The sequence below is a fragment of the Cucurbita pepo genome, chromosome 16 (genome assembly GCF_057944985.1).
Source record: "Cucurbita pepo subsp. pepo isolate OVF chromosome 16, ASM5794498v1, whole genome shotgun sequence".
Lineage (NCBI taxonomy): Eukaryota > Viridiplantae > Streptophyta > Magnoliopsida > Cucurbitales > Cucurbitaceae > Cucurbita > Cucurbita pepo.
Window position 1 is genome coordinate 1,746,167 of NC_141813.1, and position 60,948 is coordinate 1,807,114.

The 60,948-nt window shown below is 36.6% G+C and overlaps 4 protein-coding genes and 1 pseudogene across 4 annotated transcripts in view; 3 read left to right on the forward strand and 2 right to left on the reverse strand.

The window, feature by feature from the left end:
- Positions 1 to 2,641, forward strand: part of LOC111777162 (ras-related protein RABC1) — a 4,906-nt gene extending 2,265 nt beyond the window's left edge. Inside the window, exons 5-7 of the mRNA XM_023656628.2 lie at positions 131 to 252; positions 1,984 to 2,112; positions 2,429 to 2,641. Coding sequence (XP_023512396.2) covers positions 131 to 252; positions 1,984 to 2,112; positions 2,429 to 2,536 — 359 coding nt within the window. The 3' untranslated portion in view covers positions 2,537 to 2,641. The remainder of the gene's footprint in view (positions 1 to 130; positions 253 to 1,983; positions 2,113 to 2,428) is intronic.
- Positions 2,642 to 3,856: 1,215 nt separating this feature from the next.
- On the reverse strand, positions 3,857 to 5,436 carry LOC111777128 (U-box domain-containing protein 26). Its single transcript, XM_023656589.2, has one exon. It carries the CDS (start codon positions 5,236 to 5,238, stop codon positions 4,039 to 4,041), a length of 1,200 nt encoding a protein of 399 aa, XP_023512357.2. The 5' UTR covers positions 5,239 to 5,436; the 3' UTR covers positions 3,857 to 4,038.
- Positions 5,437 to 25,276: 19,840 nt separating this feature from the next.
- LOC147787718 (uncharacterized) lies at positions 25,277 to 26,206 on the forward strand. The gene has a single exon (XM_087118737.1). The coding sequence runs from the start codon at positions 25,277 to 25,279 to the stop codon at positions 26,204 to 26,206; it is 930 nt and encodes a 309-aa protein (XP_086974863.1).
- Positions 26,207 to 32,727: 6,521 nt separating this feature from the next.
- LOC147787719 (uncharacterized) lies at positions 32,728 to 33,504 on the reverse strand. Its single transcript, XM_087118788.1, has one exon. The coding sequence runs from the start codon at positions 33,475 to 33,477 to the stop codon at positions 33,034 to 33,036; it is 444 nt and encodes a 147-aa protein (XP_086974914.1). The 5' UTR covers positions 33,478 to 33,504; the 3' UTR covers positions 32,728 to 33,033.
- Positions 33,505 to 54,322: 20,818 nt separating this feature from the next.
- LOC147787720 (receptor like protein 28-like) lies at positions 54,323 to 56,586 on the forward strand (annotated as a pseudogene).
- Positions 56,587 to 60,948: the final 4,362 nt, after the last annotated feature.

The following is a 60,948-nucleotide window of genomic DNA, read 5'->3' on the forward strand; positions in this document are numbered from 1 at the left end:
TGTGTTTAGTTTAAAAGGTGTTCATTATGTTTTCAAATTTGAAGTTGTTCGTTTGTTTGGCTGTCCAATATTATTCTACTGCCTTCTGTGTTGTTGTCTTGATTATGACATCAAAGGTTAACTGTGTCAGTTTATGATGTAACGCGGAGGGAGACCTTTACAAACCTCTCTGAGGTATGGGCGAAGGAAATAGACCTATATTCGACAAATCAAGATTGCATCAAGATGCTTGTGGGGAACAAAGTCGATAAGGTATGCATCTTCAACTTTCATTTGAAATTTTCTATAAGCCTGAAGCAGGTTCCTGTAACATTTGTATAGATGCTGGTTAATTGATCGTGTACGGTGAACTGAAGTTAGTGTTCCGAAGAATTTGATAACCATTTGATAATATAAGAGCCGATTAAGTGAGTTATGAATAGCCATGCTTTTTCCATAAGGGTGTGTTAGGTATCCAAGCGGTTATATACTATTATTAAAAAACTTTGAAGAGTGTCAAGACACCTTAATAATGAAATCTAGACATTAGGCTGACTCATCTCCAAGCACAAAGGCCAAAGCCTTTCCTAAATTACATGTATGTTCTCAAACTCACGTCCCTCCTACAAACTATACCAAACTCGTACTCTTAACTAACCGTCATAAGAGATACATTCTCTATAACAACCCGAGCCCACCACTAGCAGATATTTTCCTCTTTGGGCTTTCCCTTTCGGGCTTCCCTTCAAGGTTTTTAAAACGCTTCTACTAGGGAGAGATTCCACACCTTATAAGGAATGTTTTGTTCTCCTCCCCAACCAATGTGAGATCTCACATTCTCCTTGTCCATTTTGCTCTTCCTAGTATAGACATATATTATTGGAGGCCTAACAAAGTTTTTTGGAATGTATGAACTCGAGATTGGAAATTCACTCCCAAATGAATTCCAAGGTTTGGAACAAAAAATTATATTTCCTTGCAAGATTTAGGAAGCCATTAGATATTTCATCTTAGTTTCTTTATATCTTATTGAAAAAAAAAAAAAAAAAAAAATCAATTGGTAAAACAGAAACCATGATCCTTCTGATTTCAAATCCAAATCCATTAATAACATCATTTATTACAAACGTACTTATAGGTTCTTTGTTTTATTAAATGTCTTTCTCATGAAGTGAGGTTAAGGTATAAATCCAAAATAGTTTATTATGTGCAATATTGAACATTCTTAATTAATTTTGTTTAAGTTTCTGATGGTGGAGTTCAGTTGATTTTTTAATTACTAAGGAGAAAACAATTCTACGGCTTAACCTGTTTAGAGACTCAGTTTGGTGTTTATGTCTTGAAATGAATGGCTTAACCTTCTTTTGTTAGTCTTCTTGGTATAAAGTTTATGCTCCCTTCAGACCATAGAGTTTTTATGCTCCCTTCAGACCATAGAGTTTATCTTTGTAACTTTGGGTTCTTGGATTTCATCCACTCTTTTTTGTAATTTCATTCCATGATTGAAGTTATTTTTTCTCGTAAAAAGCAAAAAAGAAATCATGGATTCTTATACAATATGAAGTCCTTGTGTTGAAGGTTTCGTTCAAACAATTGTTATGGCTTTAGAAATCAGCTCAATTAAAGCCTAGGGAATGAATTCGCTTGAATTATTTTTTACTGAAATTAGTTCCAAACCCAGCCTTCATGTTGACTATCCATTCATTTCAATGGCTTTAATTAGGTCATACCCTTTCGACGGTATGATTTTCCCATTTCCCTGTAAGGAAGATTTAGATGAACATTTCAAATTAATACTTCTAAATGTTTTAATTGGCTAATATATATATTTTTTAACAAGAAACCGAACATTCGTTGGGAAGAACCTAAGAACAAAATGGCATTTCCAACATACCCTAAAGGTGAAGTGAGGTTTAGTGAAATTCTTTTGATCTCTATTCTCTTATGATATTGTTCTTCATACTCTGCATCCAGCTTAGTTTTTATCTGTATTTTCTTCCTCAGGAAAGCTTTAGGACAGTAACAAAGAAAGAGGGAATTGACATGGCTAGGGAATGTGGTTGTCTTTTTACAGAATGCAGTGCCAAAACTCGAGTTAATGTACAACAGTGCTTTGAAGAACTTGTTTTAAAGGTAATAGTATTAGTTCAGTACTTCTAGTTTATTTTTTGGTCAAAAGATCCATATTGATTGGTGACTGTCAGGAACGTGGTGTTTCCCCTGTTGTAACAACCACATCTTTGATAGTTCTCGAATGAAAATTGCTGTCACGTTCCTGGTAGATTCATAAATAGGTTGAGACATCGATGAGAGTTGCTAGGCAGTGGAAGAATTTTGAAACCTCTCGAAAAGTTGCGTTTTAACAATGATTATTCCTCTTCTTTATCCTGCGAACTTACTGAATGTTGCATGGACGAGAAAACGTGATAATAATGATTCTTATGTGCAGGTTCTTGAGACGCCCAGCCTTTTATCTGAAGGCTCTAAAGGAGTGAGAAAGAACATCTTCAAGGAAAAGCCTCCACAGCCTGATGCAGCCGCGAGCGGTTGTTGCTGAAATCGGTTCATTGTCTCTAACTTCATTTGCTGATTATTTTCTAAATTATTGTAAAATTATAGTAGAAAGGCATGGTGTTACAGCTTTTATTGTATCTCACATATTACGGTAATGCTTTGATATTAACTTTTGAAATGGCTAGGCCACAATGCTTTGTCCTCGAGTTCTTTTAGATCTCTTGTGGGTCCTCATATTAATAAAGAACTCTCTCTTTTACGGCCATTCTAGTGTTCATAACATGCTTTCACAAACAAATTTTTTCTCACTTCTTCAAGAAAGTTCACTGAAAATATTGCATTATCTTTCTCATTGTTCAATTATTTGTAGTTGTGATGTGTTTTTTGGGAAGGAAAAGTCCCATCAGAAAGATGCAGGGGTTCAGAATTCAGGACAAATGCCATCGTTGACAGGCAAGCTGGAAGAAGTGCTTCCAGCAAATTGAGTGGGCCATTCAAGCATGTGCCTGCCTCTGCCTTTCTAAACCACATGTAAATCTCTTCGGTTGCTGATACTATTATTAAGTTTGAAGTATTGGACACTTGTCATGATTGTTAATAAGGTGTATCATGATATTTACAGGCTTTCAATTCTGAACCTCCTATTGGACATGGCAGACTTGATCCACACATCATCAATGGCTGTGATTCTGCCTCAGGTTCACTTAATCTAATCTTCTTTATTGATTCTCTTGTATCAAATCAAATTATACCGAATTTTGGATTGTGAATGTAACTGTTAATGCTGATCGCTATTGTCTTTTTTTGGGTTTTCTCTTTCACGCTCTTTCGTGAAGTTTTTAAGACGTGTCTTTTAGGGAGAGGTTTTCACACCCTTATAAATCATTCGTTCCCCACTCCAACTGATGTGGGATCTCACGATTCACCATTCTTCTAGACCCAGCGTCCTAGCTGACGCTCGTTCCCTTCTCCAATCGATGTGGGATCCCCAATCCACCCCCTTTAAGATCAGAGTCAGACACCAGATAATGTGCCAGCGAGAAGATTGAGCCTTGAAGGGGGTGGACACGAGGCAGTATGCTGGGCCCCACATCAATTGGAGAAGGGAACGAGTGCTAACGAGGACGCTAGGCCCAAACGGAGGATGGATTGTGAGATCCCACATCGGTTGGAGAGGAGAACGAAGCATTTTTTACAAGGGTGTGGAAACCTCTCCCTAGAAGACGTGTTTTAAAAACATCGAGGGCAAGCCCGAAAGAAAAAATCCAAAGAAAACAACATCGGTTAGTAGTGAGCTTGGGCGATTGATGGACGAGAAAGGCAGGTATATTATAAGAGTTTTCAGATGCACAGAATATAATGATATACTGAAATGCATTTGCATGTGAGTATAAATCTCCAATGACTGAATGTTTCTATACCTGATGATGTACCCTATTAGATATTTCTTCTATAGCCAATCAAATTTGCAGGCTATAATGTAAAGATTCACATTTGAAAGGGGAAAACAAAAGGCTGAGGGGGATAGAATATTATTATCACACCTTACATATTCCTTTTGTCCTCAACCCACTTGGATCTAAGAAGCTTGAGCAGAATTCTCGCCTTTGTTTTGGTCTTTGCACAGCACTGACTCTGCAATAGCAGAAGCAATTGACTCAACACTCCACCTCTAATGGCCTCTTCCCTTGCTTCCACTGATTCATAACACAACATTATAAGTGATCCAACAGCACTTTCACTGCCTCCAAGATCTGATACTCTAAAAACCATCTTCACAATAGCATTCACACCATTTGGATTATTTACCACTTCCACTTTTGCACTTCTCATGACTAAAAGTTTCTCAATTGCTGTCATTGCCACTCTTGCAGAGCTTCTTTCTCTTTGTTGAGCATTAGAAATGTATGTAATAAGCCCTGTAACTGCACCTTCCACAACCAAATTATTGATGTGTTGTTCCATGTTACTTAGTGAACATATGGCTTTGGTTGCAGCATCGGATACCTCCGAGTTATGGCGTAGAAGTTGCACGACTTCACGTAAAAGCTCGGTAGCGTTTCCGAGCAAAACACCAAGATCTTTAGTCTGAACTGAAGATGAAATTGCCTCAACCAGCTGACATAAACTGATCTTGATGGTGGCAGTGCCATGACTAAACAAAACCATGAACCTTGATAGTTTAGACTCCTCCATTAGCATATTTAAGGACTGTATCTGATCAAGAGAAACCATAGAAACCACGAAACTAAGCGCTTGCTCTACAAATTCCTGATACTCTTGTGATAGTTTAGCTTCTGCTTCTCCAAAAACCAACTCCAAAAGCACTGACAAGAATCCAAATTGGACGAAACAAGAATTACGAGAAGGAAACTGTTCACATAAAATCCTAACTCTTTGAAGAACTTGAAGCTTGTATTCATAAGAAAACTCATGAGATTCAAGTTTGGTTCTCAAAGCAGCCATGGAATCAATAGCAGAAACGCAGTGAGGGCTTATTTGGTCACCCATTTGAAGCCACTGGCTAATCAAATGGCGAAGAGTATTATTAGGCACAAAGGAAGTATCATGAAGCTTCTGCATTGTAACAGGACATGTGAGGTTCCCAGATGCCAGCCATTTCTGAATGCTGGATCTTTCATACGTCTGTCCTGTGCAAAGGGTCACAGGATCCTTGAACAAATCCAGACTTATTGGACATCTAAACAAGTGAGGGATGGTCTCATGAGCTCCTGCTTCTTTCATGGGGAAGTACTGATATTGATCAGAGATTGTGGTGTGCAGAGTGACAGAGATCAGAAAGAGAGGCTATCCGATGAGTGTTCTTGCAAGTAATGATATGAGGAAGAAGTGTAAGAACAATTGGTCCCCATTTCCTGTGTTATGATATAGAATTCAGTCAAACTGACCCACCATGAAACAATAATAGTTATTGCCTTTGAAGTTTGAATCAACCCTCTTAATAAGAAAAAGTGGCCTAGAGAGAGAGAGAGATTTGACTCAGAAATGTCCTTATTCCATGAGAGAGAGAGTTTTCACTGATATCTACCGTCCACTACTAATAAATATTGTTCGTTTTGGTCCAGTACGTATCGTCATTAGCCTCGCAATTTTAAAATGCGTCTATTAGGGAGAGGTTTTCGCACCCTTATAAAAAAATGTTTCGTTCCCCTCTCTACCTGATGTGGGATCCCACGGAAATTTTCTTGATCTATAAGAAAGAGGGAGTTTTAAATATGAAAACTCAACCTTTTTTTTATTTTTTATATTGGGTTGGGTTGTCGAGTTGTTTTTCTTTAATTATTTAAAAAATCATACTTATTGTGAGATCTCACATCGATTGGAGAGAACGAGTGTCAGCGAGGACGCTGGGACCCAACGAGGTGGATTGTGGGATCTCACATGGTTGGGACGGAGAACGAAACATTCTTTACAAGGGTGTGGAAACCTGTCCCTAGCATACGCGTTTTAAAAACTTTTAGGGGAAACTAATATTTGCTAGCGGTGGGTTTGAACTCTTACACTTATCCAAAATACATCGTTAACATTGGTTACGAGACCAAGTAAATGTCAACTCGTAAACCGACTCAAATTTTTTTATTTTTCCAAAAATTCGATATAATTTATTTTTGGTCCGTCTAGAAGGCATATTAAATGGGAAAAATCATTGAAGTAATCCACTTAGAATCCATAGTTTTTTCTTCATCATGACATTCCATCACACATGAACAACCTTTTTGTAGCAAAGAAGCCAAAGTTTATTTGTTCACGTAAAGTGTTAGAAAAAGGAAGTCAATATATTTTAATAAATAAATTAATAAATAGAAACACCCTATAAATTGCCTTTTTTTTGTGAATTATCCCCTTATTATTATTATTTTTATCTATCTAATTTTTAAATTTTTTTAGAAATATGGTTCTATTTAATATAAAATTAAATTTCAAGGATAAGTAGGGACGGAATTTAAAATTTAACCTAAAATCTTAATAAAAAGTATGTGTGAGATCCCACATCAGTGGGAGAGAAAAATAAAACGTTCCTTATTAGGGTGAAGAAACCTCTTCTTAATAGACGCGTTTTTAAAATCGTGAGGCTGACGGACAAAAACGGACAAAAACGGACAATATCTACTAACAGTGAACTTGGACTGTTACCGTGTATGATATTTAAAATTTTATATAAGCGATAAATTTCAAGGGGTAAATCAGATGGATGCAATTTAGTCTTCCTAAAATAATCCAAATTCTACAAAGGTGATCTTGTTTAAATAATGGTCAAAGATGGACGACAATGATGATGAACACAGTTGATCGAACATAATATTTTATTCAAACAAACGTCTGTTAATATTAATATAATGAAATGGTCGACATAAACTATTTATGATTTAAAAGACTAATGAATGAAAAAACGTGATTAATACTTTTTGAATAAGAAAGTTTCGAATCGATGAACAGAAACGTTACTAAACGAACGTCATTTGATGTCGTTTTTTTGAACAATGTGTTATTTTAGGGTATCGTTTAAGATTAAATGCATGCACACCCACCCTATTTATTTGATGGGCAAATTAATTCCATCAACATTGACTTTGGACTCTACCAAACCTCCCCCACCTCACTACCCAAAGTTTAGTCTATTATTCCTTATCTACCTTTTTGGTATGACTTTCTAAGCGAAAAAAATTGAGGTTTGTGTTGATAGAAGCTATACGTTGTATCGTTTCTTTAGGGGTAAGTCTTGTTGTGGTCCTCGAACGATCATTGATTCATTTTATTTTGATTTTTGAACTTTTAAAAAATGTTTGTTTTTCTATTTCGGTTGAATAGATTGAACGTATAATTTGAAATACGTGTGTATTCGTTATTAGGATGAACGAATTTTAGTATATCTTAGTAGATAAGACATCAACTACCATCTTAGAAATAGATGAAGGCGTTTTGAAGCTAAGCTATATAGATTCCGTAAGTGGGTAGTGGGTTAGATTAAAGATGTCCATTTAACCTGCAAAGCGAGGGCTCCATGGAGACCTGCCCTAAATGGGGCGGGAAAATTCTCGTTTCAATGAGAAATGGGGGAGGAAGCGAGAAAATATTTCTCTTCATTAGCTAAACGAGATTGGAGACGAATATTATATTCTCTGTCCCTGTTTCCAACCCCGACCCCGCCCCATCATTATCTCACCGAGGACTAAGGTATAAAATTAGGGTTTTAGTAGTTAATGGAAAAATAAAAGCAAGTAATATCTATAGCATAAATCAAAATTTAAAAGGGTGAGAACTAAAATATAAAAAATAAAATATTAAAACCCAAATGAGAATATTGGATTTATTTCAACCTTACTTTTAATATTAGTGTGGAACAGCTTTTAAATGGATTGAGACATTTGTTCAAATCATAGATTAATATCTATCCTACAAAATCATCCATTTAAATCTTAAAAAATAAAAATCAAATTAGACCATTGCTAACGGTTTGGGACTCGTGTTCAAATGATTCGAGAATCCGATCAGTCTGGACTGTCCAACTCAAACAAAAGGTTGGATTGAGTTAGATTTTTTTCGGTTCAGATTGTGTTAAATTTTTTTAAAATTCAAGTTGGTTTGCAGGTTGACATTTTTTTTCGACCAACCCGAAAGATAGGGTTACAACTCAAGCCTACCTTCCCATACTTTTGTGATTATTATGAAAATTAAGAATATTTGACGTTTGTAATCGATGCATTGTGACTTGTGAATATTTGATATTTCAACTCTATAAAATTTTAGTTATTAGTAAGTTTTTTTTTTTAATAATTAAAAAAAGAGAACAACCTGACCATCCAATCAAATCTGGATCGGGTTGGATTGTGAACTCTATTTGTGTTGTTTAGGATGGTCGGAAAGATTTATCCAACTCAATCCAGCTCGGGAAGACTTTTTTTTTTTTTTTTTTACACCCAATTTTTTATTTTAATGTCAATGTCAAAAGGGGAAGTCAAGAATATTTTAGCTTTAATGTTCCCTCAAGATTAGGTAAGTTTGGCCAAAAGATATTGGAAGAGAGAGAGAGAGAGGAGAGAGAAAGGGAGATTGAGACATTGAAGCAACAAAAAGACAGATGAAAGAGCAATAACATAAGAATTCAAAAACAATATTTATATTAAAAAAAAAAAAGAAGAAAATGATCTTTGAACACAATCTTGTCGGCCAGTTGATCAGCTCGAGTTACACTCACAATAGTCTTTCATTAGATTTTGGACACTCTCCTTTGTCCTAACATTTATTAATGAGGGGGTGAAAAGACCATTTTACCCTTTCGGGTTTGATTTCGACTAATTTTTCTATTTTTTCATAATTTTCTTTTTAATTTTTGAGTTCGGAAAATTTTTCTGAACATTTTTCTCTTCTACCTTATCTCAGCAAGTTTGTGATTTAACAGAAAAGATGTTGAGTTTAGGAGTTACACAATCATATTGTAATCCTATATTGGATGACCTCTTACGAATTTTCATACGATGTATGTGAATGAGGACAAAGTATACTAAAAGAAATTGTGTTGGTTTGTGGAGATAGTTTTACTTGTGTAAGCAATTTAAGACAAGTGTGTAACTGGTTAGTGGGATAGCTCACCCAAGAAAATGGGTTACTTACTCTAAAGAAGTGCCCCAAGAGTGAGCACACATGTTCCTTGAGCTATTACCTCGTGCCTAAGGTGAGTGACTTCACAAGAGTTGTGGAGACTAGTATTCCGTCAAGAGAGAGCATCAAGATGAACATGAGCAACACAAAGAATGTAGTTGGGTAAGACTAGAGAAGTGTCAGTGCAACATTTGTCACATGAAGGTGGCTTAGTTGAGAAGATGGCTAAAGTGTAGTGCCAACACGAGACTGTGTTACAAGCATCTACACCTTGCTTCCGATAAGGATTGTGGCCATGACGAAAAAATATCGTGATACACAAGCCCACTTTGCTGTTGTAAAGTGATGTGACCATGACGAGAGAATGTCGTGATACAGATCTCTATACAACTTAGAGAACCCGATAGTTGAGGCCAAAGTGGCCATGTTTGGAGTGCGCTTCACCTAGCTCAAGCGAGGAATGCCAATGCTAGTTTTTCTATGGTTTTTCTGGTGAGAACCGAGTTGAGTTCGAGAAGTGGGTGAGTTAGTTCCCTAGTCGGATAGCCCACAACAATTAGGTAAGTTGTGTTTTCCTATGCTTATGCTACGAGTTTCGGAGTCTGAGAGAAGGTTTGTTAGTGGCCATAAGTAGTGTGTAAGTTTACATATTCACTCTATAGCACGATCAAGTTCAGCGGATAAAGTTAGCAGTCAGCCTAATGTTCGGAAAATCATCAGGACGATGCCGAGATTAAGTGGGAGAGAGTGTCATAATCCACAATGTGATGCTACCTCCAAGTAAGTTATCGAGGACGATGACTAGTTTAAGTGGGGAATAGTGTCACAACCTCACTATGAAAACAGTAAGTTGTGATCCCCGAACGCAGACAGACCAGGTGGCGACCCTCAAGTGGTGCCCATCCGACCACATGAGGAGCGAAACAAGACAAAGAGGACGATGCATCATCCAACATACCGAGAAGAGTGTGCATTAAAGCCAAGCTGAGGCATAGACAATGTTGGAGAGAACGAGGCGATGTGAGTTTCGATGTCAAGTTCAGAGAGGGGCAGATAGGTCACAAGGCCATAACCTCAAAAATTGTAGAGGGCTAGATAGCATGGACATAGGAGGGTCCAATGCCTTGATATAACCTAGATAGATGGATGTTTGAGATGTCTCGATGATATGAACGACACATGTGTCCGTTCTCGATGAGCATGACTGAATGAGCTATGATGGGCAATGGCATCCTGGGATGTGGGATAATATCAAGACATGTGGGTCATGTTAATTGGGAATCAAGATAACATATTGAGATGCAATGTTGCATATGAGAGACCTTGGCCCCAAGTAGAGGCAAGGTCAATTCGAATGACTTGGCTAAGTGTAGAGGCAAGTTGATTAGAGTCGCAGACGATTGAACATGCATGCAGGAACAATGTGTGTACCTGAACAAGCTTTGATTTCGCAAGACAACATGTTCATATAATTATTGGGCTTGACTCTACTGGATTGGTGATGATCTTTTAATACTTCTCCTCAACACTAGTTTTCATTTATTGCACCATATTGAGTTGACAACGAAAACCCTCATATTTGCTTGCATATAAGCATTTTGTAAATAAATTTCTCACTTGGCCATCCATTTTTTCCTTCCGGACTTTTCTCTCTAACAAAATTTTAGTGGGACTCCACCGGCTTTGTTTTAGCATGAAACATCAGATTTTCTACTAGGCGAATGACAAGTTGATTGTCGCACTGAAGTGGTATCAAATAGTCAACTTTTTGGTGCAAGTCCTCCACTAAGAGTTTAGCCATGTACTTTTTAAAGTTACTTTAGCCGTTGCCCTATATTCTGCTTCTATAGTTGATAATGATAATATTAGTTGTCTTTTGCTTCACCAAGAAATTGTTTTTGAACCGAGCTTGAACAAATACCCAATGGTTGATCTTCAAGTATCGTGGTCTCCTACACGGTTTACAAAACAATATCCAACTAGCTTGTAGTCTTTGTTTCTTTTGTTCAAAGTATCGTAGTCGATTGTAACTTTGACATACCTCAAGTTCCGTTTAGCCGCATTTTCCAATCATTTTAGTTGGTTCAGTAGATCTCCCAATCCAACTCTCCATGCAAGAAAGCATTCTTCACATCCATCTGCCATAATTTTGAATCTCTACTTACCGCAAGTGCTAGCATAACTCATACGGTAGTGATCTTCACCACTGTATTTCATCATAGCCTAGTACATATTGTTGAGAGATCCCTCAAACTACAATTCAAGCCTTGTATCTCTCGATTGACCCATCCGAGGGACGCTTTATTTTGTAAACCTACTTGCAAGAGATGAGTTTAACATCTCCTCGTCTTGGCACTAGTTCTCCTAGGTTTGATTTTGCTCCAAGGCTATAATTTCTTCCTCCATCACCTTTTTGCAAGCTGAGTTTTGTGATGCTTCATCATACGACTTAGAATTTTTAGCTTCACCTTCTATAATAGCTACATTAACATCTTTGGATTTGGTTTTCGAATTCTTTCAAACTGCTTAAGTTTTTAGGGTGTCATCTTCTTTTCATCGACTTCGATTGGCTGAGCCACTTCGTGCTCACTAACATTAGTGCCACTTAGTTTTTTAGGTGCATCAACAATTGACCAAGTGTGCAATTTGCTCCCCGTCTTATGTTGTAGAATTTCTTCAATGTTGCTCGAGTCTGGTAAGACTTTCTTCCTTGAGGACCACCATGCTTCTGCTGTGCCACTCTGATCGCCATTCATGTGGTTTGAGCATCTTGAATCATTGATCTTGTCATTCTCATAATTAATGTGTTCTCCCATCATCCTCATGATCCACTAGCTCATGTTCTTCTAAGCCATATAGTACCTTTACATCTCGTTCATCCTCTATCTCATTTAGGAAGTTGTCACATTGCTTTTGACAAACTTTTTTTTTGGACCAACAATCTTTGGACATGTGATCCTTCTTTCTATGATTGTAGCAAATGCCTCCAAATCTCTTCCCCTTGTGAACTCTTGTTGTAGTACTTATCCCAGATTATCCGGTTCCTTGATGACTTATTCCTTTGATGACATTTTTTTGTTGTTACTCCAACTTTCATTTGTGTAGAGTGCTTCATTGTGATGCCTGCTATTTACTTAGTCATAACTGGTTTGCTAGCAAATTTTCGAACTCTATAAGTGATGATTGAGCAGACCCTTCTTGTACAACAATAATGAAACTTCTATATTCTGGTCGCAATCCATGGATCCTCCTCATTCAATCTTCTCTAATGTCGGAATTCGAATCTAGTTTAGTAATCTTTCGACATATCGACTTGACCTTGTGAATGTACTGAGCAATCGTCATGTTGCATAGTGAGGTTTAGGGTAGCATCTCATTCTCAAGAAGTTATAGCCTCGTATCATTCTTCTTTGATCAAAACGTCAGAACATGTCTCATGCTTCTTTCAATCTCTAATTATCCCGAATGTTCTCTAACATCTCTTCTTCGTCTGTGGTTTTCAAGGCAAACATTGCCTAGCCTGTTTTGATCCTCCAATTGCATAGGGTGCCATTAGAATTCTCTTCTTGTGGCGTAGTTTTTCTTCCACCAATAACCTCCCAAAGATTCTATCCTTGTAGATGAGACATCATACATGTTGACTAACACATGAGGTTTCTCCCCCAACTTAGAGTGAATATGTGACCCTATGGAAGGGTCTGTCAATTCACCTTCCATAGATGATGTCCATATTAGATGTCATATTGTCCTAGTGCCTTAACTTAGGATGCAAGTCATTCACTGCCTAGTTAAAACAAGCTACCTATGTCGAAGTACAAAAAGATTGAGCAACCTACAAATGCTCAGGATAGCCATGAGTTAGGCCCATATTTCCTAGAGCCAAAAGAAAAGTTCGTGGTAATCAACTAGGATAAGAATACAATGAGAGCCTACAAGCACGATCATAGAGTGAGTTGTCTTGGGACGTCAGTCTTGTTTGTGTATTTTAAGTCGTTCTACACTTATTTGAACTTGTACCCCAAACCCATTTTCTGTCCACAATAAAACTTTGAACGACAACCGTACGTGTTAGATTTTGGTAGCCTTTGTTAATTTTAAATTATGCAAATTGCTAAATCATTATAACACTTAAAAATTAATTTTAGTACTCAAAATATTTTAAACCTAAAATTTATATATTTTATAAAAATGAAAATTGAAAGATTTAGAATTTGGATATAAAGAAATGGAGAAGCTGATGGACACACGGAATCTGATGGGAAATTTCAATACGACAAACAACACTAATTTTCTTCCATTTATTCCATTAGATACTGACGTTTAAGAATTCAACTCTTTAAATTTCGACAAAAACCTATTTATTTTTTTCAATGTCTTTCTTTATTTATATATATATATTATTCAAGTGACCCAATTTGAAAAATGATTGAATAATGATTGAATAATGATGACACTCAAACATAGCTGCTTAAATTCACATCTTCTATAGAAATTTTAAATATTTTTTTGTTGGTTGCGTTATTGAACAATTACATCGTGACAGTCTTTCCATCATCAGTTCTAATATCGTTTACGAGGTCTATGAATTTTTTAGATAATGAATGTTAATGAGGACACTGGACCCCGAAGAGGAGTGGATTGTGAATTCCCACATCAGTTGGGGAGGAGAACGAAGCATTGTTTATATGGGTGTAGATACCTCTCCCTAGCACACACGTTTTAAAAACATTGAGGCAAAGTCCGAAAGAGAAAACTCGAAGAGAACAATATCTGCTAGTGGTGGGTTTGGGCTGTTACAAATGATATCAGAGCCAGACACCGGACGATGTACCAACGAAGATGCTTAACCCCGAATGGAGGTGGACATCGAGCGGTGTGTCAGCAAGGACGTTGGGACCTGAAGGAGGTGGATTGTAAGATAACAAATGCCATAAAGGACACTAGACCCCAAAGGGGGTAGATTTTGAAATCCCACATCGGTTGGAGAGGGGAACAAAGTAACGCTGGCCTCGAAGGCGGGTGGATTGTGAGATCCCACATCTATTGGGGTAGGGAACAAAACATTCTTTACAAGGGTGGGTGTGAAAACCTCCCGTTTTTAAGTCTATAAAAAATATATGTCGTCTTAGTTTTTATAATTTATAAATATATTTGATAAGCTCTATTTATTTTAAAAAGATAAAAAATTTTCATTTATTAATGGTCACATTTAAAGTGAGGATACACTTAATGCATCGCCCATAAATGATACTTTTTTTTCCATTATTTTTCCACTTACAATTGGGGCCATACACGTTAATGGGTTTTCAACTATCATTATTGGCCACGTGTTAGCAATATATATCACGTTCACGTGTTAGCAATATATATTACGTTTAATAAGGTTGATGACTCGAAGAACTTGAATAAACCTCACAATTCGATCCAACTCTCTATTTTCAGGTTGAACTGTGTTGTCAGGTTATTGTTTTTTAATTATTTAAAAATTCTTGAATAACGTTCTTTTAGATCAACCCAAATAATAATACAGGTTATATTAATAACTAAAATCTTATAGAATTCAAATATAAAACATTTACGGGTCACAATACATCACTATAACTAATTACAAACATTATATATTCTTAACCAATTGGTCGGGTTGATCTAGACAAAATATATATATATATATATATGAGCCCACAAATCGAAATAAGATTTTGCAACAAGAGGCCAAAACCTAGGAATGAAAATGTACTAAAATGCAAAACAACTATTTATGAATGTCTCCTCAGTAAACATCGTCAACCGAACATGGGTCCCTTTATCTCTACATATGGCTACACGTAGGATGAGTGTATAAAAATACTCGATGAGTGACCCCATGTGGAGGTTAGGAAATTAATGGGACATTGAGTTTACTTTCTATTTTGGGTAGGGTTGGAAGCATTACTATTTCTCTACCCACAGGCTGTATACCAATCCACTAGTAGGCTCCTTAACATACCCTTAGGTTTGATTATGGACTAGTGCTCACTCATGCTGTCGAAAACCAACGGAAAGCAATGAAACATGAATAATATTGTGGTGTACGCATTCGTACATAACATACTGAAAAAGTAATCTATGATTATATGACATGCAATATGCGTGAGGTTGCATAATAGAATCATGATTTACATGCACAAAATACTTTCATGACTTAACTTTCTTATGAAACGTACATACATATTTATGATAATGCATTCATATTTATCATACATGGTATATCATGGTGTTTTGCAAGGCATAAATATGATCATATCAACATAGTATGATAATCAGACATAAAGAAAGTACATGCATCACATAGTTGATTCGAATAGCATCACATAAATAATATGTAAATAAGGTCATAGGGTACAAGATATTCATGCATCACACAATATCGTCCAACCTAGTTTGTAGGCACTCCAATAAGTTCACTTACCGTTTCAGAATCAACATGGTGCTCGTCAGCTCATCCTAGTTGATTGTTCTTAGGTCCAACTCAACTAAAATTTACGTTCATCCATGACATTACAATCATTCAAAAAAAATCGGGCATAAAGTATATTCATGAAGCCAACCTAACTTAAAGGTCTTAAAATGAGTTTTAAACTGTGTTAGTTATTATTAGTTATCCAAAACATTTGCTATACTAATCTTTCTAGCCTTAATTATGTTAGAAATGTTTTTGAGACAATTCAATATGTTCAAGATAAGTCATCCGAGAAACCTCTGAACTACCGAAACCAAACACCACTCAAAGATTTTCTTTTCCAATTTGACTATGACATAGATTTCGACATGCGAACCCATTCGAAGGTGTGACCCATCTCCTAGAGTATATGCACCATGGGTCTCAAGATGGATTCTAAGGTGTACTAACTTGGCCATGCTCTTATACTTATACTGAAGTTGTGGTTCATGACAAGACATGAACTCGTTCTAGTTCCAACAACATGGAATGAAGGGACATTATGGTTTCTTAAGTCGATCGTACCATATTTTCATCTACAAATGATTAGATGGAAAATCTTAAGTAGGACCATAATGTCATGCTAAGGTCTAAGAAAGTTTGACCCTCGTGTAAGCTATCTACTAGATACTTATGTGGTCTCTAAAATCATCACGAGGGTTGGTACGAAATAGAAACCTTGTTGGAAGGCCCCAATTTTATTCTACATACGATACTGACACACCCGAAATTCATTGAGTTCTAAACTCAAGGCAGAATCTTATCCAAACTAACCTAGGTCTATCCATCAGTGTACATGTAGACGCCTACCATCGAAATAAATTCACTACTAAGGTTAATTGGCTAACTCTCAATAGATCCTGCAAAATACTGAAAGAATAGAAAAGTAGCATTGTCTCTAACTACGGAACTAACAAGGCATAAGAATTTTTGGGCTACTCACAGGTGCTCGTGGAGTGGGTGGTACTTAGCTTAACCTGTACGACATTTGTGAGGTCCTCAACGTGTCTTAACTGAGGCTAGCACATGCCCTACAGTATTATTCTATGGAGAACATTGTGTAACGTACTTAATCTGAGCATAATTTCATATCACGAGCTAACAAGCTAGCAAAATTATATCAATAGAGATAGGAGTTCATTTAAATGAACATGCCCTGATTTTCTTTTAAAGTGTTCCTACTCATGCTTCGATAGGCTTAAGTTGAACATAATGCACAATAACCATGACATAATATCATATGCATAAATAACTTGCCAAATGGAAGTAACTAGCTATTCCATAATATATAAAATATGCTCAAGGTTCATTTTATCTTAATGGGGTCGATCATTCTTCTTCGGTTCTTGTTTACATGATTCTTATCTTAAAACATGTTCAATTCTATCGTAAAATGAATATTTTAAGTTTTAGAGTAATCGATGATGATTCTCATCAGTAATACTTAAAGAGAATCCAACGTAACTACTTACTTGTTCAAACATATTTAAAACCCCGTCAAGCATACCTCTATAGCTCCAATTTACATCAAAGCTCTCGAAGGTCGTACATTCGTACTGCTCCTTCAGTTGACTTGTCATGGCTCCAAGACTTTCGTGGTTGTGCAATCTACATACAAACTCTCAAATTTTCTCTTGATCCTTGTACTCATTTTTCCAGGTTGTGATTTCACACCATCCACCCCTTCGGGATCCAGCGTCTTTACTGGCACACTACCTCGTGTCCATTCCCCTTCGGGGCTCAGCCTCCTCGCCGGCCGTGTATGGCTCTGATATCATTTGTAACGGCTTAAGCCCACTGTTAGCAGATATTGTCCTCTTTGGATTTTTTCTTTTGGATTCCCTTCAATATTTTTAAAACGCGTTTGATAGGGAGAGGTTTCCACACTACTATAAAGAATGTTTCGCTCTCTTTCCTAATCGATGTGGGATCTCACAGATTTTATCCCTTACGTGGAACTAGATATTAGCTTCAACCTTATCGTTTCCATCAACGAAACTCATTCATGGTACCTTGCAGCTTTATGGATAGCATGGCGTAGAGAATGGCAAATCCATGACTGCAGTTGGGCATGGAATCAAGTACTCTGGGTTAAGAAACTTCCCTTTTCTTTTCTTCTCCTTTAAGCAACTCCTCAGTTTCCTCTTAAGAGGTCACTCTGGCTTTGAAGGAGAACTAACAATTTGCAGTAAACTTGCTGTTTGCCTTTCTTCGAAGGAATATTAGTCGACCTCTCATCTATTCTCGAAGGCAAACGCTAAAGATCCTTCAAAGATTAGCTGAGAATTGTTGGGAGAAGAGTTCCACATTGGCTAATTAAGAGGTTGATTATGAATTTATAAGTAATGAATAGTATCTACATTGGTACGAAGCCTTTTGGAGAAACCAAAAGCAAAATCATGAGAGTTATACTCAAAGTGGACAATATCATACAATTGCGAAGATTCGTAATTCCTAACATGGTATTAGAGTCATGCCCTTAAATTAATCATGTCAATAGAATTCTCAAATGTCAGAACAAAGAAGTTGTGAACCTCTAAGGTGTAGTCAAAACTGACTCAAGTGTCGAACAAAGAGTGTACTTTGTTCAAGAGCTCCACAAAAGGAATCGAGCATCGATTAAGGGGAGGATGTTCGAGGGCTCCATAGGCCTCAAGGAAGGCTCTTTGGTGTACTTTATTTGAGGGGAGGATTGTTGAGGATTGTTGAGAATTGTTGGGAGAGGAGTCCCAAATCGGCTAATTAAGGGGTTAATCATGAGTTTATAAGTATCTCTACTCGTATGGGGTCTTTTGGAGAAACCAAAAGCAAAGCCATGAGAGCTTATACTTAAAGTGGACAGTATCATACCATTGCATAACACTCGTTCATCTTTGCCACCTTGGTAAGCACGCAATACTACCATAAGCAAGCCTCCTTTCGTTTATTCAAAACTTTGGAACGGCAAGTCATCATTTCAGCTCCTTTTCCTTAATTATTATCTTTTATTTTTTTCTAAATTCTTTTTCAACTTAGGACATTACAAACAGTGATCTACTTACGATACATAGCAAGGTCAAAAGGTTTGGAATGGGCATGCAACGAGAGGCAACATATTTTAGACAAGCATGACTGTGACATCTTCTCCCTATTAATTTATTGACGTTACAGTCAAACGACATTGCACAAAAACATAAACGTAGATAGCAGCTGACTTCAGGCATTTTGATGCATTTCTAACGAAACACAACATCAGAGAGTCTAGTTTAAAAGGAATTCTTGTACATTTTCTCTCAAGTTTTCGATGCACTACGTCTTCTCAACCAAAATCTCCTCTACATTCTTCTTAATAGAATTTTTCATTGTGGTAGAAAGTCATGGCACTTCATTATGGCGGGTATCTTGGTGAACGAAATTGTAGGACTTCAAGTTACTTGCATGGACAACAAGATTAGTCTACATCCATTAAAACAATTGAACATTGTATCTTGTATGACATCTTTTCAACCTTCTCAATGACTTTAATTGGCCCATAGTATTTTTACACGATAATTCTTAATGTTTTGGAACTAAAGCTATTTTGATCCGAGCGTAATTAGAACTTTTGTCTCTAATTTGAAAATCCCACGACATTTCCTACTTCCGACTGACCCATTTTTTTTAATCCATTTACTGTTTTTTCTAAGTATACAAAAGCTACTTTGGAGATTTATCTCCACATTTTGGTAAAGTTACTTGAAACCTCTCCTCAGCATACACGTGGTCATTGACACGAGTCTTTGTAGGTGTAATAACCTCCAGCAAATCTTTTAGTTTAAAGTTCAACTATGTAATGAACCTATTTTTTTAATAAAATAGAGACGTCACTACATGTATGACATGCCTCTTATGTGCAGAAAGGTCTATAAAAAATATTTTATAAATGATGTCATGGACTTAAATGTTCATAATAAATTCATTTAAAACAATATTATTATCAACAACATAGTAGAAAAATCGATAACATGAATTAAAATAAAATAATACAAAACTTGGATATAACTTAAAGACTATAATTTAAACATAAATGCAACTAATTTAGTTTAAGTTCTTTGGCCTTCACAGAAACATCATCATCTTATATAGGGGTGTCTTATCTTTACCTGAAAATAAATAACATAGGGTTTGAGTATTTGAAAATACTCAGTAAGTAGTCTCATTGTTTGATCAGGAAATGCAAACACAATCAATTACGTCTGGACCTATCTTTTCATAAAAATAGCAATGCATGGTCGTGGGCTCTACTTTCTTGTCTGAGCAGGATTGGATGTGTAATAGTTTCCTGTACACGGCCGATACACACGCACATAGATCCACCAGGAGGGCTCGTATACGTACCTCTTCGGCCTGCTTGCCGGGCTAGCACACGCTCACGTTGTCGAATGCCACAGAGGAAAAGGACTCGCATAATATGATGATGAACATAGATATCGTAAGGTATGTGTCCGTGCTAAATATAACGAGAAAGTATCCCGTTGCACATGTCATACAAAATGAATGAGATCCTATAACATTAAAAAATGACATATATTCATGACATTCCTATGTGACATTCCTTCTTGATTCTTGTCATATTATTTATAATTAACAATACATTATTTTATTATGTCTCATAAGCAAAAGGCATACATATTAGCATAGTTTACATGGTGCGGTACATGAAGATTCATGCATCAAATAACATCGATAACATAACATAGTTCCATGTTATTATTCTTAGCATTGGATATCTGATTTCATAACATAACTTGTACGCAACATAACATATTTCATAACATATACATAACATAGTATACATCATACAATCATAAAACACAATATGTGTAGGGGCCATAGGGCACGTGTAGTTCATAAAACAAACAAGTCATCCAATCAAGCCAACAATGAAGCTACTTACTTGGTCGGTCTAAACCAAAGTCACTATGCTTCTTTGATGCTAGCTCAAGGCTGTTCCTCGAAATCTAATTCTACCTAAGAAGTCCCACAATCATAACTTAGAATTCTACCACGAAAATTGGCTAACCTAATTTGCATAAAATAATCTAAACTTAGCTCCAAATAATTTAAATAAGCTAAAAAGTAGCTATACTAACCTTAAATCCCTCCCAAAGTGTCAAAAATGCCTCCAGAAGAATTGAAAATCGTAGCAAAGATTCTAAGTATCTTAGATCCAAGTCGGATTAGTCGAGAAGCCGAGCTAGAGGAAGGAAAGAGTGCCAGCGAGGACGCTGAGCCCCGAAGGGGGTTGGATTGTGATGTCTCACATTGGTTGGGGAGGAGAACAAATCACCATTCATAATCGTGTGGAAACCTTCCCCTAGCAGACGCATTTTAAAGCCTTGAGAGAAGCCCGAAAGGGAAAGCCCAAAGAGGACAATATCTGCTAGCAGTGGGTCTGGGTCGTTACAGTAACAAACCTATTTTTTTAATTAAAGACAAGGTTGCCACTACATGCACGACATGTCTAATATGCACGGAAACGTTCATTTAAAAAAAATCAAAATGATGCTATGGACTTAAACGTCCTAAAAATCCATTTCAAATAAAGGTAACGTAACAATCCATGAAAAGTATAAAAAACGTCTTCATCTGACCTAACAATTACAATGTGAATGTAAATGCAACAATCCTAGCTTTGGATCCATGACCTCTCTAGCAATGTCATCATCCATACCGGGTTGCCTTACCTTTGCTTGAAAAAGAATAGCATGTGGCTTGAGTATTTAAAAATACTCAATAAGTAGCTCCACTATGGGTGGAATCTGTCTTTTCATAAAAATATTTCATGGTCTCGAACTCTACTTTAAAGTTCGGGCAAAAATTAGATGTGTTCTACTCCTCTACATACATCCCACACTCGTGCACATGGACCCTCCAGGCAGGCATATACATATCCCCTGAATCTGTCCTTAAGCTAACACACTCACGCTGCTGGAACCACAGAGGTAAAGGAGCCCACATAATATGATGGCGAAATATAGATATCTTAATGTACGTCTTCGTACTCATCATAATGGGGGAAGTATCCTGATGCATATAACACACAATATGCATAAGGTCTCATAGTATCAATTCATGACATATACGTATGACACAAGTCATACCTCCCTTTTTTTTTATGACTGTAACGTCCTATGAGACATGGCTACATAACACTAACGTCCTATGAGACATGGTTTTCTAATGTCTCATAGGATATATGGGAAAAACATGTCTCATAGGCAATATGGGAAAACGTATTACATATCTTACATGACATAATATATGGAGTTTCATATCTCATACAACATCGATAACATAACGCAATCATTACATGGCATACTATATAACATAACATAACTTGTAACACATCATATCTAATATCATAGCAGAAACATAACATCGCATATATCAAACAATTATAAAATCACAACAAATGTAGGGACCACAAGGCATGCGTCGTTCATACAATAATCAAGTCATTCAATCAACCAACGGAAAATGACTTACTTGATTGACTTAAGTCGAAGTCACTACTTTATTCTAGGTACTAGTTCAAATCGAGTAAGAACGTGTTAAATGGATTAATTCACCTAATAGCACCGATTAATCATCCTCATGCAGCTTCGGGTTAGGGCGAGGCGCGTGTTGGCAGCTTCGGGTTAGGGCGAGGCGCGTGTTGGTGAACTTTGGATCGGGTCTTAACTAATTGTGAGTTGGGCTGCTACACGAAGTGGCTGCTGGACGCGGGCTGGACAAGTGCTTTGGGCCAAAGGCATCTATGGGTTGTAAGTCCGTGCGCTTGGGTATGCTGGTGGGTCGAGTTCATCTGGGCTGAAAAACGTGTTTAGGTTTGGGCTAGGACTTTCGCGTGGGCCGGCTGAAGGATGTGGGTTCTAAACCTAGCAAGGTTTAGTTCGAGTCTATGGACTAGGTGCTGTTCTTGGCGAGGCTTCGACTTAGGACTAGCTTTAGCTCCCGACCCTAAAGTACACATCCAAGGCGTTTTCCTATATTTTTTCTTCCTTTTTGCCATATTAATCCTCTTTTTACCTCTATTTTCTACCAATTTGGCCACTTTTGGTTGATTCTCGACCCCTTTTTATGACGAATTCGTGACGTAAAATTCTAGAACAGGTAAATACTTTTTGTGTATATTTTTCTAACCAAATTTCGAATAAGATTTATCGAGATGTTCTCTTTCACCAACAATTCCTCTTTCGCAGTGTTGAGATCGAGTATATGTATTATTCCAAAAGAACAGAGCGAGAGACTTTATAGCATTCAATTGATGATTGTGTTTGAGACCGACTTCTTATGGTAACAAGGAGAGAGGAGTTGATGGATAGTGATTTAGGAGAGATAAGAGATTGGGTCTCTTATCTAATAAGCATATTGCTAGGGATATGCGAATAACTTTGTGTTCGAGTAAGAAATAAATCTCTAACACAACATCAAAACCATCCATGTTAAAAATCACGAAATCGGTTTGTCCACTCAAATTGATGACTTTCATTCTTTCTTAATGTCTGAGTATGTTAAAGTATTTCTTTTCAATTTCCGTCATTAAGTTGTGGGTGGTTCAAGAGTCGAGCATAGTACTTTTGCCCAAACTATGGTTAATCCATGCTCGCGTATAAACGACAATGTTCCATTGACTCTTTCATCTCTCTTACTTTCTTATGGAGATAAGATAGACTTTAGAACATCTATGTTGGAGATTTTCAACATTTTCAATTGGATGTGTTTCAACTTTTGTCGTTTGATATTTAACTTTGAATCTGTTTCAAACTTGAGTTGGAAAGCTTGGAGGGTTGCTCTTTATGGGCATTCCATTACTCGATCCCCTAACAATAATTATTCTAGTTATATGGTTTTCGCGATGGATTTCTACTTTTCTATTGAGAGGGTTCATTGTCCCCTCTTCCCGTTTCAAGTCTATCACCTCCTTAAGTATCTATAGTACATCAACCATGTTGAATATGACACATCAACATTCTAAGGAAAGAACTATAAATGAAGCTTTTGCTTTAATCTCTCCCAAGTATCTATGGTACATTGACCTTCTTGAATATCCATATACCTCGATTTTAACCACAATTCGCATTGTCAACTAGATGTATTGTTACCAATGTCACTTTCACCTCCCCCACCTGTTATTGTCATTGGAAAATGCTTTTCATGGTCAAAGATAAAATTCTCTAGAGCCTTGAAAACTTGAACCTCACCGAATGACTCAAGTTTTGGGAAGACATTGTTAAACTAAACTTCTTTCTCAGCTGTTGTTATGATCCCCATCGTTCTCATGATGAGGTTTAGTCTGGTGCTCAAATTTGTCACTTCAACCTTTATCATTGCTGTAACGACCCAGATCCACCACTAGCAGATATTGTCCTCTTTGGGCTTTCCCTTTCGGGCTCGCCCTCAAGGCTTTAAAACGCGTTTGCTAGGGGAAGGTTTCCACACCCTTATAAATGGTGTTTTGTTCTCCTCCCCAACCAATGTGGAACATCACAATCCACCCCCCTTCGGGGCCCAACGTCCTCGCTAGCACTCTTTCCTTCCTCCAATCGATGTGGGACCACTCCCAAATCTACCCTCCTTCGGGGTCCAGTGTCCTTACTGGCACACCGCCTCGTGTCTACCCCCCTTCGGGGAACAGCGAGAAAGCTGGCACAGCGTCTGGTGTCTGGCTCTGATACCATTGTAACGACCCAGATCCACCACTAGCAGATATTGTCCTCTTTGGGCTTTTCCTTTTCGGGCTCGCCCTCAAGACTTTAAAACACATCTACTTGGGGAAGGTTTTCACACCCTTATAAATTGTGTTTTGTTCTCCTTCCCAACCAAGGTGGAACATCACAATTGCAACACTACCATCTTTAGAAACATTTGAAACTATCTAAGCTATCACTTTCGACATACTTCTCCATGTAAATATTATGCAGGCTAACTACAACTTTTTCTACCACGTAAGACCCACCCTCTTACCATCTTGAAGGGAGAAGTATTTTCAACAATTTTATTATATTATTTAATTTTAGAATATAATTTTAAAATTATACTCGATTTGATCAACGTTAAGATCACGTCCCTCATTACAAGCTTGTAATGAGGGACGTGATATTGCTCGTGAGGGTAATGAAATTATCCGTGAGGCTAGTAAATGGAGTCCTGAACTAGCTGTTGCTTGTGAAGTATGGAAGGCGATCAAATTCGAATTTGAGGCCGTAGATACTTTGTAATCCAGTAATTACTCTTCGTTCTTTTAATTGACTTTCAATTAAACAAAACTCGGCCCAATCTTTTACTAAAGGATTGAGCCAAATACAATACAAAGATACTATTGTATATTTTTTATTGTTGTGCCAGATTCGCAATTAAGCCTATGGATCCGTAGAATTGATGTAGTCGTTTAATATATTATATCCCGTAGCGTCGTTTCAGATCATGGATCGAGCCAAGTATCACAACTGTTGAGGTAGCAAATTTTAGTTAGTTAGTATTTTTACTTGTTATTAGTTAGTTTGTTAGTTTTTTCTTGTTATTAATTTTGATGGATTTATTCTATAAAAGGCATTGTACCGAAAGGATCATTTTTGGTATCGTTGCAAAGTCACTGAAATTTATGGTTAACATTTGGTATCAGAGCGGGTTAGAATCCAAGAGAGTGATCCAAGAAAGAAAATGAGCAACGACAAAACACTCACCAAGATTCCACAGTTTGATGGTTCCTATGACCATTGGAGTGAATTGATGGAAAACCTCTTGCGTGCCAAGGGTTTGTGGAGTCTAGTGGGAGAGGGTTACACCGAACCGGCAGAGGGAATCGAAGTCACTGCAACGCAGAAAAGGAATCTTGATGAGTTCAAGATGAAGGATCATCAAGTGAAGCACTACCTGTTCCAAGCAATTGATCGGGTTGTGTTTGATCAGATCTTGAATCGTAAAACACCCAAGAACATTTGGGATTCGATGAAGAAAAAGTTTGGAGGCAACGAAAGAGTGAAGCGGTCTCTTCTCCAAATTTTAAGAAGAGATTTTGAGGTTCTTGAAATGAAGAACGAAGAGAACATTGATGATTATTTTGGAAGAGTAATGACTGTCTCCAACAAGATGAGAAGCAATGGAGAAGACATGTCAGATTCGAAGATTGTTGAGAAAATACTTCAAACTCTAATGGACAAATTCACATATGTGGTGGTAGCCATCGAGGAGTCAAAAGACACAAGAAAGATGACGATTGACGAACTGCAAAGCTCTCTGTCTGTACATGAAAAGAAATTCAAGAAGATCAGTCATGAAGAAGGTGATCAAGCTTTCAATGTCAGAGGCAGAAGTAGAGGATCATACAGAGGTCGAGGCAGAGGCAGAGGACGCTCATTCAACAAAGCAACACTCGAGTGCTACAACTACCACCAACTTGGACATGTCCAATATGAATGTCCAATTAGGTACAATGAAGCACATTTTGTAGAGATCGAAGAAAAGGATGAAGTTATTCTCATGACATATGTGGAGCTTCAAGGCACTAAAAGAAGAGATGTGGTTCGTGGATTCTGGGTGTTCAAACCATATGTGTGGAGAAAGAAGTATGTTCTCAAGCTTGGACACTAGCTTCACACATAATGTCAAGCTTGGGAACAATCACAAACTGATGGTTGGTGGGAAAGGAGCAGTGAAAATAATACTTAAGGGAATAAGCTAAGTGATCAATGATGTGTATTATATTCTGGAACTAAAGAACAACCTGCTTAGTGTTGGACAACTTCAAGAAAGGGGTTTAGATGTGCTATTCAAAGGAGGAGATCGAAACACATGCAGCATTTTTCATCCCTCAAGAGGAAAAATAGCAGAATCTGTTATGAGTGCTAATGGATGTTTATCCTGCTGGGTGAATCAAATAACAAAACAAAGGAGGAGAGATGTTTGCAGGTTGATATCTCAGCAAGGCAGAGCTGTGACACCATCAATATGGGCATCTCAGCTACAAGGGACTTCCCACATTATGCAGTAAAGAGATGGTTGTGGGTTTACCTGAAATTGGAGATGTGAAAACTATCTGTGAGGCATGTGTCAAAGGGAAACACCACTGTGTTCCATGTTCAAAGTAGAGCAAGTGGAGAGCCACGACAAGATTACAGCTTATCCACTCTGATCTCTATGCTCCAATCAACCCACATCAAACAGTCAAATAAAGTACTTTATAAGCTTTAATGATGATTTCTCAAGAAAAACATGGATATATTTTGTGCTAGAAAAATTAGAAGCATTTCATCAGTTCAAGACATTCAAAGCATTTGTAGAAAAGCAAACTGGATTGTTCATCAAATGTCTACGGACAGATAGAGGAGGAGAATACAATTCAATTGCATTCAAAGAATTCTGTAAAGCGCATGGAATCAAAAGACAGCTGACCACCGCCTTCATGCCTCAGCAAAATGGTGTTGCTGAACGTAAAAACCGTACAATCATGAACATGGTGAGAGCAGCGTTATTAGAGAAGGAGGTACCAAAAGTTTTCTGGCCAGAGGCTGTGCAATGGGTGAATCACATTCTTAACAGATCTCCTACACTCATTGTAAAAGATATGACTCCGGAAGAGGCATGGAGTGAAAGACAGTCATCAGTCGAACACTTTAGGATTTTTGGATGTATCGGATATGTTCATATCCTTGATGTTAAAAGAAGCAAGCTCGATGACAAAAGCGTGAAGTGTGTTCTGTTAGGTTTCAGCAGTGAATCCAAGGCCTTTAAGATGTTTGATTCAGTGGAGAAAAAGGTTCACATCAGTCGAGATGTGATATTTGAGGAAGATAAGAAGTGGAATTGGGAAGATGTTGGTTATTCTGGTGAAGAAAGCATGGAACTTGAGTGGGAAAATGATTGTGAAAATGTTGAGAATGCAGAGGAAGCAGAAGAAGCAGAAGAATACACGGCTGACGTTCCTTCACCAAACGATCCACCAACTAGAGAAACAATGGCAATAACGAGCAGGGTGAGAAAACCACCAATCTGGTCTGCAGATTATATCACAGGAGAAGGGCTATCAGATACAGAGGAAGAAGCAAACATGGCTAGAGTCGAGATTGAAACTCTAGCTTTCATGGCCATATCAGATCCGACCAGTATTCAAGAAGCCGTAGGACATCAGAAATGGAACACAAGCGATGGATGCTGAGATACAGTCCATCGAACGGAACCACACGTGGTCGCTGACTGCACTTCCTGTTGGAGCCAAGGCTATTGGGGTTAAGTGGATCTACAAGACCAAATTAAATGAACTTGGAGAGGTAGACAAGTACAAAGCTCGACTGGTTGTAAAAGGGTATGCTCAAGAGTACGAAGTAATTCGCACCAGTGGCTCGAATGGATACATTAAGGATGATCATTGCTGTAGCAGCACAAAAAGGATGGGGAATCTATCAGCTCGATGTCAAATCTGCTTTTCTACATGGTGACCTAAAGGAAGATGCATTTGTTGAACAATTATAAGGTTATGAAGTAGCAGAGAAGAAGGACATGGTTTATAAGCTGCAAAAGGCTCTCTACGGACTAAAACAAGCGCCTAGAGCTTGGTTCAGTCGCATTGAGGCTTATATCGTCAAGGAAGGTTTTGTAAGCAGCTCTAGTGAACAAACATTATTCATCAAACAGAAGGGAGGTAAAATTCTAATTGTGAGCATTTATGTTGATGATCTATTGTTCACTAGTAATGATGAGGAGTTATTGAATGAGTTTAAGCGCTCCATGATGGATGAATTCGACATGACCGATTTGGGGAGGATGAGATATTTTCTTGGCATTGAAGTGATGCAGAAGGCTGACGGCATCTTTATATGTCAAAAAAAAAATATGCTGCTGAGTTGATCGAGAGGTTTGGGATGCAAAATTACAACTCTATTTGCAATCCGATAGTCCCTAGACAGCAAATTGGCCGAGATGAAGCTGGTGTGAAGGTCAATTCAACACTATATAAGCAAATGGTGGGTAGCTTAATGTATCTCACAGCCACACGACCTGACTTGATGTTTGTGGTAAGTCTTATTAGTCGTTTTATGGCAAATCCTACTGAGTTGCACTTTGCTACTGCAAAAAGAATCATGAGGTACTTGAAGGGAACTCTGAAATTTGGGAAATGGTATCAACGTGAAGGGAAGAGTGAACTCTTAGGCTACACTGACAGTAACTATGCGGGAGATGTGGATGACAGTAGGAGCACTTCAGGCTATGTTTTCTTAATGAGTGGAGGAGCTGTGGCATGGTCCTCAAGGAAGCAACCAATCGTCATGTTGTCAACAACTGAAGCAGAGTATGTAGCAGCAGCTACATGTGCCTGTCAAGCCATTTGGATGAAAAGGATTTTGAAAGAAATCGGGCATGAACAAGATGAAGAGATGATTCTGTTTTGTGACAACAAGTCCACTATCAAGCTATCAAAAAATGCAGTCATGCATGGAAAGTCAAAGCACATAAGGGTTCGATATCATTTTCTCAGAGAATTGATAAAGGAACGTGTAATTAAATTGGTCTATTGCAGCACTAAGGAGCAGCTGGCCGACATAATGACAAATCCTTTGAAGTTGGCATCATTTCATAGGATCAGAGAAGCGTTTGGAATGAGTGTTGTGAACTAAACTCTTGATCGAGTTCAGTTCAAGGGAGGGAGGGAGTGTTGAGGTAGCAAATTTCAGTTACTTAGTATTTTTCCTTGTTATTAGTTAGTTTGTTAGTTTTTTCTTCTTATTAATTTTGACCGACTTCTTGTATAAAAGGCATTGTACCCTATCAATAAGAAATGATCCTTTTTTGTATCCTTGCAAAGTCACTAAAATTTACGGTTAACAACAACTTCTTCTACCCATTCTGTATATTGTCCTTTTTGTTTTGTCTTGGAATACAAATTTTTTAGTAAACGAGATTTTACGAAAAAAGTTCTTCATATTCATAGGGAAAACAACGATTTTTTTTTTTTAAATGTGAATTTGATATATCAGGTGAGAGACCGCTATTTTTCAATTAAATCAATTAAATTAATAATTTAATTGAAATCAATTAATTAATTGAATTTATTCCAAATAAAGTAAGTTAAGATAAAGGATGTTATTTCTAACAATTTTCTTATATTAGTTGATTTTAGTATAGATAATTTATTTTATTTATTAATAATTATATTATAAATAATAATCAAAATAAAAAATAAATAAAGAAAATGGAGATAAATAAATAATTTGAAAATGAAATAATACAGATATATTTTACATGGATATGGATTTGAAAAAGGGTAAAAAGCCACATTTTATGGTGGTAAAAGATTTTAAAAGATTTAAATTTGAAATTTGTAATAATATTTCGTGTATATATATATAAAATTCAGAACAAGAAATCATATAATTTCATTAATTCTATAATTTCTTAGCGCGAAAAAAAAAAAAAATGAAAGCTGTGCCGAAGCATAGTTTGTCAGTGAGAGCGAGTTCTTTGAAATCGAAGGCGAAGAAGCCGAGTCTTTCTTTGCCACCAACGTCGATGACCAAAGCCAAAACTCTAGCTCCGACGACTATCGTACCACGGCCGACTCTGTCGTCATCGGGAGAAGATAATCGAGCAACAATCTTGAAGAAGAAGTTTGCGGGAACGATCTCGAAAGCACAACGACAGCTTTCGGAAAATAGGAAGAAAGTAAGGAGTGAAAAGGGAAGAGAAGCGGACGGGAAAGGTTTGGAGGCAGTGGACGATAGGCGTGTCGTGCGACCGTTGGCTCCGTCGTTAGAAGAGAATGAAATAACAATGTTGAAAGATAGAAGGGAAGAGATGAGAGCAGCGGCGAGAAGAGATTTGGAGGAGGTGGAGAGGAGGGTGGTGGTGGATGATAGCCATGCATCGTTGAGGGAGTATGAGCGTCTATGTGGTTTTCCCATTCCCTACGTTGGTGGGTTTCTAAATAGGATGCATTATTATGGTTTATATTTGAAGGATTAGTCATATGCTACTCATCTATTTTTTCATCTTACCTTAATAATATTTGTTTCTTGGTACGGGGTAGATGATGAGGGTGCTAAAACAGTGTCAACATAGTTGAGACGGTTGGGTGCATCTACTGATTCCTCATCACCGATAACATTTTCTTTCTTCTCAATTAAGGGTATTCATATGATTCGAGAATCTGATCAATGCGGTCTACTCAATTCAAACCATAAAAATTGAGTTGGGTTAGATTTATTTTCGATTTTAGGTTGGGTTAAATTTTTGAGAAATTAAAAAAAAAAACGAGTCTATTTGCAAGTTGACAATTAATCCAATCAACCCAAAAAAATAGAATTACAATGTCTTATTCTATTTTTAAGATTATTATGAGCGTTAAAATATCTGATGTTTATAATGGAGGTTAGTAATGCCGTGGGAATATTTGATATTTGAGTTTTATGAGATTTTAAATATTAATGTAATATTGGATAAATAGAAAATTTTAATAATTTAAAAAAAAAAATACCCAAAAGATTAGTTTTTGATCTAATAGTTGATAATTTATTACAAAATTGTCTCAACTTTTTAACTTTTGGTTTTTCGGTCCAACTTATCTGAGATCTAGTTCAATCAAAGAATGTTTCAGTTTTCAGTCCAATTGATTTGAGATCGTTTCTTAGATTGCTTCTCTGTCTAACTGATCTAAGATCTAGTTCAATCAAAAAATGTTTCGTTTCTCTGTCCAACTGATCTGAGATCTAGTTCAATAAAAAAATGTTTTGTTTCTCTGTCCAACTGATTTGAGATCTAGTTCAATCAAAAAAAATGTTTCGTTTCTCTGTTCAACAGATCTGAGATCTAGTTCAATCAAAGAATGTTTCGTTTCTTTGTCCAACTGATCTGAGATTTAGTTCAATAAAAGAATGTTTCGTTTTTCTATCCAACTGATCTGAGATCTAGTTCAATCAAAAAATGTTTCGTTTCTCTGTCCAACTGATCTGAGATCTAGTTCAATAAAAGAATGTTTCGTTTTTTTATCCAACTGATCTGAGATCTAGTTCAATCAAAGAATGTTTCGTTTCTTTGTCCAACTGATCTGAGATCTAGTTCATTAAAAGAATGTTTCGTTTTTCTATCCAACTGATCTGAGATCTAGTTCAATCAAAAAATGTTTCGTTTCTCTGTCCAACTGATCTGAGATCTAGTTCAATAAAAGAATGTTTCGTTTTTTTATCCAACTGATCTGAGATCTAGTTCAATCAAAGAATGTTTCGTTTCTTTGTCCAACTGATCTGAGATCTAGTTCATTAAAAGAATGTTTCGTTTTTCTATCCAACTGATCTGAGATCTAGTTCAATCAAAAAATGTTTCGTTTCTCTGTCCAACTGATCTGAGATCTAGTTCAATAAAAGAATGTTTCGTTTTTTTATCCAACTGATCTGAGATCTAGTTCAATCAAAGAATGTTTCGTTTCTCTATCCAACTGATCTGAGATCTAGTTCAATAAAAGAATGTTTCGTTTTTTTGTCCAACTGATCTGAGATTTAGTTCAATAAAAGAATGTTTCGTTTTTCTATCCAACTGATCTGAGATCTAGTTCAATCAAAAAATGTTTCGTTTCTCTGTCTAACTGATCCGAGATCTAGTTCAATAAAAGAATGTTTCGTTTTTTTATTCAACTGATCTGAGATCTAGTTCAATCAAAGAATGTTTCGTTTCTCTATCCAACTGATCTGAGATCTAGTTCAATAAAAGAATGTTTCGTTTCTTTGTCCAACTAATCTGAGATTTAGTTCAATAAAAGAATGTTTCGTTTTTCTATCCAACTGATCTGAGATCTAGTTCAATCAAAAAATGTTTCGTTTCTCTGTCTAACTGATCTGAGATCTAGTTCAATAAAAGAATGTTTCGTTTTTTTATCCAACTGATCTGAGATCTAGTTCAATCAAAGAATGTTTCGTTTCTCTATCCAACTGATCTGAGATCTAGTTCAATAAAAGAATGTTTCGTTTTTCTGTCCAACTGATCTGAGATTTAATTTAATAAAAGAATGTTTCGTTTCTCTGTCCAACTGATCTGAGATCTAGGTCGAATTGAACTAGCTACTTCGACCTAGCTACACAGAAGAAGAAAAAAATAGGTTCACTAATGATGGCTGAATTATGGCTCAATTACAATTGTAATGAAAGAACAATACTTTGGTTGGCTAAAGATCATAATTAAAATGTTGAAACTACTACTACATTGGGTTAAAATATGCGATATCTATTACACGTCGTTGAAGACCAAAACTTGAAACTATTGACGATTTCGCTTTATCCTATTCTGCCATATACAACATTTGATAAGAAAAGCTCGACTTTGCAAATTTATCGACTACCATTGATGCTCGGTTGAGGACAAGTCTGTTCTAGATTCAGACTGGCGCACAAGAACAACATCACTATCACTATTTGTGGAGTAATGCCTAGCTAGCTTTACGACCCCATTGATATGGCTAATGGAATTTCACTCTCACGAGACATTATCGAGTTGTTGGACGACAAATTGCTTCGCCTTTGATTGTCATTGTTGCCATCCTCCTCTACCTGATCCCTTGCATCGCATCGAGGGGATTCACCAGACAAATTATTATTGTTGTTGTTGTCGTCGTTCGTATTATTTGCGCTCGTGGCCATGGCAAGGGAGACTCGAAAACCACATGCACGCGAGATGACTCTATAGAAGAAGGTCAAGATCCAAAAGAACCAAGGGAGACAAACCAACGACAATCCAGCAACCGGTAGCCATGCAGTGGTTTCGGTCTCCGGTAGGATTATGTACACCAAAAGGCAAGTTCCGCCGCTGAGAATGCAGAAGAAGAGAGAGAAAAAGACGATCCATACGAATGCACGTCCAGCTGAGGGATCAACCAAAGACATGAATTTTAACGATTTAGATCTCGACAGATGAAAAGATGGATGAAAGCTTCAAGAACAGGGTATTATTCCTATGATCATCTTCCATGTTCTTCATTGACAAACTTTGTGAATCAGAAATTCATCCGAGAATTGCATGGAAATGCGTTGGGAACAGTTTTGTGATCGTCAAAAAAAACAAGAAATTTTTTTTTGTAAAGTTTGTCTAATTTACAAAAATTTTGGTCGTTTTTTTTTTTTTTTTTCTAATGGTGTTGCGTGATTTCAGCTCTCTCAAAATTGATCTAATCCTTGAACTAGAGTGTACATGGTCTGAGTTGAGCTAGGTTGAGGGATTTTTTTGACCTAACCCAATAGTTCGAGTTTACCAATCCAACCCAAAACTTTTCACAATCCAACCCAATTCAACCTCCTATTTTTGGGTTGGGTTCGGATCGGGTCCGAGTCGGGTTGTCAATTTTTTTTTAAATTTTATTTATCCACCATTTATAATTATTCGGATACAATCATAGATAAAATATATTAAGAGTTCGCAAATAAACACAAATCAATTTATAATTATTCACAAAAATAATAATAATAATAATAATAATAAATAAATTCAATAAAAAAATAAAGGCGAAAATTATAACATATTAACATAGTTCAATCATAAAATTAAAGATAACTAAATACAGACCTTTGTTGAGAATGGGCTAAAGTAACCAAAATATAATGGTAGATCATTAAATTAAATAAAAATATAAAATATTTTAATTACAATAGGCTTATTTATAAGTGACGAATATGCTTTAAAATTATTTATATATATATATAATTTATGAACGAACTCGGGTGTTAGCGTCCTAAGACTGACTAAGTACCACTGGTAAATCCATTAATACGGGAGAATTCTTAATATATTTTATATATTTTTATTTGACTCAGGTCAACTCGAAGGTTTTGCCCACAAACCCGAAACCGAACCGATTCAGTTCGGGTTCAAAAAAATGAATCCAACCTTACCCGAAATGCTAATCCAATCCAACTCAACCCTTATAGTTCAGGTTGGGTTGGTCCGGGTGGTTGTCGGGTTGAGTGTACACCCCTATCATAAACATCCCATAACCCGACATAAAATTTCATAAATTAATTTAAGATAAAAATTATATTTAAAATTAAAATATTTTGTTATAGTGCAATTAATGTTTGATCTCTTGATAATTGATTTCCCATGGATGAAGGCACCAATCAACACCCAAATAATCTGTAATTTTCTCCTTATTTTCTCCCTTAATTTGTGGTTTAATAAAGACATTATCTAAATAATTATGATTTTATTTTATTTCAATTTATTTCCAACATACAAAAATAATAATAAAATAAAATAAAATAAAATAAATAAACACCTCCCTCTTAAATTCCCTTATTCTTACCATCCTTTTTCTTCTCTTCGACAGCCAGAAAACCTGTTCCGTCAACACCTCCGCCGCACCACCGCCGCACCACCGCCGTTGCTGGTCGTGACTGTCTTGTCACGTGACATTGCTGTCCTGCACGTGATCTTCTTCTACCTCAACTGTGAGTTTGTGTTTTTCTGCAATTGGGTTATTAGTAGTTTTCTCGTTCGATTTGATTAACGTTAAAAAGATCGAATTTTTAGGGTTTTAAGGTTTTTTAATTTTTTTTTTTTTTTCGGTTCTTCTTTTAGGGTTTTGTTGAAATAAAATTCATAATTTTTGTGATTGAGAATATGGGGCGAGGAAAACTTAGCATGCAATTGATCGGTAATGAAAAATCTCGAAAGACGACTTTTCTTAAGCGGAAGAAAAGTTTGTTGAGAAAAGCTTATGAGCTCTCGACACTTTGCGACGTTCGTACTTGTGTCTTTGTCTATGGCCCGAATCATAACGACCAATCTCCCGTCGAACTCAACACGTGGCCACCGTGTCGGGAGGAAGTCAACAACATGATTGCTTCATACAAGGCTAATTGTCTCCACAAACGAGCTCGCAAGGCTTTCGATCTCATCGACTTCTTCTCCGAGAGAAAGAAGAAGTTAGAAAACGACATGTCGAAGCTTCGTAAGGATGTTTTGGAAGCCAGGTAATTAAATTCAGTCGTTATTAATTGGGATACTTTTGTATACTTTTGTTTCAAAGTTTAAATCTTTTGAGTGTATATCAGGTTTCCGAAGTGGGATGAACGTCTAGATCATCTAACAGAAGATCAATTACGGATTCTAATGGTAAAATTGGACTCGAAGCTTGACACTATGAAGAGAAGGATCGAGATCGTCACGGAGAATCATGAGGAAGGAACATCGGGCGAGAACAACCAAACCCTAATCGCAAACATGAAGCCGGAACAAGTAATGTCATATGGAGAACAAAGTTATGAGATGTTTGGGAATCCATCAATGGAAACACAACCCATGATGCCATTCCATCACCAATATCATCAACAACTCCAAACAATGGCTCAAAATCGTCAAATGGATAATGAACTTGAGAATTTGTCTCAAATCTTGTTTGGATCTAATGGGTCATCAGCTCAAATTCAGTCAAATTATGGGAATAATTGTTTCCAAAACCCTAATTTCTACACTGATCCAACAAATGGGATGGTGATGGACAACACAGAAAGCTACTCAATGTGCCATTATGGAGTTCCTCGTGCTACACAATCTGTTCTTCCGGTGTCATACATGCCACTCATAGATGATCAAATGATGATGGCTTGTGCTTTAAATACTCAAATGGGTTTGGCCAATACTTCAGCTCAAGTGAACGACCAGTTTGATTGCTTCAATTATGAGTATTTTATGAAGCCAAACAACTTCTAATCATTAACTAATTTAGCTCTAAGTTGTTGTTCTTAGTGATCTTAGCTATGTTGTTGTTCTTAGTGATCTTAGCTATGTTTTTGGATATCATTTATCTCAATTTCTTCTCTTTTGATTGGTTCGAAGTTTGAATTTTTAAGTCTTTTCTAAGGCACGTGTGGAAATCTTGAAGAGAAATGCTAATTTGATTCGTCCAACTTGTTAATTTCAAACTCTTATCACTTTGTATGAACATGTTTTTAGAACATGTTTTTAAAACATGTTCTAAAAACATGGTCAAAACGAGCTAGCGCTGAAGTCCACGAACAAGAAAAGATCTAGTTTCTTTGTCGAGCGAAGTTTTAATGAGCGAAGTTTAATCGACCAAAATATATTATTTTGAGAAAATGTTTAAAAATATTTTGTTGTAATAATATTATCCAATTATTTATTTATTTCCTACTTTCCTTCCATATTAACACAATTTCACGTCAAAATAGGATGGTAATTAATTTAGATTTTTACCATTTAAAGTGATTTTAGGCTTTTTCCTTAATTAACATTTACAAGGTAAGATTAATTTTATTATTTTAAGAATTAATTTATATTTAAAAGTTAACCCGACAAACACTTGATTTGCCACGACTATCTGTATAATGGTTTAGGCCGAGTATACGAATAGATAAGATGCATAATTCGAATTCTATTTATCTGTCTGTTTTGTTCTTATGAAACATGTTTCATAAGAAAAGTTTAAGGTTATTTAACATAGGATTGATCTAAGCCAAATGATTGAGTTCTCGAACTTGTTGGTATAAATAGTAACTATTAATTTTTTTTTTTTTTTGAAGCATTTATCAATCATAACTGCATACCCAGTAAATTTCTCTCATTAGCACATGGTGTCGGTTCATTCATGTACCGTTCCATTATTAGGTGTTACAATCTCTCTCTTAAACGACACAGCCAACGTCGACATTGTTAGTTCAGTGGCGAGTAAGCATTGACAACATGAGTTTCCCTCCTACGTGTTCTTCGACGATGGGATGATGTGTTCCAATAGACTCAAATCGATACGATACCCATGATCCATTGTGGTGATGCATATTTGCAATTTGACCAAACGACCTCAAATTAGATCACTCATAGCCTATCGAAATCGAATTTGGGAGTTCGAATCGTTTTGAACACAAACCACTAAAGATCGAGATTTTTTTCTTTTTATAAAAAGTATATAGAGAATGAACGTTCCTGTCCCGCAACATTGAAATCGACGTAGACGTGACAAGTGATTAAATAAGAGATAAAATATGGTTTTAGTCTTTGCATTAAATTTTATTTTATTTTGATTAATGTATTTTTTAAAGTTTGGCATGTAATATTATATTATTTTCTTTTCTTTTAACACGTGGATATATTGACCAGTCCAACATCTCAAGTGGATGTTTTTTTAGCGGAAAAAAATGTTTTTATTTATTTATTTATTTATTTTTAATATTCAAAGTGCAATAATTACAAATAAATTAAATTACAATTTGTAGCTTACACTTAGGTTCTCCCCCCACCTAATCTTTTATAAATGAAAATCATTTTTTATTACCATTTATTTTATTTTAAAATATATTTTTAAAATTATTCGTACAATTACGAGATCCCACATCAGTTAGAGTGGAGAACAAAACATTCTTTATAAGGGTGTGAAAACCTCTCTTTAATAATAGTGTTTTAAAAATTTTGAGAGAATTCTCGAATGGGAAAGTCCAAAGAGGACAATATCTACTAACAGTGGACTTGGGCCGTTACAAATGGTATCAGGGACAATGTGCCAACGAGGAGGTTGAGCCCCGAAGGAGGGTGGACAGGAAGCGGTGTGCCAACAAGGATGCTGGGCCCCGAAGCGGGTGGATTGAGATCTCTCACATCGATTAGAGAAGGGAACAAGTGTCAACGAGGATGCTGAGCCTCGAAGGGAGGTGGATTGTGAGATCTCACATCAGTTGGGGAGAATGACGAAACATTGTTATAAGGGTGTGGAAACTCTTCCATAGTAGACGCATTTTAAAAACATTGAGTGAAAGTCTGAAAGAGAAAGCCCAAAGAAGAAAATATCTACTAACGGTGGGCTTGAGCCGGGATTTTTTAAAATAAAAATAAATCTTTTTAATCTTTTTAATCTTAAACAAAACAAAAACATGTTTTCTATTCCTTATACCATGGGCTCTCCAATAATGGTTGAGAGAGACAGACTTTGACCAACAAGAATATGGATGGCGTCTCATGGTGGGCTGCTCTACATTTGTTTGAAAAAGGATTGACGTGCCACATAGCAAACTTTGACTTATACTTCAGCTGACCCGAATGGTTCGTTTTGAACTCGTTTACAAGGTTAGCTAAGTTATATTTGTTTTATGAATAGACTTTAAATTCGATTTTCTCGATAAATGGAATATCATAAGTCAGCCTGAATCTTGATCGAACTGAAATAGGAACGATCAAATGGATTGATTAATGTATGAATTAACACGTACCTGTGACCTTACTTATATGTTATTACTTATATTTCGTGTTGTTTCTCATGTTAAATACAATCACGTGCATCATTTTTAACCATGATTTTTAATGTCAGATCTCATGCATGTCGTATATCATATGGGCATAGATTATTTCTCTAGTATATTACGTACGGACTCATATATCATGTTATTATTCACGTTCTTTTTCTTTTCGTATGTTTTCCACCGCGTGAGCATGTGCTAGCTCTAATAGTTAAGCTGGGAGAGTACAATAATGAATCTGCATAGTGAATTTATACACGCACATGTGAACCGTGCGTAGATAAGTAAAATGTATCTAACCCTACTCGTAGGAATAATCATGAAAATTAGGTCCCACAAATCATGATACACGTACCTGGTTGCATTGTTTAATTTGAACCGTGGAGTCACTTATTGACAGAGTGAGAGGTTGAAAAAGGTAGAGAAATGATTGACGTGACAATCTTAAATTTCAAAAATCTAAAATTGATTTTGACCCACCCTTTGACCGAGTCAACCTCTCCAAGCTCAAATTTGTTTTCCGACTCACGTTTTACTTTTATTAAATTACGTGAACAACTTGAACGGACCCAATTCAAGAATTTTATCGTTCGGATTAGGTTCGTTACATAATAAAAGTTGTTCAGATCGAAAAAAAAAATTACAATTCAAACGATTAGGATAGATCGAAAAAATGTCTTAACCCAACCTAACCCAACCAACATATTTCTGGTTGTCACTCGAGTTCGATTAGCCCAAATCGTTCATAGTAGAGCTGAAGCCGACCTAAATTTGCACGTTGGAAAACCTTTATTCTCAACTTCGAATTTTTTTTATAGTAAGTTATTGTCCTTTATTATCAACTTGCAAAGATTTCTTTGTGACTTCTAAATTGGCATTTGTGTATGCATTACATCAAACTTCTTTTCTTTTGACCATTGTTCATGATCCCATGTGGATTTTTTAAAGAAATATTATTTATATTTATTTTTAATACTCAAATTGCACAAATTAATTTAATTACTTTATTGACATGACGTTTAGGTATTCCTGCTACAGATGTTTAAAGAACGACGAGAAAGTTATTGCGCTTGAATTCAACTGATCATAGTGTTGATATCATATTAAAGTTTCAAATAATTTGACCAAAGATAATTCTTGGTTCTGCCCGCTCGTCTACACTCCAATAAGAATGAATGTTTCACTGTATAATGTTGGCTCGGAGAGAAAATAGGTACGACTTTCCCTCTCCACATCTAAGTCATTTCTCGCCTTAAGTCCCTTGAAGAGGACAAGAAAAGGTCGCCAATAGTTGAACAGAAATAGTTGAACAGAAATGGAGAATGTAAAGAGTACATATGTTATATTAATATTTTGTTCTCTACGGTGATCAAATTTATTACGGGTGTTCAAAGAATTTGATAACCCAGTTACCCGATAAACCCAATCGAACTCAATTTATTGCTAATTTTAAAATATACATCTTTGCATATATACGCGTCTACTAGAGAGAGGTTTCTACACGTTTATAACGAATGTTTCGTTCTCCTTTTCAATCGATTTGTGAGATCTCACATTAATTTGGGTCGAACATTCTTAAAATTTGACGGGCTTGAACTATCGTTATTAGCCAGATGGTAGAGAAAGAGAGGAGTTTGACCAGTCCAACAACCTACCCAACATGAGAGAGAATCTGTGGACAACATTTTCGGTGGCTAATTTTTTTTATTATTTTTGTCGAAAAAGAAATTGAAATTGACATTACGAAATGTGTCTGGTCGGCTGTTCTTTTGAATTCAACTAATTTTCCAGCAGCCTCACTTACTTCGTGTTTGATTTTTCTTTTGAACCAATTAAGATAAAGTCATATAAAAAAGACTAATCACCAACAATACGTAAGTTTGTAAATTCAATAGTTAAAAATTGTATTCAAATAAATATGTCCGTCCTAAAATCAAAATAGCCAAGAAATTTATGTCGACATTTAAAGCATTTTTATTATGGAGAAGTATATTTTTAACACGTGCCACATAAATTTAGGTTGGTGAGATTAAATCAGTCGAGGAGCAAAGAGGTCATTTTGCCCGTCAGCCCATTTTAAGGGTTCATGTATAAGAATTCAAAAAAAAAAATGGTAGCCGGAAATTTTGAGAGTTCCGGTGCCTCGTTGGAATTCTCGAGCACTCACGCCAAACACGACTATGACCCAAACGTTGGCCTACGAACCAAAGCTCAATGTTTGCATTCCAATAGCCCCAAAGCCCATCCACATCCCGCGACCCACGTACCCGAGTCAACGACTCGAAGTCTACGCCTTGACCCGGAACGCCACCCGCAACGCGTCACCTCTTGAGAGCAACATGTGTCGTGTATACAGATGACGACTCCTTCGACTCACTCAGCGTTGACGACTCGGAAAGGGGTTATTTGGCTCTGGTTGCACTGTTTGATACTGATTCATACATTTTCGACCTCCCGAAGCTGAATTTGACCTTCATTAAGGTAATTGAGGCCAGTATAATGTCCTATTTACAAATTTAAGTTAAATTATGATAGAAATAGGAGTTATTAGCGTAAATTAAGATGAACGTTCAAATAGGAAATAACTCCTGACGATACGTGGAGCAACTTCGAGGAAACAGAATCCAAACGTACTCAAGTTTAGGGAGAACACCGGCTAAGTCCAACCAAGTACGTGGCCTTATTATTGGCATGTTTATATTTGATGTTGACAAGTGCCCCATGGTTTTGTACGTGTCGTATATATTGATATGTGTGAATTGTTTATGAATTGATATGACTATGACATGATATGTGAATTGTGTGATAACACTTATGATACGTTTGATATTGGATACGAGAAAGATGTGATAAACGTAATGTAATGATAGAACTAAGATCTGTTCATAAAACGTTATGGTAAGATTATGTGTAGAAAACGCTATGGTTATGATAGATTGATAAAATGGTACGATAAGGTTATATATAGAAAACGCTACGACTAAGAAAGATTGATGAAACGATATGATAAGGTTATGATAGAAAACATTATGGTAAAATGAAAGAGGCTATATTGGTTAAGGAAAACCCGATTGGGTTGGAAAAGGTGAGGTTGTATGTACAGAGTATGGCGAAAGGTGATTTGGAGGTCAATAGGGTGGAGCCGAAGAGTAATCAATCGACTCCGCCTACAGCAACCATGGCGACTGCCCCTGCGGCGTCAAAGCAAGCAGTGGTGGTGGAAAGAATAGTAGAAGATTCAGAAGCCATTGAAAATAAAGGATCCGGGTTATTAAATCAAAAGGGCTCTGATACCATGAGAATGTTTGCTTAATCCACCCCTAAATGGTGTGTGAAAGTTCTCTATTTATAATCAAATAAATTAGAAGGATATGAAAATAGTAATAAATGGAAAGAACAATATATGGAAAGATACCTATAGTAATAAGACAAGATATTTGTCTTTAATAAAATATCAAATATGATATATATGGTAAACTATAATTTAGTATTAAATATCCTTAACAGAACGATATAACTACAAAATGTTTATGAAATGGTCAGGATATGGGAACGATGTATGTATTTACATATATCGTAATATAATATGAGACTATTATGATATATGTTATGGTACGGTAGCTATGATAAGACATGTTGAAGGCACACCCGGGATATACTATGTGATTGTTATGATTTACGATATGATATGATATGTGCAAGGTGTGGATTGTTATGTTCGAAAACAAGTAAATATTATGATATGATATATGTTGGCATAAATAATATGATTGTCATGCAAAACAACGAACTAGCATGAGATACAATCCCGACATACGCATGCAAAATACAATAAATAATATGATAAACGATATGATAAATGATATGATAGGAAGGAAGACGCTAGCGGGATTGTATTAAATGATAATGAAAATGAAAACGGCATTAGGGAATACCCCTTATCCTTGACGATAGTACAGACGTATACATTACGAGATAGGAAAACAATCATTATGTTACCATAATACTACCGTGACAGTCGCTACTCTTAATGGGTGTCTGATATCAACAATTCTCAGAGAATGCTCGCCCGATCACAAAGGAATCCAAAAAATATACGAACCGACTAATGAGTCCATACTCACCCGAACAATTAAGTTCACTTAATCCAACTCTAAAGATTTTATATTATGATTAAGACTGCTTTTATCTTTTTTTTGTATATTAATTTTATATTTAGTGGACATGAAGTAGTTTCTTGTTCAAGAAGGCATGATATGATTCGGTGCTTCTATATTACGTCATTATACCGTCACAAAATGACATCACCATCCTACATCATCATCCACGTGTCCATAGGTGATTGGATTAACCTGAAATAATCCACTAAGTGTGTGTGTGTATATATATATATATGTAATTCCTTGTTGAATCTCATAGCTCTGAACTCGAAGAGAGAGGAAAGATGACAGAGAAAACAGAGAAGCAAAGGTCGAAGGAGAAAGACGGCGGAAAGAATTCCGGCGACCGGAATATAATGTATCCAGGTCGTCCCTTTACACCGAACCTTCCGCGGCCAAGGAGCAGCATAAAAAATGGCTTCTTGAAAACAGGTACCATCGGCGGCAGCTCCTCCACCACCACCACCACCACCAAGAACTGACTTACCCCTTTGTCCTCTGTGCTTTAATTTCAAGTATCATCAATAAATTATATTTTAGTTATTTTCGTTCGTTCTTTTAATTAAGTGATATTTCCATGGCGGTGGGAAGAAATTTTCAGATCATCCAAGGGTGGGGAATCTTATCATTAAAGTGTGGTTATGGGCGGTGGCGGTGGCGGCGGCGGCGGCGGCGGCGGCGGCGCCCCCCAAACCCAAATCATAAAATTGGTATGTCACTCTCATAGTTGTAATGGTAGGGTTTGGTCCTAAAAAGTGAAGCTAAATGTAGTCAAAATTAGGATATGGTTTGAATTTGGATTGAATTAACCAAACTTACTTTAACGCTCCACACGACGGTGACCGTTGGAATTCTAACTCTCCACACGACGGTGACCTCCACGGATGGAGGCACATCACCACGCTCCCACCTACATCAGCCAAGACTCTTAGACTTCCCCGAGGACTTGGAACAAAGAAACGAAGAGGGAAAATAGTAAGAGAGAGAAATCGAGAGGAACTTCGGTGACAGGACAAAAATTGCGAATCCTTAAAAGGAACAACCAAACTAGACGTCGAAAAGTTCGACTCATGCCACGAGAAGGATCCCCACTGAGTGTACATCGATCTAAGGAACGTTTTGTGCCCTTTTTGTGTGTGTTGTCGTCGGTAAACGGAATTGGAATTTTGGCTTTCCTAAAAGTTTCTAGATATGTGGTTTTAGGTGTTTTCAAGGCACAAAACGTCGAGGAAGAGAGGAGGAGAGGTCAAAAAGGAGATAGGGAGAGAAAAAGGAAGAGAAAATACGTCAGAAACCATCGCAGGAAGGAGAGAGAAAAGTCGCTAGAAAATCGCGTTGTGAGTAGAGTGAAGAAGAAAGGATCCGACGAATCCATGTTGGACCCAATCCATAACCCAAGGCCCAAGACCGAACCTTCGACCCAATCCACTACAACGACCCACACCTGCAACGCCTCGACCCAAACACTCTGCTAGGGAGATACCATTTCTAACAGCTCAAGCCTACCGTTAGCAGATATTGTCCTCTTTGGACTTTCTCTTTCGGGCTTTTTCTCAAGGTTTTTAAAACACATCTGATAGGGAGAGGTTTCCACACCATTGTAAAGAATGTTTCATTCTCCTCCCCAACCGATGAGGTATCTCACAAATACGGATGTGTACCTCACGATATTTATATTCATCATGACATTATGCGGACCCTTTCCCATTGTAGATTCCGACAACTTGTTAGCGAGTGCTAGCCTGAAGAGTCAGACCAGGGGTACGTTTACAAGCCCACTTGATGAGTCCATATACACGTACATAGGTTGTATATAAGAAAGAGACATTCAATCTTGCTCGATCTTAAAATACTATATTGAAGATATATTATTATTTTGGGGGAAAAAATAATTAATATTTTTAATTATATTTAGATTATATGGATAATATCAACATGTGGTGCATGATAAAATAATAATAATAATTGGACCACTAATTAATAATAATATATAACATTTTTTATTTTATTTTGCAGGCTTTTTGAAAAAGGAGGCCGTAACAGTGGTGAAGCCAGTTGTTCGCAATGTTGAGTGGGTCCCGGTAACTTTATGCTTAGTGGGTCCCAACAGTAATTTTTTTTTTAATCTAATCAACTTTTATTAATATAATAAATTAAATTTAGATTTATTTGAGATGTAAAATAAAATTGAAAAATATTTATTTATTTATTTATTTTTAAATATTTAATTAAAATTTTCAACTATTTTTAAAAGGGATGGGAGAATAAAAATTAATAATAATTAAATAAATAAAAACCGTCCCACCTCTCCCAAGGAAACTGGAGGATTAGCTCCTTAACCTATTTATTCTTTCACTGATGTTTCTCCGGTTCCTAACGAAACCCTGATTAGCTCCTTAAGGATCAGCTCCTTAACCTATTTATTCTTTCACTGATGTTTCTCCGGTTCCTAACGAAACCCTGACCAGCTCCTTAACCTATTTATTCTTTCACTGATGTTTCTCCTGTTCCTAACGAAACCCTGACCAGCTCCTAAAGGATCAGCTCCTTAACCTATTTATTCTTTCACTGATCTTTCTCCTGTTCCTAACGAAACTCTGACCAGCTCCTTAACCTATTTATTCTTTCACTGATCTTTCTCCTGTTCCTAACGAAACCCTGACCAGCTCCTAAAGGATCAGCTCCTTAACCTATTTATTCTTTCACTGATCTTTCTCCTGTTCCTAACGAAACTCTGACCAGCTCCTTAACCTATTTATTCTTTCACTGATGTTTCTCCTGTTCCTAACGAAACCCTGACCAGCTCCTTAAGGATCAGCTCCTTAACCTATTTATTATTTCACTGATCTTTCTCCTGTTCCTAACGAAACCCTGACCAGCTCCTTAACCAATTTATTCTTTCACTGATCTTTCTCCTGTCCCTAACGAAACCCTGACCAGCTCCTTAAGGATCAGCTCATTAACCTATTTATTATTTCACTGATCTTTCCCCTGTTCCTAACGAAACCCTGACCAGCTCCTTAACCTATTTATTCTTTCACTGATCTTTCTCCTGTCCCTAACGAAACCCTGACCAGCTCCTTAAGGATCAGCTCATTAACCTATTTATTATTTCACTGATCTTTCCCCTGTTCCTAACGAAACCCTGACCAGCTCCTTAACCTATTTATTCTTTCACTGATCTTTCTCCTGTCCCTAACGAAACCCTGACCAGCTCCTCATTAACCTATTTATTCTTTCACTGATCTTTCTCCTATTCCTAACGAAACCCTGACTAGCTCCTTAAGGATCAGCTCCTTAACCTATTTATTCTTTCACTGATCTTTATCTTGTTCCTAACGAAACCCTGACTAGCTCCTTAACCTATTTATTCTTTCACTGATCTTTCTCCTGTCCCTAACGAAACCCTGACCGGAACAAGAACAAAGAAAGAAGGAAGGAACCTGATCCGGAACGAACCTTATGAATGACGGAACCTGATTGAACTTCTCTTTCTTGACTTCAGGTTCCGGTTCATCAGCTAATCAAATCTTTTTCTTACACTCTGTCTTCGTCTTCTTTCTTTAGTCCCTACTATGCCAGCAATAGGGAATCCTTATAAAACCCGCATGGACAGCTCTTTGATCCTGGGAACTTGGAAAAAAAAATAGTGACCTCTCATCTCTTTCCCCAATTATCTCTCCTCAAACGAACTAAAATCACCCAGCAAAAAAAAAAAAAAAAAAAAAAAAAAAAAAAAAAAAAAAACCTTCACCTTCACCTGTAAATAGAGATTTAGGTGAAGAGAGATGTAGTCGTATATATTAAATCTTCATTTTCTTTTATCCTAATTATTTTTTTAGAAATCACAGCTAATTATAATCTTTCGCTAAATTACTGCAATTATTTATATGAATTCTAGTAAATCATATCAGTAAATTGATATTAGTTGCCTAATGAATCTATGAAATAAATATTGACCAATTATATTATAAGTAAGGATTCGATTTAATTATATTATAAGGTGATATGAACATTCCTATTTCCATCTCGAAAAAAAAGAATGAATGTAATAAAAAGAAACGACCAAATGAATATTAATTTTCTTTTCTTCATCCGCTCATTGTAAAGAGAGGCTCAAGTGGTTTACTTCCTCAGTGGATGATGACACGTACATCGTAACCCTAAATTATTGGAGGTCCGAACACGCGTGCGCAAATAGTGCCACGTGTCCTACATGATTGGACAATAAAGTCATAAATTCTTCCCCTATCTTAAAAAATAGTATTTTATTTTATTTTATTTTTTGATTTTTTTAAAAAAGTTTGATAAATCCGAGTAATAGTTTTAAACATTAAAATTTATCTAAAAAATAAAATTAAATTAATTAAGTGTATGTGTGGAAGTGAAAAAAAAATTGATTTATTAATAATTAACCATAAAATTGAGATTAGAATTTAATAAAAATAAATGGAATATTAAAATGCTTAGTGTGTGGCAGTCAACATCAATCAACTTATAAATACACATTCGATAAATAATTTAAAAAAGAATAGAGAATCAAGAATGAAAAATATAATTTTTTTTTTTTAATTTTAAGGAGCAAGTAGAGCTTTAACGTTATTTGGATTATTGTGGGATAGGTTGACCAAAACCGCCCACTTCATTCTAGGGAAGACTACGTACCGAGTTGATAAGTGGACTCAATTTTATGTCAAAGAGAATGTTCGTCTGCATGGCGTCCCAATTTACATCATGTCCGACCATGACACTAGATTCACCTCGCATTTCTAGAAGGGTACGTAGAAGGCTTTGGAAACGCAGCTTAAGTTCAGTACGATCTTCCATCCCCAAATGAATGAGCTGACGAAAAGGTTGAATGTTTTAGAGGACATGTCGAGGGTTTGGGTAATGGATTTCATAGATAGTTGGGATGAGCACCTGTCCCTTGTGGAATTTTCCTATTACAATAGTTTTCAGACAACTGTTTTGATGGCACCATTTGAAGCGCTAAATGGGCATAGGTGTTGAACACCGATATTGAAGGATGATAGATATATTCTTGGTCTCAAGAAAAATTTGATTTCTATTAGTCAGTTGAACAACACATGTTACGCAACAGAGTTTGAAAAGAATTTGTGGAAGATTGTGAAGGGTGTTATGGTGGTAGCATACGAAAAAAATTTAGAACCTTATACACAATAGACTTGGACATATGAGCGCTAAATGAATGAAAATGTTAGCTGCAAAATAAGTTTTAGAAATCCTAAAATATGTTGATACGAGTCTTTGTGAGAGTCGCGTTATGAGTAAGTATAAACTAGTTAGGTTCACAAAGGCTGTCAGAGAACCGAAGAAAGTACGATCAGAAATGGTATACAAGTTCCATCACTTGGGGACCAGATGTGTTTTCCATCTTCAAGCAGTGAAAAATTGAAGTTGAAAATCAATATGAATTCAAACATATGAGGTCTAACAATGAAGGAGAGTATGATGATGGAATCATATTAATCATAACAGTTCCCGAAAACAGTATTGCTAAAAAGATGAACGAAACATTGAATGAGCAAGAAAGAAACCTACGGATTCATTGTAGATTACCAAAGACATTTTAGGTTGATGATGTGCATATGGCAGCCTACTTTATCAATAGAGGGTTGTTAGTACTCGGGAGTTCAACTTGCTAGAAGAGGCATGAACAGGAAAAGAACTCAAATACTTTCAATTGAGAACTTTTGGTTGCACTACATATGTTCATGTTGATCCGGAGAAAAGAGATAAGCTTGATGATAAGACTGTGCAATGCTACTTCATAGGCTATGATTCTCACATGCTCGGGTAAAGATTTTTGGATGACAAAAACAGAAAATTCCTAAGACATTGTGACATGGGATTTAATTAAAATGTCATGCATAAAAGCGAAGAGAAAGATTTAGAGACTAGAAGCAAGTGGGAGTTGAGGTTGAGTGGCAGAAAAGTTCACCTAGTGGTGTTGTAGCAGAAACTCAAGAAACTCTTGAAACAGTTGTTGAGGAACCAGAGGTGGAGCAAGTGACACCTAGGTATTGAGAAGATCATCAACAACCATCGGAGCATATATATTCACCGTCATTAAACTATCTATAGTAGACTGATGATGAAGAATCAGAGTTCTTTGAAGATCCTATAGGTGGAGGATTCAACCAAGCCAGAGTAAGCCATGGATGATAAGATGAGCTCGCTTAAAAAGAATAACACGTGGTTATTGACTGAGTTACCTACAAGAAAGAGATTTGTGTTGAACAAATCAGTATTCAGAATCGAGGTTGTACCAAATGGAAAAGGAGATTTAAGGATCGACTAGTAGTTAAATGCTATTCACAAAAGAAAGACATTGATTAACTACTATCAGAATTTTGTTGGGTATTGTTGCATCGGAGAATTTTCACTTTGAACAAATGAATGTAAAAATAACGTTTTTATAGGGAGATCTATATGCAGCAACCAGAAGGGTTTATAGTTCCAAGTAAGGAACACGTGGTGCGTAAGCTCAATAGAAGTTGTATGGACTGAATCAAGTGCCTACATAATACTACAAGTTTGAGTCCTTCATGTGCAAGAGTGGTTTCCACGAAGTGAAAAGAATTAGTGTTGTTAATTCAATTCTACTTATGTATATAGATGATATATTGATTGTAGGATCCAGTACGAGGGAGAGAAATCATGTGAAGGCAATCATGCCTTCAATATTTGAGATGAAATTTACGAGTGCAACGAAGTGCGTAAAAAAACCCAACTCGATAGCCCTAACTTCATTGCCCGAATTCGTGGAATGAGAATTTTTTCAAGATAGATCTGTTGATACGTTAAATCTACCCAAAGAGTGTACATTGAGAATTTATCCAAATTTAGGATGAATGATGCTAAACTTAGAACTACCCTATCAAAATTGTGTTAAATTGTCAAAGGGGCAATCTCCCAACACATTTAGAGACGTGAATACATGACAGCAGTTTCATATGCTTTTGATGTTGGAAGTTTAATGACTACTTGTCACGACCCGATTTTTTAGGTTTCGAAAACTCGGACCGTGACGAAAAAAGACGAAAGCGAGAACAAACAAAAATAAAATCAAGGGAAAGTAGAATAAAGGATAAGAATAAGATAACATTAAAATAAAAAGAAAAGAGGTTCGTTGTTTCATATTTTACAAAGGAAAACAAATATAAAAGAAAACACAAGTGACTCCAAAACGACTGAAAACGGATTGACGCTATGGAATAACCCCCTCCGGGACCACACAACGCTCATACACTTCTCCACCTCGACTTGCAACATGTGAACACCTGACAAGGAAAGGAAAACAGGGATGAGTATAAAAAGTATACTCATTAAGCCACCTACTCGTAGACTCTTATCGCATTTTAGGCTTAACAGATTCCCACGGACTTTTCATTGGCTTTAGGACATCTGGTTCTGGTCTTATCCCCTTGGGGCTATTCTAGTTCTCCGTCCTTTTTGTTAAAAACCCTAAGAGTCCCTTATGTCGAGCTGTGAATGACTGGTGTCTCTCTACGAGGCGCTACCTCATGTATGGATTTATGAGACTATATGACATCTTACCTAGGGGGTGAGCTGAAACCTTCCAGGTCCAATATAGTCCCCCCAACGCAACCCCTCCCTTATCCGATTCTGTTAATGGGTTGTACGACGTGTGTCTCTCATTTACCATGCAAAACGGCTAGGAGTAGTGGGTTCTGATCAGAAACTCCTGGTCCCCCATAAAGCTATAGGCACCGTTCAACAACTAGCAGCCTAAGGATAACTCTTAAGGTGTTTCGTATGTCGTGGTGGTCTGTTAGTCTCCTAGGAGAAATTAGGTCTATACTTAGTGACTAGTCATTCTAACCACAAATCCCTAGACTTAATATAATACTAGATCATGGTGTGTAAGCTATGACTAAACATATAAACCCTTCTGGTCTGCGTTAAGCCACCTAGCTGCCTTAGGAATCCAATAGACCTCCTTGGTTCCCAAATATGGCTAAGGTGAAGTTTGAATTGAATTGATATGAATATCTCCCTAGTAAAGAATGCATGAGAGAGCCCAGTTAATATTAGGGTGCTACAACTAGTGCGGTTTACCTGTTGACCCAGATCAGTACGTTTCCAGTAGACCTTGCATCTCAAGATCGTGAGCGATCAAAGGTTGGCTTTTGTGCACCCAGAGATTAGTTTGGCCTGAGGAGCTAACCCCGAACGTCCTAGAAATGAGAGACAAAATTTAAAACACCTAGATGCCTAGAGTCTCAGAAGATCACCACAACAATCCTGGAGAAAAATAAAGGTAGTTTGTAGGTCGATCAATCGATATAGTCCTTACGAAGTTTCCACCTCCCTTTCTCCTCGGTACCGTCGAGCTATGCGTGAGCCGGTTAGGAACATGTGACCTAAGAGAGAGTTTGATTGGATTACCCTGTGCAGTGGATCCGTTCTGTGGGAGGACATTGATCATTCGGGGTAGTCAGTAGAGCTGGCATGTATAGGGGGTAGCGACCCTTGGCGACTACATGGCCAGTGGGATGGGTTCGCCAGCTACCTCCCATGGATGACGAGCAGGCTAGCACTCACGATGTTGTCCCCACTTGTTAGAGAGTATTTTTTAAGGTAGCATCTCAATACTGGATACCGGTTACCGCTGCATACTCTAATTAAGCTACCCAAGACTGTGCACAATAAGAGAAACACACTTATAACTTAAAGTAAAGCCCATGGTCATCTGCTAGGTTACAGATGCGATAAGAGCCTACAAGTAGGTTGCTTACTGGGTATATTTTTATACCCACCCCATTCCTCTCTCTTTTTCAGGTGTTCGCAGGCTATCTGTCGAGGTGGAGGAGCGTTCAAGAGTTGTGTGGTCATAAAGGGCTTGTTCCGGAGCGTCATTCCGTTTTTACACTTTGGAGTCTTTTGTATTTTGTCTTATAATTATGTTCCAAACTAGTTACCCCGTTTGTAATATTTTGAATAACATCGTCTTATAATTGAATTTAATCTTGTATTTAATTTTGGTGCGGTTGATTTTTTTTTTTTTTTTTCTGATTAATTGGATTTTCATCTTTTATTTTATTTTACTTTTATTTTTTTTGTTTGTTTTCACTCTCACTTTTTTAAGTCTCTACTCGAGTTTTGAAACCTCAAAAATTTGGTCGTGACAAATTTGTATTAGAATAGTCAGGTTATAGATTTTGTAAACTTTTTCTTAGGACAGGGAGTCATACATTTTGTGACTCAGCTCAACAACACACTTCGTCACGACCAAGTATGGAGTTAACCATATTTAGTAGTTTATGATATGTTGTAAGACCGGTAAGAACTTGATGTTTGTCTTGGGTTACATGGTACTTATGATTACGTCTTAGGGCGTTAAATATTGAACGATTACTTTATATGTCAATGTTGGATCGGAGTCATTGTGTTTTGATACAATGATGAAGCTGAAAGGGGTCACGTGATAGCATACTAGCCTTAGGAAGACAAAGATGTGACACCCTAGAGTGCGTGACGTCCAATATCTTAAGGTCTAATACAAGATGAGGTACTTATGTCACAAACTTAAATTCAATGTAAACTCATTAAATTCAATGTAGAGTATTTTATTAATATATTATTAATTGTTAACCATAAAAAGAAAAGTCCGTGTTTTTGCCCAATTGACAAGTTTGACTATGGAACATAACGGTCTATTTAGATTATCTATTAATAAAGTCGTAATTTTAATTCATTATTAAAAAAATATCATTTAATTTATCTATGATTTTAGAAAGGAAACCTTCGTTCTTATACGTAAAATTTTTTTTTTTAATTTCTAAATTTATTTTACTTTCAAGGTAGTATCCCTTCAAAATTTTTTATTAATCGAATTTTTGTGATTGGTTGAAAATTTATGTGAACTTCACACTCCTCAAAATGGTTTTAAAATAATTTATTAACTATTTACGAATATTATTAAAACTCTAGGAAATATAAGAGTATTTTTTTAGATAAAATATAAGGTTTATGAGTATTTTTGTAACGACCATACAAAAAATAATAAAAAAAATTGATGATCGGTTTCCCACCTCTCCATTAGCCTCTCACAACTTCTTCCCTAAAATACATTTGTCATTGCGTAGTAATTCCTTCGTGCAAAAACAAACCGAAAACAAAAGGATTTTACACCGTTAGAAATTAAATGACATAACTTTTGGATAGTCATTTTCAGAGAAAAAGTAAGAATCTATTAAAATTGATCAAAAAAATAACTTTGAACAGAATTAAAAAAAAAAAAAAAAAAGTAAATAAACCGAACAAATGAGAGGGAAGATCAGACAAGTATTAAATTGTTAGGCACATTTATATCCCTTAAACACAAATGTATGTATAAACATATATAAACATTTCAAGACTCTAATCATGAAAAGTGTCTAATGTCCACATGAAGTCTAACACCTGAACCATCGTAAAACTTAGCTAATATAGTTTTGCAAAAGTTTGAACTTGAAATTGATGTTATGGGCTCACAAAGGTTGACTTGAATTTCAAATGACAAAATGGAACTTTCAATGATAAATTGGTGACACCAGCTTAAGTTAATTGGGTTAGTAATCTTACTATCGGCTCGATCGAAAGACTTGCCTTATGTATGACGACATGTACCCAGTGGCCTTTGCACGTGTCATTTATGCTTTATGTACTATGATGATGATTATGTGAACTAGTATAATATGATGATGATCATGTGAACTAGTATAATATGATGATATTATATGATGATATGATGATATGATGATGTTATATGATAACGTGATGATGCCATATGATGATGATGACATGATGATATAATGATATGATGATGTTATAGGATGATGATGACATGATGATATAATGATATGATGATATAGTGACGATGATATGATATGATGACATGATGATATGATGTTATATGATGATGAAGAATGAAAACATAATGATATGATATGATGACGATGATGCATGTAAACATGATGATGATAATATGACTTAATATGATGATATTTCATATTGAGATGATGTGCATTTATTAAATGCGATGATGCACTATGATGAAGAGTTTTCTAAGACAATCCTAAATGATGTTAATGATGATAAATGTATGAAGGCCAATACATGCATGTTACCTAGAGTAACATGTGAATGATGTATAGGATTGTGTCATAAGAACGATTTAAGATGAAAAACTACAAGGACCTCATGTATATTGTGTGTTCATATACATTTATAATGATGAGTACAGACGCATGTATATTGTGTGTGAATCATGTATATTGTGTGTTCATATACATTTATAATGCATGTTACCTATAGGATTGTGTCATAAGAACGATTTCAGTCTTTCGTTCATGCAAAATCTGAACTTGGCTTTGAATCGGTTCGATTCCAAGATCCCGTTCGAATTCGAACGACTCTCCAATTTGCATGCGCTTAATATGTCTGATTCAGGATTGCTTGGAGTATTTCCACAAAGCATATTCAAGGGACCAAATCTTCAAACTCTGGACCTATCCAATAATGTTTTTCTGCAAGGTTCTCTTCCATTGTTCAAATTCAAAGGACCCCTTCAAAATCTGGACACTGCCAGATTCGACTGGTGTTTTTGAGAACTTGACCAGATTAGACCTGCAAAGTTGCTCGTTTAGTAACTCGATCCCAAATTCCATAGCAAAGCTCAGACAACTCACATATATCGATCTTTCGAGGAACAGATTTGTTGGCACAATTCCATCGTTTTCGTTATTGAAGAGTCTTGATCATCATTTTGTTGTTCTTGAATTACGTAACAATTCACTCACTGGAAACGTTCCCTTATCTCTATTCCATCTTGAATCAATCCAGAGAATTCAACTCAGCTGCAACAGATTTAATGGTAGTTTGAAGGAGCTTTCCAATGTGTCTTCTTCCTTACTTGATACCCTACATTTACAGAGCAATCAATTAGAAGGTCTTAAGATTCTCTAACTTTCTTTCAACAATTTTTCTGGACATTTGAATCTAAACATGTTCAAGCAACTGAGGAACATATCAAGACTTGAATTGTCAAGAAACAGTTTGTCAGTTGACTCAAATGATACCTTCTCGGCCGCCTTTCCTCAAATGACCGAATTAGAATTGGCTTCTTGCAAGCTGAGAAAGTTCCCTGAGTTCTTGAAAGACCAATCCAACCTCATCTCTCTCGATCTCTCTGATAATGAACTTCAAGGAGAAATACCTCACTGGATTTGGGAACTCACAAGTTTAAGTCATTTAAATCTTTCTTGCAACTCGCTCACCGGTTTCGAAAATTCACCACAGAACCTCGCTGTTAGGATCGATACCAGTTGTTAGCTCTGATACCAAGTGTTAGGATCGCTCAACAACGCACACACTCGATCAAGATAAACACAAAGAACAAGAGAGGGAAAATGCAAGGAGAATATTGGCTAAAAATTTTGTATGGATGACTTCAAATATGTACAACAAGATAGAATACAATACACCTAACAAATATATCTCTATCAAATCTGTACCAAATATCGTATATCACTATCAGATCTTTACGAAATATCTTCCAAATATACGTCTACCAGATCTAGGTATCAGGCTCCCAACATTCGCAACCCAGACCTTCTTGACCTCCATTCCAACAAATTTCAAGGGCCACTCCAATTCTTCGCTCCATCAGCCTATTACCTGGATTATTCCAACAACAGTTTCAATTCTATTCTTCCATTTGATATTGGAAGGTACATAAATTATGCAGTATTCTTTTCAGCATCAAGAAACCAAATTCAAGGTAATATTCCTGAATCCTTATGCACATCTATAAATATCAAGATAATGGATCTATCTCATAATAATATGGGTGGCATGTTTCCTCCCCTGTGTCTAACTAAGATGACCACGAATCTAGTAGTACTAAATCTGAAAGAAAACTTCTTCAAAGGCTTAATTCCTAATACATGTCCAAGTATGTGCGACCTAAGAACTCTAGACCTAAGTGGAAACGACATTGGAGGGCAGGTACCTAGTTCATTATCGAATTGCAAAGATTTGGAGGTTTTAAACCTTGGGAATAACGAGATACATGATACCTTTCCATGTCAATTGAAGAATATATCCACCATGCGTGTTCTTGCTCTTCGATCGAACCAATTTCACGGCAAGATTGGATGTCCAACGAGCAATGACTCCTGGCTTAGCCTGCAAATTATCGATCTATCTCGAAACAGATTCAGTGGAAAACAATGGTTGATGGTGAAGAATATAGAAAATCAAAAGCTAATCACCTCCGCTATGATTTCTTCCGATTCAGTTATGTGAAATATCAAGATACAGTATCAGTTATAAGCAAAGGTCTGGAAACAAAACTCACCAAAATCTTAACAGTCTTTACCTCCATTGATTTCTCGTGCAATGACTTCGATGGCCAAATACCTGCAGAAATCGGAGAACTCGCGGCGCTTCATCTTCTAAACTTGTCACAAATGCTTTCTCCGGTAACATCTCTTCGCCTGTAGGGCATTTGAGGCAGCTAGGGTCTTTAGACCTATATATATTACTGTTTTTATATTCTCTGTAACTGTACATATCAGAATTCATCAATAACCCTAACGGCCATAAGTTTACTATCCTCGTGTTATCAAGTACATTTCCTTCAACTAGATCGAGTGTGTGAGTTGTATGTTTCTAACAACTGAGTGGGCCTAAGTTCTACGACCATCTGAGCTTTGATGGAAGCTCTACAACATCCGAGCCGTTCTCTTATCTGTTGGTAACTTATTAGGATATGATGTAATGACAGCCTACAAGTAGATTGCCCTATTGAGTACTTTTATACTCACGTCATTCTATATTTCTTTTTTAAGTATTCGCTGATTGGTGGTTTAGGTAGGGAGTGTTGGGGAGCTGCATGCCACAACTATACGATGACGAGAGTAATTGTGAATCTTACGTGCAAAGAAGACAAGGTGGCGACACGATAATTGCACCCAATTGGTCATGTGAAGGCTGAGACAAGACGAGTGTCATGATGCGATCAAGAAGGACGACTCATCATCTAGCATACCACAAAGATGTGCATGAAAGTTAAGCTAAGGCGTAGGCAAGACAGAAGCATATTGACATGAGTGTCAGAAATAAGCTTGTTGAATGGTAGGGTAGGGCCTTGATCTTTAACCTTGCAAAGGATGCTAGAGAAAATTTGGACATGCGATTCTGGAATTAAGTATGTTCATATGAAATATAAAATCTCACCAAATATGGTGTCGTTCGGACAGTAGACGGACGCTTCATGACACCGCATGTCTGTTCGCCAAAATCATGTCTACACCTGCCATACCAAAAATGCCTCAAAATATACCTTAGGGGATGCAATGTGTTAACTCTCCACCACTCCTTGGCCCTATGGCCTAAGTGAGCTACCTTGTGGAATATGCGTGTGTCACAGTGAGGACGAGCGTTGCGAGACGATTGTCTAGAATGACTTCCTTTTAAATGGGTTTTTCAAGGACAGTGTTAGAGGGCACAGGTGTGCAAACATTGCGTCCCCCCCCCCCCCCCCCCCAATGTGTCGGAGGTTGGATTATGTACTCGCTATCTTAAACGAATTTCGTAAATGAACTAGCATGGACACGAGAGGGTTCAATGTCTCGATAGAACTCGGATGGATAGATGTTTGAGATGTCTCAATTTTATGAACGACGCATGGGTCCATTTTTATGGGCATGACGAGCGAGCTATAATAGTCGATGACATCCTGGGACTTGGGATGACATCAAAACTTAATGGCTGCGTCAATTAGTATCAAAGATGAAAATTGAGATGCGACGTTGCGTTGAGAGACCTTTGCCCTAAGTAGAGGCAAGGTTAGCCGAATGACTTGGCCTATTGGAAAGGCAGTCGGTTGGGTCGCAGAAAATTGAACATGCACACACAGGCGGCGTGTGCGGCCGAACAAGTTTGAATTGTACACGACTTGTGTTCATTTGCCAAAGACAAACCTCGTTTAAGGTCCGTCAAAGCCACAAAGACATACGAAAAATGAATATGAGGCTTGGGTTCCCCTCAAAGCTTACCATGAGCGTGTCAAGACCACAACACCTATTTTTTGTAAAACCGTGAATATGTACAACCGTGACAATTAATATGTACAACCGTGACAGTGTGTGATCACAGAGGAGGTCGTCTTGGAGGGTGAACCCACAAAAAGTTAGAAACCATCGTTATACATATGTGGTTGCATTATTAGCCCGAACAGTGAGATGACTTAATGAGTATTTCTTGAAATAATCAAGGCACGTATACTACCTTTATCCTTCGGTTAAAGGTAAAGTGTCCCGACACAGATGATACTGAATGTTAAAATGGTCATCGAAGTCACATATGGTGTCGAAAATTAGAGACGTTACAGTTTCAAATCCTTTTATCTCCACATATTGTCAAACTAAAAAAACTAAAAAAATCGGCAAAAATAATCATAAATCTAACTGACGATGTTCGATCAAAATTTTAAAATAAATAAAAAATAGGTTAAATATAAATTTAAAAAAATATATATAGAATAGAACAAAATAGGGAAAAGAAGTGTTCACGGACTAAGAAGATAGCTTATGAATGAGCTGTGGGGACTGAGGAGTTTGGTTGGGCACTCACTGTCCACAACACACAAGGGCTTCACGGGTGCTTTTAGACTTCCCCACAACCTATTTTTTTAATCACATTCCGACAAAACTCATATGATAATCAAGTATTATACCTCTCGAACTCGAAGATCCGCCTCTAATTTTCAACCAATAAACTATGTTCGACTTTTTTATAGCTAGTTTGGAAACATTGTGTGATGTCCCACGTCAGTTGGGGATGAGAATCAAACACTTGGAAACCTTTCCCTAGCAGACACGTTTTAAAGCTTTGAGGGAAAACCCGAAAGGGGAAAACCCAAAGATGACAGTATCTGCTAACGATGGGCTTGAGCTGTTACACATTGAAATTGAAGAATGTTATACTTTTTTATAGCTAGTTTGGAAACACTGTGCGATGTCCCACGTCAGTTGGGGATGAGAATCAAACACTTGGAAACCTCTCCCTAGCAGACACGTTTTAAAGCTTTGAGGGAAAATCCGAAAGGGAAAACCCAAAGATGACAGTATCTGCTAACGATGGGCTTGAGCTGTTACACATTGAAATTGAAGAATGTTCGACTTTTTTATAGCTAGTTTGGAAACACTGGTGATGTCCCACGTCAGTTGGGGATGAGAATCAAACACTTGGAAACCTCTCCCTAGCAGACACGTTTTAAAGCTTTGAGGGAAAACCCGAAAGGGGAAAGCATGGGCTTGAGCTGTTACACATTGAAATTGAAGAATGTTCGAGATATTAGAAAGTTGCCTCTAATTGACTCGTAGTTAGCCCAAGCTTCAAATCAGTGAATGAGTAACCTTAAATTGCAATGTCCCATGTTTAGGATTCAGAATTTGGATTCGACACTTGATGATCTCAACATTCCCAAAACTTTCTTTTAATGTCTCATGCTTAGGATTCAGTATCCGAATTCAACATGGCTATGTCACTAACTCCTTACTTCTAAGAGTGAAAAATATCCTCACAGACTAACACGAGTTCTTTCACCATAATTTATTCTCACTCACATGCTCGTATAATGTCTCACGTTGGTTGGAGAGGAGAATGAAACACTATTTATAAGGGCGTGGAAACCTCTGATCCTTAACAGACGCATTTTAAAGCCTTAAGGGGAAGCTCAAAGAGGACAGTATCTGCTAGCGATGGGCTTGAGCGGTTACACATTGAAATTGAAAAAATGTTTGAGATATTTAGAAAGTTGCCTCTAATTTGACTCGTAGTTAGCCCAAGCTTCAAATCGGTAAATGGGTAACGTTAAAATGCAATGTCCCATGTTTAAGATTCAAAATTTGGATTCGACACTTGATGATCTCAACATTCCCAAATTTTTTTTTAATGGGTAATATTGAAATTGTAGTGTCTCATGCTCAGGATTCAGTATCTGAATTCAACATGGCTATGTCACTGACTCCTTACTTCTAAGAGTGAAAAATATCCTCATAGAACGTGAGTCACCCACATGCTTTGGAGTTTATTGATATAGGCTAACTTTCGTTCTTTTAAGCTTTTCTTAGTCATCCTTGTTAGACGAACACGACTCTCCACAATGATATGATATTGTCGACTTTGAGTATAACCTCTCATGACTTTGCTTTGGGCTCACCCAAAAGAACTCAGACCAATGGAGAGAGTATTCTTTGTTTATAAACTCATGATCATTCCCTAAATTAGCCGACGTGGGACTTTCATCATCCAACAATCCTATCATTAGGGTAATTTTCATTCGAATGTAGTCTCAGTTCATTCATGTACTTCTCGTTTACTCGAGGTGGTACGGTGAAAATCTTCCAAAAATTAAAAAGTTGGCAAAGGACAAAATAAAATGGGCCAACATTTGAGCACAACCAAGCAAGTTCTTAAAGAGAATCTTCTCTTTGGCTGTCATTCACCAAAAAGATTTACCCATTTATTTCATTTAATTTCCTTTAAAATTTTACATTTGCTTTGAATTGGCATGAATTCTCCACCACACAAATAAAATAAAAATAAAAATTTATTTGAAAATTTGTGGTCCACTAATTTGCCAATGTTATCCAAATCTAATAAAGTTATAAATGTTTATGACTCCAAATATAATTTATAATAAAGATCAAACATTACAAAATTAATATTACCATAGGTTCATAATTTAAAAATCGAAAAACGTTACGAAATCGTAACCCTTTAAACAAAACAAACTAACCGTTCGTGATTTTATTAGAAAAGTACTGTCGGTCTTCACATTATACATAATTTCAATAAAATAGGAATTTGCTAACAAAAAAACACATTAAAGTGGAAGCATTTAAGAACATTAAAACAT

Coding starts and splice junctions, on each gene's coding strand:
- LOC111777128 (XM_023656589.2), bottom strand. CDS start 5,238: ATGAAAGAAGCAGGAGCTCATGAGACCATCCCTCACTTGTTTAGATGT.
- LOC147787718 (XM_087118737.1), top strand. CDS start 25,277: ATGAGCAACGACAAAACACTCACCAAGATTCCACAGTTTGATGGTTCC.
- LOC147787719 (XM_087118788.1), bottom strand. CDS start 33,477: ATGTCTTTGGTTGATCCCTCAGCTGGACGTGCATTCGTATGGATCGTC.